We start from the raw sequence: 72,089 nt of genomic DNA on the forward strand, positions 1-72,089 counted from the left end.
GATTGGGGGCTTCGATGTGAAAATGGTGCTAGTAGACTCGGGAAGTGCGGTGGAGATAATGTACCCTGACCTATACAAGGGGCTGAACTTGAAGCCGGGAGATTTGGCAGCTTATGACTCCCCCCTTCTCAGCTTCGAGGGAAGGATTGTTACGCCAAAGGGGTAAATCCGACTGCCCGTACAGACTGGGGCGGAAGTGGTGGAGGTGAATTTTATCGTGGTCGACGCTTATTCACCCTACACCGCGATAGTTGCAAGGCCATGGATCCACTCCCTAGGGGCCGTGACCTCCACACTTCATCAAAAAGTAAAATACCCATCCAGAGGACAAGTGGAAGAGATCCGAGGAGATCAGGCCGTGGCCAGGAAGTGTATGGTGGCTGCCATCTTACATCGGCCCTTAGTCGAGTCCTCGGCCCCAGAGAGCTTATAGCAACCAGCCTCCTCGGCAAGACAAGACGATGGGCTGGCCGAGGAGATAAGGTGTGAAGGTTTAGATAAGATTGCTGTCAAAGATGACCCGGAGAAGTTCTTTCAGGTCGGCACTGAATTGCCCTCTCAAGAAAAGGAGGAACTGGTCAGATTTCTCAGAGAAAATGTCGACGTATTCGCATAGGACGCCTACGATGCCCCGGGAGTTGAACCTAGCCTCATCTGTCACCACCTGAACGTCAACCCCTCTTCCATTCCGAGGAAGCAGCCACCCCGACGCCCTTCAAAGGAACACGCTAGTGCCGTAAGAGACGAAGTGGCAAAATTGAAAAGAGCAGGGGCTATCAAGGAAGTCTTTTATCCCGAGTGGTTGGCGAACACAGTGGTGGTAAGGAAGAAGACGGGGAAGTGGAGGGTCTGCGTGGACTTCACGGACCTGAACAAGGCATGCCCCAAGGACCCATTCCCCCTACCCAAAATCGATCGATTGGTGGATGCAACCGTGGGGCACCCTCGAATGAGTTTCCTGGACGCCTTCCAAGGCTATCATCAGATACCCCTTGCGCTAGAGGACCAAGAGAAAACGGCTTTCATGACGCCCATCGGAAATTATCATTATAAGGTGATGCCGTTCGGGCTAAAGAACGCGGGCTCAACCTACCAAAGGATGATGACTCGGATGTTCGAGCCACAGCTGGGCAAGATCATTGAAGTTTACATAGACGATATGGTTGTGAAGAGTAAAAGGGTGTCCGAGCACGTGAAAGATCTCGGAATAGTCTTCGCTATCTTAAGGGAGCATCGGTTGCGGCTGAATGCCTCCAAATGTTCATTCGGGGTCGGGTCTGGGAAATTCCTAGGGTACATGGTCACCCACAGGGGAATAGAAGTAAGTCCCGACCAAATCAAAGCCATTAACAGCCTACAGACTCCTCGGAACCCGAAGGAGGTGCAGAAGCTCACTGGCATGATTGCGGCATTAAACAGGTTCATATCGCGATCGGCGGATCGATGTCGGCCTTTTTACCTCCTGATAAACAAGTGGAGGGAGTTCGAATGGTCGGAGGATTGCGTTCAGGCTTTCCAGCAACTTAAGGACTACCTGTCCCGACCACCCATCATGTCCAGTCCTGAGGCAGATGAGGTGCTGTTTGCCTACATCGCCGTAGCTCCCGACGCTGTAAGCCTGGTACTCATTTGGGATGATAATGGGGTGCAGCGACCGGTGTACTATGTGAGCAAATCACTCTATGAGGCCGAGGTGCGATACCTACCTTTAGAAAAGGCAATTCTGGCGATAGTGCATGCAACCCGGAAGCTTCCTCATTACTTTCAGGCGCATACGGTCATCGTTCTGACTCAGCTTCCCCTTCGAGCCGTTCTTCGAAGCGCTGACTACACAGGAAGGATCGTCATGTGGAGTGCTCTTTTGGGGGCCTTTGATATTAAATACATGCCCAGACCCTCCGTCAAAGGACAGGTCCTCGCAGACTTGGTAGCGGAGTTTGCTGAGCCCTCTATAGAAACGATGCCCGAGAAGAAAGACCTGGGTGGAAATGTGGTTGGAGCAATTTCAGCGGGGGGGACCGTGCATTGGAAGGTCTACGTGGATGGCGCGTCCAACCAGAGAGGATCAGGAGTTGGGATAGTTCTAGTATCGCCGGACGGTGCTGCTATTGAAAAATCGTTAAGACTCGGATTCTCGGCTACGAACAATGAAGCCGAGTACGAAGCCTTACTCCAAGGGATGGCGATGGTTCAGAAATTGGGTCGAAGAAAGATAGAAGCATTTTCGGACTCCAGATTAGTGGTCGGACAGGTGATGGGCGAGCTTGAAGCTCGAGACACTAGGATGCAAGACTATCTGGGACAAGTCAAACGGCTACAGACGAGTTTTGAATCCTTCAGTCTGACGCACATTTCCAGGAGCGTAAACACCCATGCAGACTCGTTGGCTACTCTCGCCACGTCCTCGGCGCATAATCTGCCGCGAATGATCCTTGTTGAAGATCTATCGCAGGCAAGTCCCATCTGCAGAAACCCGGCTCCAGTCCATCAGATCAGAAAAAGTCCTAGCTGGATGGACCCCATAAAGAGTTTCCTCCAAAACGACATCCTACCGGAGGAAAAACTGGAAGCCGAGAAGATACGCAGGAATGCTCCTCGGTTCTGGCTATCAGAAGACCACAAACTATATCGACGCTCTTACTCTGGGCCGTACCTACTCTGCATACATCCAGAAGAATCTGAGTCTTTACTTGAGGAGTTACACGAGGGGATTTGCGGAAGCCACACCGGAGGAAGATCGCTGGCGCACAGGGCACTCACCCAAGGGTACTGGTGGCCGAACATGCAAAGAGAGGCCCAAGAATATGCTAAGAAGTGCGACCAGTGCCAAAGATTCGCCCCGAATATCGACCAACCCGGAAGGGTTCTCAACCCCCTCTCTGGCCCATGGCCGTTCGCACAATGGGGCCTTGATATAGTCGGACCTTTCCCCAAAGCTGCGGGGAACAAGCGATCCATAATAGTCGGAACTGATTACTTCACTAAATGGGTGGAAGCTGAACCCTTGGCCAACATTAGGGACGTGGATGCCCAAAAATTCATCTGGAAGAACATCATCACCCGCTTCGGGACTCCGCGTACACTCATTTCCGACAATGGTCTGCAGTTCGACAGTAAGAGCTCTAGGGAGTATTGCCACGAATTTGGAATCATTAACCGATATTCCACCCCCGCCTACCCTCAAGGAAATGGGCAAGTCGAGGCCGTGAACAAGGTCATAGTGAACAGACTGAAGAAGAGACTGGATGAGGCAAAGGGGAGATGGGTAGAAGAACTCCCCCACGTCTTATGGACTTATCGGACGACACCACGACGATCGACCGGTGAGACCCCCTTCTCGATGACTTATGGGGCTGAGGCCGTACTCCCGATCGAGAACAACTTTCCCACGCTAAGGTCTAAATTGTTTACCCCAAACGATAACGACGAGTTATTGGAACGGAGTCTGGACCTAGCTGAAGAAAGAAGGGAAAAAGTAATGATTCATATGGCCTATTATCACCAGAAGCTGAGACAGGGGTATGATGCTAATGTCAAACTGCGGCCTCTGGGTCCAGGTGATCTCGTGATGAGAAAGATTCTTGGCAGCGCAAAGAACCCCTCTTGGGGCAAGTTAGGGCCCAATTGGGAGGGACCATACCGAGTCACATCCGTGGCCGGAATAGGCGCCTACTACCTAGAAGATTTGGATGAAAAAGCTGTACCTCGACCATGGAATGTAAATAATCTCAGAAGATATTGTTATTAATGAGAACGGCTTAGCATACGTTTTCTTTCATGACTGTCCGCTGCTTGCTGTTCCACTAACAACTATTTATAAGTTTTAAACAGAACCTAAATCCTGCATGGCTCCTCGGACCACAGACTTAGGGGTAATTAATACTTAAGGCAACAATTCATAAGTTTTGGACAGAACCAAGGCCTTGCATGGTCCTCGGACTCAAGCCTATGGGGAAACCAAATGCACGAAAGAAAAATCATAAGTTTTGGACAGAACCAAGGCCTTGCATGGTCCTCGGACTCAAGCCTATGGGGAAACCAAGCACACAAGAAAAATCATAAGTTTTGGACAAAACCAAGGCCTTGCATGGTCCTCGGACTCAAGCCTATGGGGAAACCAAATGCACGAAAGAAAAATCATAAGTTTTGGACAGAACCAAGGCCTTGCATGGTCCTCGGACTCAAGCCTATGGGGAAACCAAATGCACGAAAGAAAAATCATAAGTTTTGGACAGAACCAAGGCCTTGCATGGTCCTCGGACTCAAGCCTATGGGGAAACCAAATGCACGAAAGAAAAATCATAAGTTTTGGACAGAACCAAGGCCTTGCATGGTCCTCGGACTCAAGCCTATGGGGAAACCAAGTACACAAGAAAAATCATAAGTTTTGGACAAAACCAAGGCCTTGCATGGTCCTCGGACTCAAGCCTATGGGGAAACCAAGTACACAAGAAAAATCATAAGTTTTGGACAGAACCAAGGCCTTGCATGATCCTTGGACTCAAGCCTATGGGGAAACCAAGCACACAAGAAAAATCATAAGTTTTGGACAAAACCAAGGCCTTGCATGGTCCTCGGACTCAAGCCTATGGGGAAACCAAGTACACAAGAAAAACCATAAGTTTTAAACAGAACCTAAGTCCTGCATGGCTCCTCGGACCACAGACTTAGGGGAAATTAATACTTAAGGCAACTATTCATAAGTTTTAAACAGAACCTAAGTCCTGCATGGCTCCTCGGACCACAGACTTAGGGGAAATTAATACTTAAGGCAACTATTCATAAGTTTTAAACAGAACCTAAGCCCTGCATGGTCCCTCGGACCACAGACTTAGGGGAAATTATTACTTATGATAGATTGGGAGATTATTACTTAAAGGAAATCATTTTAATGCATGCGCACAGTCCAGCACCATCGTGACCCTCAAATGCGCAGCCTAAAAACCCATTTTTATTGTGGCCGTTTACCTGTATCTACATCGTTGCAAATGTTTAAAAAAAAAAGAGCGCTACTGACATACATCCATAGTAAGCAAAACTAACATTTTATATTAATATTCCGAGTACATTAGAAAGAGAGGTCCTTACAAAAGAATGGAAAAATAAGACGACTCTCATTAAAAAAGAAAAAAGAGTACCAAAATCAAAAGCCTAAAAGGCTAAGCCTTAGCGGGAGGATCTTCTGTCTGCTCGGGCTGAGGAGGAGGAACCTCAATGGTAGAGTCTGTGGCAGGATCCTTCGCCATATCAGGCACGAGGACGGCATCAGGCACCGCCAGGTCTTGCTCTGAGGCGACTTAGGCATCATCAGGAATATCTCGGATATCCGGAGGACAGAAGATGCTTTCGGGCAGTCTTAGTGCCGAATCTGCAGAAACTCCTGCAGCATCGAGGGCATGAGCCCATGAAATACTGCAGTAATCCCTGCACACCTCGGGGATCTCCTCGGATAGCCTGGCTTCCGTCTCTTCAGCCCCGAGCTGGCGAGCAGCATTCTTCTCTGCCTCAGCAGCCTCTCGGATCAGCTGGGCCTCCTCTTTGGCCTGCCTCAGCTCATCCTCAACTTTTTGTAGGGCAGTCTTGAGATCCTGCACTGCCCGCCTCTCAGTGGCGAGGTTAATCTGTGTCAAGAACAGCTCCTTGCGCTGGTCCTCCGCCTGGGTCTCGGCACTCTTTAAACCAGCCTCTGCACTTTTGCGCCGGTTCTCCGACACCTTGAACTCGTCCGTAAGTTTAAGGTGCTCGTGCTTGAGGGACCCCAAGGCTTTCTCCATCTCCGCCCGAGCCTGGGTCTCAACCTCAGCCCGACTACGGCTATCACGGCAATACTCATCAGCCACGAACACCTGCTGGGTAATCTACGAACGAAACAAGATTGTTTTGAAAAAGAAATCTAACAGGGATAAAATAAATTAATAAAACAGTAAAAGGATTACTTACCAGCGCGAGATCCCTTTTTAGGGATAAGAAGAGCTCGGGCTGAGAGAACCGCCTATAGGCCTCCATGTCCCGAGGAAGGAGTAGGGGTTGCTCTAAGGCATCAGCCACGTACCCTGCCCGGCCTCGGTTATACTCTCGGACCGAAGCATTGGAAAGGATGGCAACCCCATCCAGTTCCAACTTGGGGTTCCATGCACGAGGGGAAGCGCGCACCTCAGCAAGGTTCTCCTCATCCCGGCTCTCCGAGGAGTTACCCCTTCTGCTCCTTGGCACCCGCGTGGTCTTTTGCTGCTTGGTCGGCTGGGCAATCACCTCACCTTCCTCAGGAGTGTCAACCGGCCTCTTCTTCTTCAGGTCCGGATTAACCTTAAGGCCAGGGTCCGAGACGCCCTGAGGGACCACAGGGGGAAGGGTTTTGACCTTTGATGGACTTGGTCCCTTCGATGACTGAACCTTTGATGACTGACCTCTCCCTCGGGAGGACATCATCTCCTTTAGAGTCTTTCCCTTTCCTGCCATGGGCTCTACCTCTTCGTCTGAAGTATCGTCCGAGCAGATAACGACTAAGGGAATACCAACTGCGGAATGTTGGTCCTGCTCTACTTCGGGATTAGAAAACTCCACCAAGGGGTTTTGCTGAATTTCCTCCTCGAAGTAAAACTTATCTATCTCTTCCTCAAGGGAAAGACGAGATGATTCAGCCTCTTCTTCAACCAAAACAGCAGCGCCAGGCTCGTTTACCGGAGGTAGCTGCTCTGCTAAGTAGGGATTTCTGACACCTGGCAACACAACTGGTGGCAAATCGTGGTCAGCTAGGAATCCGTCCTGGGACACGTCAATTCTAGCCAGCCTCGGACTGCCAGCCCTTATAGCGTGACCGACTACCTGAAAAGCGCTGCTCAGAGGTTGATAACCCAGAACCAGATGGGCCGCACGCAACTGTCCGTCCTCGGCGACGTAAATCTCCGACCTAAGGAGATAGTTCAACGCTGGCACGTTCACAAAGTTTATCCGAGGAGCAACGTGAATTTTGTCTGCAAACAAACCAAGAAAAGCGAGGTTAGACCATGAAATTTTCCAATTACAAAGAAAGCAAGAAAAATAACCCCTCAACACTAAATCCTTTCCCAAAAAGGACCAATCCTAAAAGCGCCGCACCTGGGTTTCCTGCCCGAGTTGGACAATGAATACCGTCGAACCACTCCCCAGAAGCAATGAGGAAGTCATTCTTCACGGTCTTATTGGAAACTAGAAGACAAGAGATCAACCTAACGTCCTCGTTCCGGGATTTGAGATAATACCCATCATCCCCGAGGCGGTGACATTCGTACAGATAAGCCACATCGTGCCAAGTAAGGCCTAGATTCATCCGCTCGTCTAAGACATCTACACAGCCTAGTATCTTGAACATATTCGAGGCACACTGATACGGCGTCAACCTATGGTTGAACAGGTATTCCCTTGTGATCCTACGCATGGGAAGTGTCATTCCTCCCTCTATGAAAGCAATCATGGGGATAACGACTTCTCCCTCAACTCTATCTGTCAATACTCCTTCCAGAGGACAGTACCGCAGCCCAACCCTAGGGGGAATGTGGTATTTAGCCCTAAAGGCCTCCATAGCGGCTGGAGTTTTTACTAATTTTTCGAATCTACCCATCTGAACTGAAAGGGGGAAATGAAAGTAGAGACCAAGAAGAAAAGTAAAGTCCGAGGAGGGAATTGAAACGATGAGAAAAACGAAATGTACTGGTACCTTCACAAAACGCGCAATGGGACGCCTGGAAATCTCTCTTGGACGAAACGCTTCACAAAGACGGCTACGGCGGCGTAACAGATGCAAGTGTTCGTATATCTCTGGGGTTCGATGGAGTTCTCTGGAGTCCTTTGAGGTTGGTGAAATGCAGATGAAAGAAGTAACTGAACCCCTGTGACGTCTTATATAGTCGGGAGGAGAGAGAAAAGATCATCCCTGCCTAAAAATAAGGGAAGAAACGATGGCCGTTCGATCCATGCCAAGCCGTTGGATGAAGGGAACATAACGCCTCCAGAAGTTAATGGCTGCGCCTCGTAAATTGTAGCGCGTCAAAAGTAACGGTCCGCACGCGTGCCCCATGATCTCCTTATTTCCATCCTCTCACAAACATCAAAACCCCGCTTTTCTCCTCGGAGGGAGGTAAAAACCGGAGTTTTGAGGGGCTATTGTGGGGCCCGGCCCAAAAAATGATGGGCTATTCCAAACTCAGGCCCAGCCGAGGAGCGTCCTGGCCGAAAAGTTGCCTCATATGAAGTGTTACTCAAACCCAATAGCGCCAAGGAAACCTGTCCGAGGAGTAACTCCTCCTCGGACATCAGGAGGCCCAGACGAGGAACTTTCCCCAGCCATTTCAGCTCATCTTCACAACACATAAAAAGAATTAAATCCAAAATATCTCATGGAAGGCTACCACCACATTAATTGCGCCCCAACCACCCTCTTGGCCGCATTAATGAGGAAAAGACACCTGAACAGTACCGCCTTGGCCTCTGCAACTCACAAATGGACTGATGAGGGCGTCTGATGGGACAGGTGCTCAAGTGGATGCTTAGATGATCAACAGGTGTAAGGTTGAGATGAAAAGAAGAGAACTATATAATGTAGTGGAGTCCCTTAAAGAAGGGGACGGGAGAACTGTATTAGAAACTGAAGAAATTGAATCAGAGAAAAAAGATCCATTCTTGTGTTTTTATTTCTTTTTGTATACAATACTGCCCATGCATTAGACCGAATAGGTTCACTGAAGCTAAGTTCTTTGACCCATCCTCTACAAATATTTATTGTGGGTTGTGCTTTGGGCCAAGGCTTGATCAACGGAAGTTGGGCCAAGGAAAATCGTGCAACTACAATACATATATATATATATATATATATTTATTTAGATGCTAATGTGGCTTTTTATAGCGATTAATTGTTTTTAATTATTTTATTAACCACGTATGTGTTAAGTGAGCATTTCATCAACCAAGTTAGCTTTTTTGCCACTGAGATGACAATAAGGATCAAAGTAACAATGATTTCAAAAGTTAAGGACCAAAATGATTGCCAAAAAAAAAAAAAAAAAAACCAAATTGATAATAACCACTAAATATAAACACCATAAAGATGTTTTTGGTGATTGGCACACTCAAAAATATCATTTGATAGACACATATTGGGAAATTCGAAAATTCTGACATTTAAAAAATTAGTTGTAAAACTTCCTTTGAACTCTTCTTGACATTCTAGACTCATTTAATAACACAAACTGATGTATTTTATTTTTAAAAAGTGTTAGAAGAGTACATGTAGTTAACCCTAATTTATATATTAATGATTCATAACTAACCCTAAAATTTTGGAATTAAGACTTCGTCATCATTGTTATTTTAGAAGAAAAAGGTTAGAATGCAAGGAACGCTAATCTTCTGTACCACTTTTTGTATTCCGTTTTATGTTCCACCAATCACTACTTACTATGTGTATGATTGCTTTTCATTTTAAATTTTAATTATTTTATAAGAAAAGTAAAATCAAAACATGACATATAATAATTTGTGGAACATAGAGTAGTACACAAAAAGTGGTACAAAGGATCTGTATTCAAATGTAAGTGTATTTTTAGTGTTCTACAAACTTTCAGTAGTTTCTCAACAAATACAAATCCTCTGTACCATATTTTGTGTTTCAATTTATATTCCATCAATCATAACTTGTCATGTGTTTATTTATTTATTTTTTTCCATTTTAAACTTTGGCTATTTTATAAGAAAAGTTAAATAAATACATAACAAGTTATGATTGGTAGAACATAAAATGGAACACAAAAAATGGCACATAGGTTTTGTATTCTTTTTCAACTAGACATTGCGTTAATTTTTCCTTAATATAGAATTATATGGTATTAAGTTTTAATCTCCACCAAATGTTTAATTAGTAGGTAATGTTGTAACAATTTCTCGTTAAAACAAAAAGAGATGTTCAGTAAATATCTACGGGAAGTAAGCTAAACCTTTTGTTGATAAGTGATAAGAGAGAGGGTGAGATTTTTTTTTTTAATCTCTACCAAATGTTTAATTAGTAGGTAATGTTGTAACAATTTCTAGTTAAAACAAAAAGAGATGTTTGGTAAATATCTACGGGAAGTAAGCTAAACCTTTTGTTGATAAGTGCTAAGAGAGAGGGTGAGATATTTATAACTGAGCTGTAACGCTTGAAGTTTTGGTAAGTGACAAACAGTGGCTCAATCTAAAGCTTGAAACTTTCCTCTGGAAAAATAAACCTAGAACTTTCGTCCACCGATGTCTCGGCCTGCAACGAATCCAATGCTGCTGTCCGAGCATCTCCCTCACGACATTATGTTCGACATCTTGACTCGGTTGCCAGTGAAATCCTTAATACGATTTTGTCGCGTTTCTAAATCATGGTACTCCACAATTACTAGTCCCATTTTCATTACCAAGCACTTAGACCGAGCCAATTCATTATCCAACACCAACAACAATAAAAATGGTTATTTGTTGTCTACAGTAAAAAAAAATCAAGATCGTTCTACTTGCGAAGAATGGACTAAGCTTCTGTACAACAACGACCGCACATTGACACAGATTTCGAGGGTTGAGATCCCCTATACTGATGATCTTAGACACATATTATATGTGTGGAAAACTAAGAATTAGAAAGTCACAGCCTGTTTGGATTGAGGCGGACAAATTTTTTTGCCAACTCCGCTCTACTCCTCTAGCTCCCCCTCCCTTGTTTCTCAAAAAAAAAAAAGAAAAAAAGATTCTAGCTAGTCCCTTCACTGACCCTTCTGATAAAGCCGCTTTTGGATTTGGGTACTACAAGATTCTAAGAGTTACATTTATTGAACCATTTGACGCTTTCTGTATGTTTACACATTTGAGTGCCGATTCATGGAGAAAGGCCATAATTTCAGTGGAGCCATTTAGTGGGTTTGGACCCCATTGGATCAGTTGATTATGTAGATGGATCACCTAGTTTATTTTTTAGTGGAGCTTTCCACTTTATAGCATTTTTCGGAGACCACAACTTCATTTGGTCTTTTGTCATTTATTTATTTTTGCTTAAATGAGGCACTATTCTCTGTTTTCTTTCTGGTTTGTATAAGGCATGAAAGTATTGCTTTTGATGTAGAAAATTAAATTCTAGTACTAAGTGGGAAAGGTTTCCTTTGAGGGGTCAATGGCTATCGTTTATAAACTGGATTTTTGTGTGAGAAATGGTGTGCACATTCTGGAAGATGGCATGTCATGGGGAAACATACATGTTAAGCCAACGTTGTCTTGTTTTAATTTGTTTTTCCTGTAAACTTTTGATACTTGGGGAGGAGGGGGGAGGGACCTTAATTTTGATTTTTCTAAACATGCATTATTGGATTTTGCAGTATTATTTAATCCCAGTCAACAGAAGAAAATATTCTCTGGACTATATATGCTCATATTAGTATTGATAAGAGTAATAAGTTTCGATTTTGTTTCAGTTGCATTTTCAATACCAAGAAAACCTTGATCCAGGAGAAATTTAAATAATGATCTGGGATTGTTAACAGCTCCAATAATTATTATTATTATAATGAAAGTTGTTCTCAACTTCTTATTAGATCTTTAATTAAGAATAAGTCGTCTACCAGTGAAAAGGCTTATTTGTTTGGACTTGGAAGATGATGGTGATGTCCTTTGTGTAGAAATCAAGTAGAGAATAGGGACCATTTTTATTATTATTTTCTATTCCTTTTCTCTAAATAGAATTAGGGTTAATGTCAGACATTGGTGCCTAGTATATAACCCTTGCAGCTGTTGGAATGATGTGATCCAGAGTACCAAATAATTTTAGAAACAAAAGGTGCCCCTTAATATATATTCTCACATTCATATGACATATAGCCAAAGAATTAGCGAGCTATCGAATAGTGACCTACATATCATTTAGGCAAAAACGCCATTTTGGTCCCTACATTTTAAAGTCATAATCAATTTGGTCACTACATTTTGGTAGCAGTCAATTTGATCCATGATATTTTTAATTTGTAGTCAATTTGATCCCTACCGTTAATTCACTAACGAAAAATGCCTACGTGACAAACGTTTTGTCCAATTGGCATATTTAATGTTAAAATATTAAATTAGATGCTGATGTGGCTAATTTTTAGTTGCCACATAAGCAATTACATGGCAAAAAAAGCCATATCTCCTTTTTTTTTTTTTTTCTTTTTTTAAATTGTACCAATTTTTTTCCTTTTCTAAATAAAAAAACTAGACCACAAACATACATTGGATTTCAAAAAAAAAAAAAAAAGAACACGTTTCTCCGACTTACATATGCAAGTTTCAGTAACATATATTAAAGTATTGTAAAAATTTAATCTATGACTACGACCAAATATAGGTCATCATCATCCCTATTATGAACTCAATCCATCTCTTTCTCTGACCCTTCACCTATTGACTCTTGTTACTGAGAAATATACCAAGAAAATCTGTGTCTTAACTCTGAATTTTTTTTTTTTTTTTTTTGGATGGGACTCTAAATGGATTCTTTGAAATCTAGGATTCCACTAAAAAAAGAACATTTTCTAGTATTTTTCTTTTGGTAGAACCGAGAGCACCCATTTTCATAGAGACCCAATGCAAGATTCTCAAGGTTATTGTTGTTTAAGAAGTTAGATTAATTACTTCTAATGGATTTGTGCTATGGCTGTGTGTGTGTGTTTTTTTTTTTTTTTTGGTGGTGCTCTTCCAAATGTTTCTATCAGGTTCTATGGTGGAAAAGTCTAGGGGTCAATTCTAAAAATTTCAAGCTTTTGAAGAAGATGGGTGTGAAAACCCAGCATCTCCAAACTCAGATTCAACACAACCCAACCTTCAAGTACCACAGAACCACCATGGTACCCAGTCTGTGGCCACAGATCCGCCCCACTGGCAACCGTGCCACCACTGCAAAATGCCTCAAGAGTCAAGATACCATTGTCGATCTCGTATTGAAATACATATAACATCGCCGATCTCCTTGCTCTATGATGGATCTATGGTGCTAGATGGTTGTGTTGCAGTGAATCTGGGTTTGGGGTTTAGTCTGAATTTGGGGATTTTGGCTGAAACTTGTGGAGTTAATTTGATCTTTCTTGATTGATGGCATAAAATTTGCTGAAGGTTAGAAAGAATATGATCCGTGATTGTTGGACTATAGATTAGTGTTTGGTTATCAAGAAATGAAAAGAAATGAATTAAAATGAAATGGGTTAAAAAATTGTAAGAATATTCAAAGAAGAAATAAAGAAAAGGAAAAAAAATTGGTTAAAAAATATTAAAGCTGATGTGGCTTTTTTTTTTTCTTTCATGTAATCGCTAATGTGGCCACACATTAGCATCTGATTTAATATTTTAACACTAAACATGCCAACTGGACAAACCTTTTGCCATGTAGACATTTTCCGTTAGTGAATTAACGATAGGGATCAAATTGACTACAAATTGAAAATAACAGGGACCAAATTGACTGTTACCAAAATGTAGGGACCAAATTGACTGTGACCCCAAAATGTAAGGACCAAAATGGTGTTTTCGCCTATCATTTATACAGTTGAATAGGGGGTATTTGTTTTTTGGGCTGTTTCTTAGTTATAAACGAGATAGATTAAGTTGGGTTTCTAGGGTTTGTCATTCAAATTAGCCACCTTATTAAATTGTGGTGGAGGCAGACTTCTCTCATTGTCTCTAGATAACCAGTAAGGGTGGTCTAACCGAATGATTTGTTCATTTCCATTTCCAGTGATCAGCTAAATAAGTTAGGCGAAACTACATTATTGGTCCCTAAAGTTTACCTACAGAGCACAATTAATCCCTTAAGTTTGAATTAAGCTTTATTTGTCCCTCAAGTTTAAAAAATAAGTGCAATTGGTCCATCTGCTAACATTTGTTAGACTTATTGCCTACATAACTAACAGAGCTATGATGTGTCAAATTTTAAGTTACGTGTCATCAAATGTAATATTAAAAAATCAAGATTCAAATATGACATAAAAACTATTGGAAAATTATTAGGTATTCCTGGAGTACCATAAATGCGTATTCCCCCCTCTCACATGAATGGTGAGTCCCATCATGAATTCAATTAGTGAGACCTACTATTCATATGAGAAGAGGGAGTACGCATTTATGGTACTCTGAGAGTACACAATAATTTCCCAAAACTATTAACCTAATAGAATAACCTAATCTAATCGGGTGACCCGTTTAGAAATGGGTATTCCCAATTTCAAATGATACTACCCAGATCTAAAACTAGAGAAGGAGATCCCTAACAACACCGTTGTCCACCGCTCTCACTGCCGTCCTCCTCCATCTTGACCCATCTCTCTGATACACACAGTCAATAGTGTGACGAACAACTCAACTACATATTACTTTTACTTTTAAAATCGAAACTAGGCCTGATTAATTGATTATAATAGCTGATGTTTTGTGGTGGTTATGAGAAAATAATGAATAGAACAGTATAGAAGAGCAAGTAATTACACCAAAGAGTTTTATGTAGTCTGTGAATGAAGTTGGCACTAGTAGTCGACTAGGCTAGTAGCTAACTCATAAAGCTCAAGAAAATAACATGTTTTTCAACGTGAAAAGATATGCGACACCAATGGCTTTGTAGGACGGACCCAGGTAGGGGCCAAAGGGGGCCTGGGCCCCCCCCTGGGTCCAAAAAAAAAAAATTTAGCAGGTTAAAATTTTCAAAAAAAAAAAAAAAAAAATATATATATATATATATATATATATATAGGCTTAGTTTTTAGCTTGGGCCCCCCCTTAGTTTTTAGCTCGGCCCCCCTCCCAAAAATCCTGAATTCTAAGCCCAGCCGGCCAGCCCAAGAGTAAGAGCCCATGACCCATGTAAATAAAAAAATAAAAAAAAAATATAAAAGAAAAGAAAAGAAAAGAAAACTCAGCAGTAAACCTAACGGAGAAAGTGAAAGACGAAGGAAAAATAAAAAGAAAGGAAACTGAGAGATAGTGAGGCGAGACAGAGAGATAGAAAGGCGATACAGAGAGATAGAGACTACCCACGCCGATGTCGCTACAGCAGTACCCATGCCACGTTGACGCCGACACAAGACGGTGAGAGTCTACCCAGACCCAGTATGGCAGTACCTATGCCGACGCCGCCATCATCACGCGAGATGGCGAGAGTCTCAACTGTCATCGCCGCCCACGTGAGCCCCATCTTGCCGCCGCCGCTGGTTGCTCGAGCCTTCATAGGTATTTAATCTATGATCCTTTCCTAGTTTCCTTCAAAACCTAAAAAATAAATAAGATGTTTGTGCTTGCTTGTGGAGTGTTTGTGTTTTTATTGATGACTAATGATGAGTGATGAACTGATTACTGATGTTGGTGATTGTGATTTTGTGAATTGAATCTGTGCTGCGACCTGTGGTGTTTTTTTTTTTTTTTTTTTTTTTGGGCTTTTTGGCTTTGTGACTCTTTGTCACTCTCTGTGTGTTTGTGACTCTCTCTCTCTTGTATCATATAGATAAGAGAGATAGAGAGAGAGAGTAGAGTTTGTAGAGATTACTTTAACTGTTTGTTTGTTCTTTCATCTTTGTTGACTGGTGGTTGGGCATAATAGGGACAAGTGACATTGTGACAGGAAAAAAAAACAGAAAAAGAAAAAAGTAAAGTTAAGAAAAGTTTTTGTTAGTAGTGCAGAATAAATTTATAGTGTCGGTAGTGCCATAGTGGGATTGGGTTAGTGGGTCAATGTCAGAAAGATGGAGATAACACAAAGACAAATAAATAAAGGCAGAACAAAGACAAAAAGAAAAAAACAAATCATATAATATAGAAAATTGTTACACAAATTTAAGAAAATTGTCACACAAATTTAATATATATGATTCTTATTTTATTAGTAGATCATGAAAAAATCAATTACAATGCTTGATTTTTTTCAAAAGAAAATATTCAAATTCTTCCGAAGTCAATGTGGGATTGCCAACAACTAATGTTGATATTCCAATTCTAGAAAATGTGGATGTTTCAATTCTAGAAAATATGCATTCCCCAATTCCAGAAAATGTTGATGTTCCAATCTCTTAAACACAATTTCAAAGAGTTGATCTTGATTCTTTGGATTATGATCCTGGAACACACAAACAAATATGGGAATATCGTGCTAATCAACGTGATGAAATTTGGGTATTTGTCTTGGTTGATAGTTTATTAATACTATATGGATGCGTATTTGAATTTTTTTTTTCCTTATCTCCGTCCCCCCCCTCCCCCCCCCAAGCTTGAAATCTTGGGTCCGTCCCTGGCTTTGTGTGTTAGAGGAATATGTCTCGAGGAAGGAGGAGGCAGTTGAGTGGTGGATGACAGCATTGTTAAGGATATCTCATCTGGGTAATGTTATTTGAAATTGGGAATATTTGTTTCTTAACGAGTCATCCGAATTAGGTTGGGTTCTAATAAATTAATGGGTTTTTTTTTAATGAGTTAGATATTGGATATTAATTTTTTAATAATAAATTGAATGCCAAGTCACTTAAAATTTGCCACATCATAACTCCATTAGCCAGGTAGGCACTAAAACTAGGGAAATTATTGTGTACTCCTAGAATACCATAAATGCGTACTCCTTCTTCTGACATGAATGGTGGGTCCCACTAATTAAATTTATGGTGAGATCCACCATTTATGTGAGAGGAGGAAGTACGCATTTATGGTACTCCGGGAGTACCTAATAATTTTCCCTAAAACTAACTGCTGTTAACAAAATGACCAATTGAGCTCATTTTCTAAACCTAAGGGACTAATAGTGCTCAATTCAAATTTGAGGGACTAATAGCACTTAGTATGTAAGAGCATTCACATCAGAAAATGCCATCCTATCCGATTTTACCATCCCAAAATATTACTTTATCAATTATACAATATTTTTTACAATACAACCAGCATCCTAACTTTTATTTTACAATACCACACATTAAAATAATATAAATTATTCATCAAATAATAAACAAATTATATCTCTCTCCTTTCTAATTTCTATCTCTCTGTCACTCTCACCGCACAGCAACCATCCTCTCAACCACACCACCTCCAGACATCCACCACCGTGACCCCAAACCCGCCACAATCCTAGCAAAATACCAATCCACCACTGGTGTCACTCTTTCTGAGCAAAATCAAAGCCTAGTCTCGCCATCCAGCCAAAATCAATAGCAAAATCAAAACTCAAAATTCATAGCAAAATCAAAACCCGATCCATCGATCTTGCCACCCACTGATCTCCACCGTTGTCAGCACCCATGCTGATCTCGTCAAAACCCACACCGATCTCCACTGTCGTCAAAACCCACGACCTACCGTCATCAAAACCCACGCCGACCCACACCCACGTCAGTCACAAACCCACCACCACCAAAGAGAGAGATAGAGAAACCCACAACCACCAGATGAGAGAGAGAGAGAGGGTCATCAGAGAGAGCACGAGGTCTTGGGTCTGAAGAGAGCAGAGAGCAAATGAGAAAGAGAGAAGGAAGAGAGAGAAAAGAAGAGAAATAATGAGAGAGGAGAGAGAAATTTCGGGGTTAAAAAGGAGGAGAGAGAGTATTACAAACTATTATTTTGTTTTAGAATTGAGCTACAGTACAATTCTAAAGGTAGAATTGCACTGTAGCACTATTACAAATTTTTTTACAATAGTTGATTTTTAGAAGTCCGGATGAAGCTTGGTTTTTGTGTGAAAATGGTAAAATTTTCCTACATATGCCATTTAGCATGCCCAGTGCGAATGCTCTAAACTTAAGGGACAAATAGTGAATTTTCGCCAAATAAGTTATTCTTAAATAAACACTTCATTGCTTGACACTAGATCTTCTTCAAAAACAATTAATAGCCACATGTTCTTCAAAATAAGCTCTTGTATATTCCCAACCGTTTTTTCTCTATGTTTCAATATTGGTTTTTCTTTTACTTTTAAGCTTTTCCGGTTTTTCCATTTAAAATAAAAACATCGAGGTTTGCTAGTATTTGAATTTTGAACAACACAAAATACTTGTCGGAAATCTATGGATCTATAGAATAAAATACTTGCTAGTATTTGGCATAACCATTATCATTAAACGTTAAATGTAATCCAATCCTAATCATCCCACGCAACCCAATCCAGTTAATCAAACCCTGCATGCTAGGCTTAAAGTCTTGTAGGACCCTCTTATTTATTTGTAAGTTTCCTAAGCCCGGGACCAATGCAAATCTATGGGTCTATTGAAGGGCTAGGGAAGATGTGAGAGCCTGAGTAAGGGAACTAGGCTCGGTCCCACGGCAGCCAGCTTGGGTCATTTTAATAGACCAATTTGGCAAAAGCAAGTCCAAAATATTTGTCTAGGGGGAAAGGGTTTGAGCTGTGGGGTTAGCAGCCTGTTGTAATTATTTCTCAAAAAAAAAAAAAAAAAGTCCAAAATATAACAACATATGCACAAGAACTACGGAAACAACATAATATTGGCAAACATAAATAAGTTCAGTGAACTCTTATTAATAGGTCAAAGAATCCAAGCACAAATCCTTTGAGGAAATAGACAAAGACTATAGGCCTCAAACTTCACAAACTTAAGTAGACATTGAGGTCTTACAAGACTTGAGAAATTTGGATTCTTCGATTGATGTGTAGTCCCTAAGTAATACTACAACAATAACCACTTTTAAACTACTTTCTGGGAACTCAACCTAAGTCTTAAACTCTCATTGTGATTTTCAATTTTCTCTATCACATTTTTTACTATTTCTCCTTGTTTTCCTCTTTTCCATGGCTAATTTTTTCCCCTTTTATACTGGTCTTGGAGGGTCTTGAAATTACCATCTTCTCCTTTGCCTTGGTCTTGCTGTTTATCCTTGGGCTGAAGCTCTGGGTGTTTCTTTTCCTTTTTTGTTCTTTTTTCTCTTTCCTAGGAAGTAGTCCTTGAAAGCACTCCTGGTTTTTTTTCCTTTCATAGGATATCTTTCTAGCCAATTCAGGCATTGGCTAAGGTCAACAAGGCTGTAATCCAATTTCAAACTACAAGTAAACAACTTAACTTTCGGCCAAACTATAGGTGGGTAAGTTATAATTTGACCTAAAATGAAAAAAAAAAAAAATGACAACTTAAATATACATATATGAGAGTTAATATAGAGGATAAAGAGTTGTTCAAAATGTTTATTCCCACATTAAATATGAGATGGACTCTTTTATTGTTTTCAAATATGGTGATTAATGGGCTGAAATGTATTGGAGCAGACATTGGGCCAGATAATTGTTGCTTTTACTTCAACCATTTTGATGCCTAAAGAAGAATGTAGGTTCGTTTCTTCTCAATCTTTCTCTCATATGAAGTTGCATGTGTATCTATCAATGAACCATTTTTGGCAATTAAACATAGGTTTTCCTAAGTAATCACACTTCGTTAGGAGAAGATAGTCACACCCTCAAAGCTTAAAATCAGCCCCTGCTGAAATTTTTTAAAATCAATCTTATTACCAATGTAATTAATAGCAATAAAACCTTTATGTAAATCATTGCTAAATCTTTCCTAAAAGCACTGGACATCATAGTCCAAATGGTACATACTTACGTACTAAAACATAGGATTTGAAGGCATGAAAAATTAATCTTATTATCAATGTAATTAATAACAATAAAATCTTTATATAAATCATTGCTAAATCTTTCCTAAAAGCACTAGACATCATGGTCCAAATGGTACCTACCTATGTACTAAAACCTAGGATTTGAAGGCATGGGAGGGGGTTGGTAGCAGTAGGATCGTTTCTAACCAATATAGGGTAAGAAAAAGAATTGCAATATGAGACTCATGGGCCTTTAAAATGGCCCATTACAACCCATTCTAGAAAATCTAAAAATCACAATGTTGCTCTTATTCTAAAGGCTAAAGTTTGGCTACAAATTTGATTGTAGCCTAAGTCTATAATTTCACTTTATTTTTTTTATTATGAGTGAATTTTGATAAATTTGCCAATGGATTAATTTTTTTTTCTTATATCCTTCATGTTTTGAAAATTTCCAAAAGATCAAAGATCAATTTCTATATCAACAATTAATTGTTTAAATTGTAAGTTTTTGTAATCTAAAATTATACATAAAAAATAAGTTTATTAAACATATAATAACATCCGATTGGAACAAAATTTGACATTTGTGTTATGAATGTAAAGAACATGCAATCCAATGATTAGATTTTTGCTACAACTAACTTTGTGGTGAAACTTTGTCCTATTAAAAAAACTAAGGCAAAACTACACTATTGGTCCCTAAAGTTTACCCCATGAACACAATTAGTCCCTCAAGTTTCAAGAAAGCACTATTAGTCCTTTATGTTTATAAAATGAGCGCGGTTAGTCCTTCTGTTAACTGCTGTTAGTGTTATTACTTATGTGGCTAACGGAACAATGACGAAGCATCTTTTTGACTGATATGACATTTTTTTTATTAAAATATTAAAAAATGAATTTACACGTCAAGAACAAACCCACCCAATTCCAAAATCAAATCTTAATGCTATCCCGATTTTATTAAAATATTCTATTCAAGTGTGATTTTTGCAATTTCAAGCCACATGGTATTAAGGCTGGCCTTTCTATTGCTCATGATGGACCACTTTCCTCTAGCAACACACTCGGGATCATCCCATTTGGGTTCAATTCCAGCTTTGAAAAGTGAAAATTAGCATTTGCAAGCAACTTGCTGGGCTTGAATATCTTTTTTTGGTAGAATGGGCTTGAATATCTGATCATACAATCTGCACAAAGAGTTCACATTTTTAATCAAACTTGAACGCTAGCGAACCCAGTATAAATATTGATCAGTATGAGGAAAAATGAATTAATACACAACCTATCTAGATCTAACAAATAAAATCCTCCTTTACCAGCAAGCTATATTTGCACTTCTTAACCAAACAAAAATAAAAATGAAAGAGGACAAAAGATGAAGAGGAACCCAAATCATGAATTAAAGAAATAGACAGAAAAAGTGAATAGTTTAGGAAGGTTGGAAAGGTACCACTAGAGATCTTTGACTGTGCCAAAAGTGTATATCTTGGGGAGAGAGGCGCCCCACGCAACACCTTGCTTGGGTTTCAATTGGTTGTCAAACCAGGATGTCCACTTGCTCTCCAACTTTTGTGGTTATTTTGTCATTGGCACAGCACTACCTTCGTCTCTGCTACTGCTGCCGTAGTACCTTTGCCTTCAAAATCAAATCTTAATGATATCCTTGTTAAAAGATTTGATCTGGGAACCTGGTCAGTTTGTTCTTAACTTGTAAATTCATTTTTGTAATAATTTAATAAAAATGTCACTTCAATTAAAAAATGTCACATCATTATTCAGTTAGCCACATAAACAAAATATTAACGGCAGTTAATAAATGGACTAACAGTACTCATTTTTTAAACATAAGGGACCAATATTGCATACTTGAAACTTTAGGGATCGATTACGCTCTCAGGGTAAACTTCAGGGACCAACAATGTAGTTTCACCAAAAACTAAACCACAAACTTTCTAACCAAAAAAAGGAAAGTTTAAGACTCAATAATAGTTGAAGTAGAAAAAAAAAAAAAAAAAAAAAAAAGTAACCTAAAAAGGTCCCAAGAAAGCCCAACATCAAAACTAGATCTTGAATCCCTTGTTAATTAATGTTGTTTTGCATAAAACACTTGTGATCCTTTTCTTGTGTTTTATGTTTGGATGGTGGAGATAGGGGGAGAGGAGATGCTAGGGGTGGCGCTATATCATGTTAAGGGGTTTGAACTCCTTGATTTGAAAATGTTTTTACACACCGCCAACTTAAATTTTGTACACCCCGATGACAGATAAACCTAGTCCAAAACCAAATAACAACATAGAACAGTCTATCCCAAAACCAAACAACAACACTGATTACATATCATTCTCAAACTCTAAGACTATAGAGTGAGTGTTTGTGAGTTATGAGTAGACACTCTTTATTATAAACTAGTAATTGACCATGACATCTTGAAAAATATACCAACCCAAAACTGACCGAAATGCACCTTGTACATTGCAGCGAACAACACATGTGATTGTAAAACTAAAGTGAGGTGTGGAAATTGTTTTGGCCAAACAGCACTACACTTTGCGGTGCTAAAAATGGCTCAAAACTGCACCACGAACCACTCTAAGTGGTGGTTTTAAATTAAAGAAAAAAAAAAGAAAAAGAAAAAAAAAGACAAGTGTTCATAATCTCGGTCATTACACAAGATTGAGATCTGGTGTAATAGCAAAAGCAACTGTATGAGATCTAAAAGTTTATGGCGTAAAAAATTTAAAAGAAAAAATTTGCCCATTAATTTTTACAACTTATATAGTATAAATATAATATAACTTTATATAATTTAATAATTAGGAAATACAGAGGATTTGTTACTGTTTGTTGTTATTATGTTGTAATAATTTTTGTTATAAATATAGTGATTCAAAAAAAAAAGTAAAGTAAGTGATTGTTCAAGCATCCATATAGTATTAACAAATTCTAAATACACAAAATCATTTTTTCTTAATATATCAAGATACAATCATCTACCAAAAAAAAAAAAAAATTCTAGGCTAGCTAGGATTTTTATTTTTATTTTGAAGTTAGAGCATTCACATTAGTGATGTTAAAAAATTTATCTTTTAGCACCTCAAGAAGTTACTTTATCTATTTAACCACTTCACTTTACAATACACTCAACATCAAATGTTCTATTTTTTTACCACTTCATTTAAAATAATATAAACAACTCATTAAAATAATAAAGGAAGAGAAAGAATTTGAGTTTTTTAATTGAAGGAAGTGGGATAATCTTAATAAAATGTTGTATTTTATTTTTAACAACTTGCTACAATCAACTGTTATTTATACTAGTTTACTATAGTTGCAAAAATTTAGCTTTAACTTCTTCAATAACACATGGTTTTTTTGTTCTTTGGTGGTAAAATAGTTTTTTTTTTTTTGCTAAAATATAATTATCATTATGAATGTTTTTATTGTTTTTGAATTGGATAGTTGCTAGTTAGGCTAGGCTAGCTAGATTGATTGGGCCGGGGGTGGAGGAGGGCCTAAGGTTTGGAAGGGGGCCCAACTAAAAAAAAAAAAATATATATATATATATATATATATAATACGTATAAAAAAAAAAAAGGCCAGTGAGGCCCCAGGCCCCCACCTAAGTCCATCCCTGGTTAGTGGTCTCATTTAAGCCATGTCATTATTAAGATATGTGTAATGAGTTCATTTAACAAACACATATCAAACCTATAAAGGAGTCTACGTTTGATTTGTTTTATATCGAGCCTTATGGCTCACAAGCTTGTTAATGAACAATTTTTTTTTTATTGGACTTAGCTTGTTTATTAAACTAACTTAAAACTAAGGCTTAAGGTCTGTTTATTTATAAACAAACAAACATGAATATGCTTTTTATCAAGTCAAGCCCGAGTTGTTTTTGAATGGCTTGATTCATTTACTGCCCTAAGAAATTGGTTCTCAACATAAAGGCTTTAGATCTAATTTTCTCTTGCTCTTTTTGATTGCTTGTTGGTTTCTTATGTGTTTTACGTTCCCCTCTTCTTATTCTTCTTCTTCTTTTTTTTTTTTTTTTTTTTTTTTTTTTTTTTTTTTTTTTTTAATAGAGAAAGGAGTCCATGATTTTAGAGTTCCATTAGATCTCTTCAATTCGTAGCTATCCCAACTAATATGTAATATCTATCCCCCTAAGGCGATAGGAAAAGAATGCAAGTTAGAAAAATGGAGGTATCTGTTGAAAATTCAAATGAAAACAATGAAGTGTCTATTGGCATACTATCTGGAGGTCAAAGTTTTGATAAGCATTTTGACATTTTAAAATAATATATAAATAAATAAATTTATCTCGACTTTTTCTTTGATTTTCTGATTTTTTTAAAGATAATTACGAAATTTAAACTGATTTTTTTAGCCAATTAATCATCAAATTATGCTAAGGTATAATTGATGATTTTAATTTTCAATTCATTATTCATTCTCAAAAGATAATTAACTAAATATTTAAATATTTAAAATGACCAAAATGAAACAATGGTGACACAGCTAAACAAGATGAAATAGAGTTTGTCTTAGAATGAAACAGGCCAGAAACAAAGAACCAAAATGAAAGGATCCCAAATATACATAGATGAAAAGTTAATTTTAGCCAAAAATCAGATATCTCTCATTATTTGGCTAAATACAATTTAAAAAAAAAAAAAAAAAGATCTTTTCATTTTTTTTTTTTTTAATGTTTATGTTTGGGGTAATTCAAAATTTCTAGCCAATTTCTCCGTTAAGCTTGGAAATTGAGCAAATTCCTCAATATATTACTTTCTCAATTAAATTCAATGAAATCATTAGATGAATTTATCAAGAGTACACCAGAAAGAAAAGAAAAAAAAAAATTAAATCTTTTATTTGTTGACAAATTTTTTATCAATACCTAACTGTAACCCAAAATGCAAGCGTACGTTAGAGTTCTACCAAACTTGGTAAAAGACACATTTACTTGACCGTTTGTAAATAAAACAGGTATATTTATCCGAATCCATCAGAATCGGGAACTCCAGATTTTGCTTTGAACTTTGAAGATAAGTCATCAAACGGACCAACCACAGATGTCTCGATCTACGGAGATGTTGTCCCTGTCGTCCGAGCTTCTTCCTGACAACGTAGTATTCGACATCCTGACTCGGCTGCCTGTGAAATCTTTAATCCGATTCAGGTGCGTTTCTCAATCTTGGAACTCCACTATCACAAACCCCATTTTCATTACAAAACACCTCGATCTAGCAACTTCATTATCCGACATCAACAACAATGGTTATCTGTTATTCACGCCACTAAGAAATTACCTGCCACTGGATCCTTCATCTTCCAAAGAATGGACTACTTTTGTTTACAATACCAACCGCACGTTGACCCAGATTTCAAGGTTTGAAATTCCCTTTCATAGCAACCTCATAATTGGCTTCTGTAACGGCGTGTTCTGTCTTGCTGCTAACAATGATGACTCTGATGAAAAAGATCTTAGACGCTCTTTGTATTTGTGGAACCCAAGCATTAGAAAGTTAAAGAAGCTTCTAGCTACTCATCCTGCTGATCGAGCCGTTTTTGGATTTGGGTTTCATCCTCAAAACAATGACTACAAGATTCTGAGAGTTAAGTTTGCTATACGAGAAGTGAAAAGAAAACCCGCTGAGGCCGAGATTTACACACTGAGTACTAATTCGTGGAGAAAGGCTGTAATTTCGGTGGAGTCATTTAGTGGCTCTGATTCTGGACCCAATGGATCAGTTGATCGGGTATATTTCCCAACCCGATTATGTTTTAATGGAGCTTTGCATTTTATAGCATTTTCTGGGAACCATAAGTTCATCTTGTCCTTTGACATCAATGATGAGAGATTCCGTGAGATTTTGCTGCCTCAAAATTACTTAGAAGGAATTGTAAAGCATTTTGAACGCCTTGCAATGTTCAAGGGATCCTTGGCTTTGATTGTTTTCGGTGAAGATCTAGTTGAGATGAGTGACATATGCCACATATGGGTGATGAAGGAGTATGGTGTGGTTGAGTCTTGGGCTAGAAAAAGTGTACCGATGAAACAAGTTGCAGAGTTCTTTAGCTGCACCACCAATGGGGAACTTTTGATCGAGAGGCTTACCCCCTATCAGAGCTTTTTATTCGACCCTGAGAGTTTAAATGAGAAAATTCTAAGGATTCCAATGCCTGAATGTATTATTTACACACCTAATTTTGTGGAGAGTTTAGTTTTACTTGACAGGTGAACAGCTCTTCCAAATGCGAAAATTAGCAAGTTGGGGTTTGTAGCAAGGTAGACCTCTTTTTGAAATTCATATGGAAAATTCATTAAGCTGCCAGAAATTTATGTTTATTTTTAATGTACTTTTGAATAAATGAATCCAGCATGTTGTGTTTTCTTTCGGCTCGTTCTTGGCATGGAAGTATTGTTTTTGATATTGAAAACTAAACTTTATCATTATTGTTTTATATATACTATTGGAGAAAACCAAAACATTAGATTTACACATTCGAGTCGGAGATTGGAAAGTTTCTAGCTGCTATCTTACCTAATTTAGTAGCATCTTGCAAAATGACTGGGGGTACAACAAGAATTCCTTGTCCTAGAGATGATCTACCAAGGTCAACGATGTCCTCCAAAATCTGTGACTTGTCATCTCCATTTCTTCCTTCTTGAAAGCATGTCTTTAAAGAGGATGATGGCTCTGTCTAGTTAGGCTGTTTTTAGCTCTTGATAATGCTCTGTTGCTGGCTTTTGCTTTTATCCTTTCTATGTTAATCAGAATTTACCAATTCCATTGGTGTCCTAAAGTGTCACTGCCTACTGCTGCATTTGTGGCTTGGCTGGTTCTTGGTTGCTTGAAGCCTTCAAATGCTGTATCACACCTGTCCACCATGGATTAAATGGTTAGTAAAGTTGATAAAGCACTTCCTTCCTTGTATTCATGTATCTGTATATTTCTTTGTTGCCAAATAGCCCAAAGGATGATCAGTCTGAGGAATAAAATCTTTATATAAATCATTGCTAAATCTTTCCTAAAAGCACTAGACATCATGGTCCAAATGGTACCTAACTATGTACTAAAACATTGGATTTGAAGGCATGGGAGGGGGTTCAAGTAGTAGTAGGATCATTTCTTACCAATATCAAAAGGGGAAGAAAAAGAATTGCAAAATGACGCTCATGGGCCTCTAAAATGGCCCATTACAAGCCATTCTAGAAAATCTAAAAATTACCATGTTGCTCTTATTTTAAAGGATAAAGTTTGGATTCCAACTTGATTGTAGCCTAAGTCTACAATTTCACTTAATTTTTTTTTATTGGGTGTGAATTTTGATAAATTTGGAATTGGATTAAATTTTTTTTTCTTATATCCTTCGTACTTTCAAAATTTCCAAAAGATCAAAGATCAATTTCTATGTCAACAATTAATTGTTTAAATTGTAAGTTTTTGTAATCTAAAATTATACATAAAAATAAGTTTATTGAACATATAATAAAAACATCCAATTGGAACAAAATTTGACATTTGTGTTGAAAGTGTAAAAAACATGCAATCTTGTGGTTAGATTTTCAAAATATATAGTAATGTTAATTTTTTTAAAGGAAGTTGTAGCCTTTAGGTCAAAACTAATTTTGTAGTGAAACTTTGTCCTATTAAAAAAACTGAGGCGAAACTACATTATTAGTCTCTAAAGTTTACCCCAAGAGCACAATTAGTCCCTTAAGTTTCAAGTGAGCATTATTGGTCCTTGCATGGTTAGCCCTTTTGTTAACTGTTGTTAGTGTTATTACTTATATGGCTAACAGAACAATGACGGAGCATCTTTTTGACTAATATGACATTTTTTATTATTAAAATATTAAAAAATGAATTTACATGTCAGGAACAGACCCTCCCAATTCCAAAATCAGATCTTAATGCTATCTCAATTTTATTAAAATATTCTGTTCAAGTGAGACTTTTGCAATTTCAAGCCACTTGGGATCATCCCATTTGGGTTCAATTCCAGCTTTGAAAAGTGAAAATTAGCTTTTGCAAGCAACTTGTTGGGCTTGAATATCTTCTTCTTCTTTTTTTTTTTTTTTTTTTTTTTTTTTTTTTTTTTTTTTTTTTTGTAGAATAGGCTTGAATATTTGATCATACAATCTGCACAAAGAGTTCACATTTTTAATCAAACTTGAACGCTAGCAAACCAAGTATAAATATTGATTAGTATGAGGAAAAATGAATTAATACACAACCTATCTAGATCTAACAAATAAAATCCTCCTTTACCATCAAGCTATATTTGCACTTCTTAACCAAACAAAAATAAAAATGAAAGAGGGGAAAGATGAAGAGAAACCCAGATCATGAATTAAAGAAATAGACAAAAAAAAAAAAAAAAAGTGAATGGTTTAGGAAGGTTGGAAAGGTACCACCAAAAATCTTCGATCGTGTCGAAAGTTTATATCTTGGGGAGAAAGGCACCCCATGCAACACCTTGCTTGGGTTTCGACTGGTTGTCAAACCAAAACTTGCTGTCCAACCTTTGTGGTTATTTTGTCACTACCACAGCACTGCCTTCATCTCTGTCACTGCTGCTGAAGTACCACTGCCTTCCAAAATCAAATCTTAATGATATCCTTGTTAAAAGATTTGATCTGGGAACCCGGTTAGTTTGTTCTTAATTTGTAAATTCATTTTTGTAATATTTTAATAAAAATGTCACTTCAATTAAAAAATGCCACATCATTATTCCGTTAGCCACATTGATATTAACGGCAAGTTAATAAAAGGACTAGCAGTACTCATTTTTAGAACTTGACTAAATTTAAATTGGTTTTCCATCTCCTCTTTTATCCCATTGAAGTGGTATTTTACAATTTCAACGCCAATTACTCTCTTCTCACATAAAAATTTCTAGAGGCATGTTACTTCTTAAACATAAGGGATCAATTGCACACTTGCTTGAGGTACCGATTGTGCTCATAAGGTAAACTTTAAGAACCAATAATGTAGTTTTGCCAAAAACTAAATCACAAACTTTCCAACCAAAAAAACGATAGTTTAAGACTAAATAATAGTTGAGGTGAAAAAAATAAAAAAGTAACCTACAAAGGTCCCAAGACCAAATAACAACATAGAACAGTCTATCCCAAAACCAAACAACAACACCGATTACATATCATTCTCAAACTCTAAGACTATAGAGTGAGTGTTTGTGAGTTATGAGTAGACACTCTTTATTATAAACTAGCAATTGACCATGACATCTTGAAAAATATACCAACCCAAAACTGACTAAAACGCACCTTGTACACTACAACGAACAACACATGTGATTGTAAAACTGAAGTGAGGTGTGGAAATTGTTTTGGCCAAATAGCACTGCACTTTGCGATGCTAAAAATGGCTCAAAATTGCACCACGAACCCCTCTAAGTGGTGGTTTTAAATTAAAGAAAAAAAAAAAGAAAAAGAAAAAAAAGACAAGTGTTCATAATCTCGGTCATTACACGAGATTGAGATCTGGTGTAATAGCAAAAGCAACTGTATGAGATCTAAAAGTTTATGGGGTAAAAAATTTAAAAGAAAAAATTTGCCCATTAATTTTTACAACTTATATAGTATAAATATAATATAACTTTATATAATTTAATAATTAGAAAATACAGAGGGTTTGTTACTGTTTATTGTTATTATGTTGTAATAATTTTTGTTATAAATATAGTGATTCAAAAAAGAAAAGAAAAGTAAAGTAAGTGATTATTCAAGCATCCATATAGTATTAACAAATTATAAATACACAAAATCATTTTTTCTTAATATATCAAGATACTATCATCTACCAACAAAGACAAAAAAAAAAAAAAAAAAAAAATAATAATAATAATAATAAATTCTAGGCTAGCTAGGATTTTTATTTTTATTTTGAAGTTAGAGCATTCACATTAGTGATGTTAAAAAATTTATCTTTTAGCACCTCAAGAAGTTACTTTATCCATTTAACCACTTCACTTTACAATACACTCAATATCAAATGTTCTATTTTTTTACCACTTCATTTAAAATAATATAAACAACTTATTAAAATAATAAAGGAAGAGAGAGAATTTGAGTTTTTTGATTGAAGGAAGAGGGATAGTCTTAATAAAATGTTGTATTTTATTTTTAACAACTTGCTACAGTCAACTGGTATTTATACCAGTTTACTATAGTTGCAAAAATTTAGCTTTAACTTTTTTCAATAACACATGGTTTTTTTGTTCTTTGGTGGTAAAATAGATTTTTTTTTTTTGCTAAAATATAATTATCATTGTGAATGTTTTTATTGTTTTTGTTAAGTTTTTGAATTGGATAGTTGCTAGTTAGGCTAGGCTAGCTAGACTGATTGGGGGTGGAGGAGGGCCTAAGGTTTGGAAGGGGGCCCAACTAAAAAAATAAAATATATAATACGTATAAAAAAAAAAAAAAAAAAAAAAAAAAAAAAAAAAAAAGGCCAGGGGGCCCATGCCCCCATCTAAGTCCATCCTTGGTTAGTGGTCTCATTTAAGCCATGTCATTATTAAGATACGTGTAATGAGTTTATTTAACAAACACATATCAAACCTATAAAGGAGTCTATGCTTGATTTGTTTTATATCAAGCCTCAAGCCCAAGTTGTTTTTGAATGGCTTGATTTATTTACTACCCTAAGAAATTGGTTCTCAACATAAAGGCTTTAGATCTAATTTTCTCTTGCTCTTTTTGATTGCTTGTTGGTTTCTTATGTGTTGTAAGTTCCCCTCTTCTTCTTCTTCTTTTTTAATAGAGAAAGAAGTCCATGATTTTAGGGAGAAAATGGGCAAATGCCCCTTTCAAAAAAAAAATCTAGCATTTTGTCCTATTTCCCAAACTAATTAGGAAAATGTCCTTCTTTTGAAACTTGATTTTCTCAAAATCGAATTATAAAAAAAAAAAATTCTGGAGCCCTATAGTGACGTTTTAAGGACCTATAGTGGCGTTTTGTAATCTGATCTCCATGAAGTCGGGTTACATGCAATTTTTTTTCTTTTTTTTTTACCTATAACTCGACTTCATGGAGATCGGATTACAAAACGCCACTATAAGTCCTTAAAACGTCACTATAGGCTCCTTAAAAATGTCACTATAGGGTTTAACTCAATTTTGAGAAAATCGAGTTTCAAAAGAGAGGCATTTCCCTAATTAATTTGGGAAAGAGGGCAAACTGTTGGATTGATTTTTTGAAAGGGGCAAAAGCCAAATTTTTCCATGATTTTAGAGTTCCATTAGATCTCTTCAATTCGTAGCTATCCCAACTAATATGTAATATCTATCCCCCTAAGGCGATAGGAAAAGAATGCAAGTTAGAAAAATGGAGGTATCTATTGAAAATTCAAATGAAAACAATGAAGTGTCTATTGGCATACTATTGGGAGGTCAAAGTTTTGATAAGCATTTTGACATTTTAAAATAATATATAAATAAATAAATTTATCTCGACTTTTTCTTTGATTTTCTGATTTTTTTTTTATAGATAATTACAAATTTTAAACTGATTTTTTTAGCCACTTAATCATCAAATTATGCTAAGGTATAATTGATGATTTTAAATTTCAATTCATTATTCATTCTCAAAAGATAATTAACTAAATATTTAAAATGACCAAAATGAAACAATGGTGACACAGCTAAACAAGATGAAATAGAGTTTGTCCTACAAAATTTAGAGACTAAAATGAAACAGGCCAAAAACAAAGAACCAAAATGAAAGGATCCCAAATATACATAGATGAAAAGTTAATTTTAGCCAAAAATCAAATATCACTTATTATTTGGCTAAATACAATTTTAAAATGAAAAAATAATGCTACCCTTTTTTATTTTTTAATGTTTATGTTTGGGGTAATTCACAATTTCTAGCCAATTTCTCTGTTAAACTTGGAAATTGAGAAAATTCCTCAATACATTACTTTCACAATTAAGGTGGGGTTTGGATTGGGCGTTTGCATTTACAAAAGTGTGTTTTCTCTCTCTTTTTTTTTTTTTTTTTTTTTAAGCCGTAGTTATTGATTTTCGGAGACAAAATTCACTATTTATGAACAGTGCATGCACTGTTTACGAATTTAAAAATATTAAAAATGGATTCCACGATACTATTTACATATTTAAAAATTATTTTATTACAGTATTTTCAGTTTCAGTAATAATAAATTCAATCCAAACGGACTCTAAATTCAATGAAAACTTTAGAAGAATTTATCAAGAGTACACCACAAAGAAAAGAAAAGAAAAATTAAATCTTTTATTTGTTAACAAATTTTTTTATCAATATCTAACTGAAACCCAAAATGCAAGCGTACGTTAGAGTTCTACCAAACTTGGTAAAAGACACATTTACTTGTCCATTTGTAAATAAAACAGGTATATTTTTTCCAGAATCCATCAGAACTCGGAAACCCCAGATTTTGCTTTGAAGATAACTCATCAAACGGACCAACCACAGATGTCTCGATCTACGGAGATGTTGTCCCTGTCGTCCGAGCTTCTTCCTGACAACGTCGTATTCGACATCCTGACTCGGCTGCCTGTGAAATCCTTAATCCGATTCAGGTGCGTTTCTCAATCTTGGAACTCCACTATCACAAACCCCATTTTCATTACAAAACACCTCGATCGAGCAAGTTCATTATCCAACATCAACAACAATGGTTATCTGTTATTCACGCCACTAAGAAATTACCTGGACCCTTCATCTACCCAACAATGGACTACGTTTGTTTACAATACCAACCGCACGTTGATCCAGATTTCAAGGTTTGAAATTCCCTTTCCTAACGACCTCATAATTGGCTTCTGTAACGGCATGTTCTGTCTTGCTGCTAACAATGATGACTCTGATGAAGAAGATCTTAGACACTCTTTGTATTTGTGGAACCCAAGCATTAGAAAGTTAAAGAAGCTTCTAGCTACTCATCCTGCTGATCGAGCCGTTTTTGGATTTGGGTATCATCCTCAAAACAATGACTACAAGATTCTGAGAGTTACGTTTGCTATACAACAGGTGACACGAAAACCCGCTGAGGCCGAGATTTACACACTGAGTACTGATTCGTGGAGAAAGGCTGTAATTTCGGTGGAGTCATTTAGTGGCTCTGATTCTGGACCCAATGGATCAGTTGATCAGGTATATTTCCCAACCCGATTATGTTTTAATGGAGCTTTGCATTTTATAGCATTTTCAGGGGACCATAAGTTCATCTTGTCCTTTGACATCAATGATGAGAGATTCCGTGAGATATTGCTGCCTCTAAATTACTTAGAAGGAATTGTTAAGCATTTTGAACGCCTTGCAATGTTCAAGGGATCGTTGGCTTTGATTGTTTTTGGTGAAGATCTAGTTGAGATGAGTGACAGATGCCACATATGGGTGATGAAGGAGTATGGTGTGGTTGAGTCTTGGGCTAGAAAAAGTGTACCGATGAAACAGGTTGCAGAGCTCTTTAGCTGCACCATCAATGGGGAACTTTTGATCGAGAGGCTTACCCCCTATCAGAGCTTTTTATTCGACCCTGAGAGTTTAAATGAGAAAATTCTAAGGATTCCAATGCCTGAATGTATGATTTACACACCTAATTTTGTGGAGAGTTTAGTTTTACTTGACAGGTGAACAGCTCCTCCAAATGTGAATGTTAGCAAGTTGGGGTTTCTAGCAAGGCAGATGTCTTTTTGAAATTCATATGGACAAGTCATTTAAGCTGCCAGAAACATTTTTTATTTATTTAAATGTACTTTTGAATAAATGAATCCAGTTTGTTGTGTTTTCTTTCGGCTTGTTCTAGGCATGAAAGTATTGCTTTTGATATAGAAAACTAAACTTTATCATTTTTGTTTTATATATACTATTGGAAAAAACCGAAACACTAAATTTACATATTCTAGTCGGAGACTGGATAGTTTGTAGCTGCTATCTTAGCTAATTTAGTAGCATCTTGCAAAATGACTGAACAAGAATTCCTTGTCCTAGAGATGGTCTACCAAGGTTAACAATGTCCTCCAAAATCTGTCTCGTGTCATCTCCATTTCTTCCTTCTGAAAAGCATGTCTTTAAAACTTTTGCTTGGTAAGAGGATGATGGCTCTGTCTTGTTGGGCTGTTTTAGCTCTTTTTTTTTTTTGAAACTCGGGCTGTTTTAGCTCTTGATAATGCTCTGTTGCTGGATTTTGCTTTTATCCTTACTATTTTAATCAGAATTTACCAATTCCATTGGTGTCCTAAAGTGTCACTGCCTACTGCTGCATTTGTGGCTTGGCTGGTTCTTGGTTGCTTGGAGCCTTCAAATGCTTCATAAAGCACTTACTTCCTTGTGTTTATGTATCTGTATATTTCTTTGTTGCCAAATGGCCCAAAGGGTGATGATTATGATTCGAGTGCTTCTCCTACTTGGGGGCTCAATAATGTGTCTCTCCAGCTGGTGTTGCAGTGAGCTTTGCTGCACTTGTTCTGTTCTTTAATTAAGTTCAGAATCCCACCAAATAGGGGCATGGTGATAGGAACCCATGGGTAGAACTCACCCTTAAAAACTGGCTTGCAAGGGGATGGTGCCCAAGAGCTTATAAAAACATGGTTAAGCTTACACTTAATCTATGTGGGACATTAGGATCATAACACAAAGCAAGAAGAGATGTTCAAATGATTCCTTGCTACTCCCACACAGCCCATATGTTTCATCACATTGTTTTATTCAATCCTGTTTTAATAGGCAGGCTTTTGATCATCAATCTCCATATGAATGTGAGAATATTAAGGGACACCTTTTGTTTCCATAATGTTTTCCACATCTGTCTCTGGTTCAGGCTCTGTTTCTCATCCGTATTGTTTAACATGTGGTGCCCTTATTATTTTACTTGGTACTGACCTGTTTCTTAACGGGACACATAGGTTGATCTGGGATGTCTGTCATCTTACACTCATTTGTTCGAATTTTTGGGTTGTTTCTTGGTTTATACATGAGGTAGATTAAGTTGGATTTCCAGGTTTTGTGGGTTGTCAATCAAATCAGCCACCTTAGTAACTTGTGGCGGAGGTAGACTTCTATCATTGGTGTGGTCTGAGGGACTGTTTTGTACATTTCCAAAACTCTACCTAGCTTGGCATATTGGGAGGTCTTTACCTGCTGTGATATTTTTCCAAACCCCATGTAGTGTTTACCTTGGCTTTGTATGAGTGCAGGTCTATGTAGGGGAAGTATTTTTGTTTAGCTAGGAGAGCATTTTCCGGTGAAACACAAGTTTTTAGCCAATATGTTCTTGTTTAATTCGTCATAGTACAATGATTACTAGTAAGCATATTAAATCAGTGACCCTAATCCTCTGTTAATTATGTGGTTTGACAATCTTGAGTGCTGCCACGCCTTCAGCAAGTTCCTTCACCTCATTGCTTGACACATGTATCTTCTTCAAAGGCAATTTATAGTTTTATACCCAACCGTTTTCTCTATGTTTCAATATTGGATTTACTTTTATTGTTAAATTTTTCCCATTTACAATTTAAATTTAATATAAAAACATTGAGGTTTTTTCGCATTTGAATTATGGACACAAAAGTTTGGGAAAATAATTGTGGTTTTCATTTTAAAGAAAAAATTTGATATTGAAGTTGGTCTGCCCTAGCACCTCTCATAGGATTGGGAGAACCATTCTCCAATCCAATTTCATTAAATGTTAGATGTAATCCAATCCTAAACACCCAGTCCAATTAATCATACTCTTAGGGTCTGTTTGGTTGTGGAGATAGAAAAATGGGAAGATAAAAAATTGAGAAATGATAGAAAAATGGGAGGATAGAAAAAATTTAGCTTTCCTCATTTGTGTTTGGTTGGAGCGGTGGAAAAGTGAAGGGATGGAAAACTTTTTTGTTTGGTTGAGATGAAAAATGAGATGATGGAAAATGAAGTCAACATAAATTTACCATTATGTCCTTACAAAATATATAAACTTGGAACACAAATTTTTTTTTTATTAAAAAATTTTGTATGGACACTTCAATTATTTATTTATTTTTTATATAAAATAAGAAAATACCAAAAGGATCCCCAAAAAAAAGAAAAAAGAAAAAGAAAGACAAAATGTGAGATGAGCACCAAAAAAAAAAAAAAAAAAAAAAAAAAAAAACAAAGTGAACATACTGTGCAAACAAGAAGAAATGGAAAACAACAAAAAGTCGGCTAATGGGTAGGGAACGGTAATTTTGTCTAGCACACACTTTCCCCCTTTTCTCTCCAATTTTCTCCCATTTTGGGGAGATTGAATTTTGGTGAGCTCAGAGAGAAAACAGTCGGGTCCCACCACTTTTCTCTCTCCCTCCCTCTCCCAACCAAGTAGCCTTCCCATTCATTTTCTCTCCTATTTTTCACTCTCTTTCTTCCATCTTCTCCAAAATCCACCCAACTAAACATAACCTTAGAGTGACACGCAATGTTAAACTATGAAAATAAGAAATTTTGAGGAGATTTGTTACTCTTAGTGACTGTTTGGATCTAGTTGAAAAGCCAGCGTGTTTGCATCTGGCGTTTTCCTTTTTTTTTTTTTTTTTTTTTTTGATGCACGCATTTCTGGGTAGGAGACAAAGTTACACGCACACAACGTTACTGTTCACGCACGTTCACACACTGTTCACGCACTATTCATGAGACCCCTAACCACTTTATTCAAAAAAAATTAAAAATTAATCCCATAGCACTATGTGTCTGATATATTGATTTCTTATGCATGTGCCTATGAGGAAAGCTCCTTTAAAAATTGAGCTATGGTGGTCTTTATTTCTTATTTAATTATTTTGAAGTTGATTCTCATATTGGTTGTCCTTAACTATCCTAAATTGTATTTGGGTAGAGCTTTGGATTATGGTCATTTTGCCTATGGTAGGGGAAAAGCAATTATTTATTTTTTTTCCCTTAAGAAAAGAGAGAAGAAGTTGATAGAATTGCCTGTTAATGATACTTTCTAAGTTTAAAGAACATGTTTTGTTTAGTAATGGTGTTTCCACATTTCATTATCTATTATATATGAAAATAACACCAATATGTTGTGGTTATTGCACTTTCTCAAATACTATAATTCTTCTTCTATTCCCAAAGCCCCTAACTTGGGTAAAGCAGCTGTTTTCTAGGAACTATTTCAAGGCAAAGCAAAAGGGTTTGACATGAGAAGGCTTTATTGGCAAAGTCTATTCATGATTTTGAAAAAGCAATATCTATGGTATCTTAGCACAAGAGACATGGTTGCGGATGTGAGCAAGCAAAGAAGATTTATAAAACTCAATGATTTATGTTGAATAAATATATGATGTACTCTTCTATATAATGCAGATTTGTTGTATTATGTTCTTTCTCTACTCTTTTTGAGTCATAGCAAAAGAATTTGACATTGGTAACTATATTCTATCTATTTATTATGAAAATAAGATTGCGATCATTATTGCAATTTGTTTATTTGTTTATTCACAGTATGTATGTAACTATGAAAATAACTTCATTGCCAATGGACCTATGGTAGTGGTATTAATCTTTTTGGCATGTATGTATTTTTATGGAGATGATATACAGGATTTCATTCTGATTTAGTGTAGCAAATGATAATTGCAATTTTTTTTTTTTAAAGAATCCCATGCATCACACAGGTTAGCGACTAGTTTATTATAAGAACAATCACAAATGTAATATATGTATATATATATATATATATACATATTTTGTCGTACCAAAATGAAAACAATACAATTTTTCTCAAGAATTCAAAAGGTAGCAAAAATATTAATTTTTAATAAAAATTATTTTTTACGTTTTGTGTATCATTAAAAAGTATATAAAAATTGAAAATTATTATTTTTTAGTTCTAAAAAAACTTTTACAAATCCAATTGTATCTACCGTACAATCAAGAACACCAAAAAACGTATAAAAAAAAAAAAAACAAATCAACGAAAACGACAATTCAAAAAAGGAAATGGAAAAATAAGAATCACATCAAAGTCAAACTTTTTCTTCCGAATATGTAAAACATTTCAAACGTGATGTGATCAAGCCAAATATCCAATGCATTATCAAATTCAAAATTTTTAATAAGTTATAACTTTATGTATAATGATTGTAACTAAGAGTACAAAGGGGAAATTTAGAGAAATTGTTTTGTAAAAATAAGAAGTATTATGTTAATACTATCGTAATCTAATCTAACACCTAATCCAACATATGAAATATGAATAGATAGATAAATAATTTTGAATTTTGAATTTTTTTCTTCTTAGAAATCTCAAAGAATACACAAATGAGATAAGATTAAGAGAATACAAAATACCCGTAAATGCTTAACAAAATTACTGAAGCATCTAAAAATATCATATAATAAAGACATAACAATTTGCTGTTAATTTGTTCAACAAAATATTTACAAATAATGAAACCACACAAATACCATCTTCTTCAACTACATTAATTGTTCTTCATCGTATTGTCCAAATAAACTAAAACCTGATAACAACACAAAATATGGACATATTATAATATGATTTTCCCCTGAATTTGGTCAACAATATTAAAACTATTTTGTGTTGTAAATAAAATGATAAAAAAAAAAAAAAACTTGCGTCAAGTAACACATATAAATTAGTCAATAATAAGACAATGGGAGTATAAACCTCATAAAAAATCCAACAAAAAAAAGAAAAAAAAAAAAGAAAAAGAGGGCGAGAAATAACCTTTTTGTGTGGGAAAAATATGCATAAAATGGAGGAGAGTGACAAATTTATAGTAAGAGGACGAGAGTAAGAAAAGTCAAAATAAAAGAAGATAAATGGACAAAATTATATGTAAAGTTAAAACCGTCTGTTGAAGGCTAAAATTTCACAAGAAAGCCCATTCCATGAAAAGTAAAGAAGGCCCAATTCAAGCAGCAAGAAGAATCAACATTAAGGCCCTATTTATGTTCAGATTTCCAGCAAAAAGGTCATTAAAAAGTCTAGTAAAGTCCAATGAAAGAACTGGGTCGGGATACCTAGAGGCTGCCAGAGGCCCGGGATCCTCAGGTAATACAGCACAGCTACTGTGGGATTGAGACAACTCAAGAAAGGTACCACGAAATACAAGAAATGAAGAACAGAGATGTCCTTCTCAAGTACCCAGTGGTGCAGCAAAGAATCAGAAAGTATAAAGCAAACATTCATGAACAAAGGAGCTGTACCACATGAAAATCATAAGTAGAAGCAACTAGAGGGGAACTTTCAACCCAGCAATAAAAGATTCCAGCTATTTGGGAATAATGACAGCAAGGAAATAACACTGACAGCTAAGTCTGAAAAATGAGAAACCTTGAAACAAGAGAGATTGAAGGCTAATTACCAAGGACGCCCCGGAATGGAAAGTCAGCAAGTGACTTTTAGAGAAACAACAATAAAAGATGAAAACTATGAGAAAAAAGGGAAGAGACCAGCCCTTGGGCAACTGTCACAGCACGAGCTCTGATGGGCAAAAGAGAGAAATCACTAGTACCATGGAACCCTAGAAAACACACTATAAAAGGAAGAGAAAACCCATGTTGAAAGGGGGAGATTTTTCTGTAGGAAGAATATCATAACAGAGTCATTAGAACTCTGTAAAATTTAAGAAAAACAGAGGAATGTCTCCCGGTATCCCAGAAACAGCCACAAATGTCTCCCGGTATCCCAGAAACAGCCACTATGGTACATACTTGGATTCAAAAGGATTCAAACTTTGCAAGTTTTAGAGGCTTGGATAGCCATCGAAGTCTGTAATTTTTGAGCTTATTTGAACCTTGTATCACATTGTGAGAGTGTCTTTTTCGGGATACTCAGGCCCAAGGATCCCGAGCCTGAGTGAAAAAGAAAAAGGGATTTGGTGGACTGGGCCTTGACTCACCGCAGCTAAATGGCTGTTTGAGAATCAAGCGAATGCAGAGAATGTTCCTGACAACATACAAAAAGATGACAAACAAGGATATCGAGGAGTGCCAAAATTAACAACGTAAGTTCAGAAAGAAAGATTAAGCAGGATTAGCAAGACAATAAAAAGAAGTACTGTGGGGATCCTGGGGACAATATTTCATTAAAGCATTATCTGTTTGATTACAGCAAGCTTACTAGGACGTGGTACAAGGTCCAATCAAGCTCAAAAATTGCAGCCTTGAATGGCTATTTCAGCCTTCAAAACTTGCGAAGTTTGATTCTCGTTGGATCCGAGTATGTGCCATAGTTGCTTTTACAGGATATCGGGAAGCAGTATTTGTTTTTTTCCCTTTAGTATTTTCTTTCTGCCTAAACTTTCTGATGATTTTTTCTAGAGAATCTCCTCTTTTGATTGTGTTCCTTTCTTTTTTTTTCTCGCTGCCTTCTTCACAACCCATCCTCTCCTTTTATAGTGGAGTTTTTCTGGGCGTCTTGGGGAACCGTTGGTTCCCCTGTTTTGGTCTTTTGCAAACAGAGTATGTTCTGTCTTCATCATCTCGGTAAGTCCCCTTTTCCGTTTTCTCTCATTCTTTCCTTCTCTTGGTTCTGATTCCTTCGAAAGCTTCTGGTTGGCCATCCTCTTTGGGATGTGCTGAGGTATGCCCTTCTCGGCATCCTCACTTCTGGCGTCTTTTACCTTTCTGTTTCTTTCCTATTTGGGCGGAATCCTGTTCTGCTCTTTTGAAATTGTTTTGTTATCATTCTTCTTTCTTGTCTTGGTTCCCCGACGCCTTTTCTGTCTGTGCCATGAAGGGTCGCTTGCGTTCTTTTGTTTTTCTTGTTTTCTTTTTCTGTCTTCTTTCTATCGATCTGTCCTGATCTTCTTTTTCTTTGCGCTTATTGATGGTGCCTGAGGATCCTTGCGTCTTATACTTTGCTGTGATGTTCTCTCTCTTTTTTTTCTTTGGTTGCTTTTCCTTTTCTGGGCTTCGGGATCCTCAGGGCCTTTCGTATAATCCCTTTGGACTTGGTCTGAGTTTTCTTTTTTCTGGGCTTAACTTACTCTTTCTTGGGCTTGGCTTATTCTTTCTTGGGCTTATTTTTGCTGTGATTTTTTAGACCTCAACACACATCTTAGTGAGCACATTTGTAATCCACAATCAAGAAAAATAATGAAATATCTCATATTGATTTGAGGATTTCTAACAATTACTTTGCATATTTATTTATCATATTATCTTCCTTTACTGCTTTTTGCTGCTCAATACATATATATTCTTGCTTGTAAAGCTGAGTCTCTACCCAAGCAAAGCCACTCAGACTTGAGTTCCAAATCCCACAAGTCTTGTGCAAAAGCACTAAGTCTGTGAAAATTGGGGCCAGGATCCTCGTGGCTGAATCGTTCTTATGAAATTCATTTACATATATGTATATGTATTAATATATATATATATATATATATATCCTAATCTAAGAAACTAACAATTATTTGAAGATATGTGCATTGTATAATTGTTCTTGTGTAGGACCTATAGAGGTAAAAGGAAAGGACAAAACTCCATTGCATAACAAGCATGGAGAAAGATTGTATAGTGCAGAGAACCAGAGATTCTGGGTTCTTATAGGCCTAATATGCCCCGGGATCCCATGACAGTACGTCCCGGGATCCCACGACAGTACGCCCGGGGTACCAAGTGAAGGAATTCTTTAAAATGTTTATACGATAAAAGATAAGCCTTAAATATTCTATTTCAATCTCTTTCTCATTGTGAATATTATGAACATCTATTTTACTTATTTTGTAAGAGTAATGGGTCATTTTATGATACTAAAACACTTATAATGGTATTTTATTGCTTAGGAGGAATCACATTTTTGCCTTGAGGAGATTTATGTGACTTGCGCACAACTTGGTTCATAATCAGCCCCCATTTCGCTGCGGTGAACCAAGCCCAGTCCACCAAAATACAACTATTTGGCCCAGGATCCTTGGGCCTGTGTGCTAAAGAAAAAAGCACCCTCACACCGTCTAAGAGGAATATGTATAGACAATACTTATTTATAACATCAAAATTAAAGTAAGTGAATATGTTTAAACCCCTTAAGATGAATTTTTAAAGCCAATATATTTATATATTTAATATTTTCAAAAAAATTAAAGGTAAAAAATAAATATGAAAAATAGTAAATGACGTGGAGGATGAGATGACTTAATAGGAGTGTAGCGACAATAAATGCTATGCTTCAGCTTTTAGATATATATATAGATATAGATGAAAGCTGTTCTTAATTTCTTATTGGATCTTTAATTAAGAATAAGTCGTCTACCGAACTTGGGAGATGATGGTGATGTCCTTTGTGATTTTTTGTAGAAATCAAGTAGAGAATAGGGACCATTTCTTTTTATTTTCAATTCCTTTTCTCTAAATAGAATTTGGGTTAATGTCAACATTTGTGCCTAGTATATAACCCTTATAGCTGTAGGAATGATGTGATCCAGAGTACCAAGTAAAAAAAGGGCACCACATGTTAAACAAAATTGATGAGAACCACAACCAAAACCAGAGACAGATGTGGAAAACATTTTGGAAAAAAAAAAAGTTGTCCCTTAATATATATCCTTACATTCATATGACATATAGCCAAATAATTAGCGAGTTGTCATAGTGACTTCAAATCTCCCACCCTTAATATTATAAATGAAAAGGCTAAGTTAACAAGATTTTATTTATTTATTTTTTTTATGACCCTCCCCATGTAGGAGCCCCTTCCTCTTGACCATCCCTTGAGTCCTCCCTCCCTTCCTAAGGGCTCTTCCTTTCACTATCTATATAGACACCCCTTTGTGCTCACCTCCAATCCCCCATAATCTTCACTCTTGGCCTCTCTTCAATGGACCAGAATGTGATTGAGGGCCTCCAACATCTTCGCCTCACGAAGGATGAAGAAGTGGAAATCCCCATCACACCCATGAACAGATCAAACCTTATGGAAGAATATGCTCTAAGCCTTTTTGGCAAACTCCTTTCGGACAGGCATCAAAACCAACAAGCCTTAAAGAGCACCCTCAAAGCTACCTAGAAGATGGGTTTTGACCTAAGAATAGTTACTGTTCGGAAGGATATCTTCCAGTTTAAGTTCACCTCAGAATATCAGATGGAATGGGTGGAGAGAAACAGCCTTTAGAATTTTGACAATAATTTGCTGCTCCTGTGTAGATGGAGGAATGACCTCTCAATCTCCAACATAGATTTCACCCACTTGCCCTTCCAGGTTCAGATTTGGGGCCTTCCTTTTAAGAACTTGTTTAAGGATGTTGGATGAGACCTGAGGAACATCTTGGGTCGCTACATTGAGACCGATAAGCGGTCATGGTTATCCAAGCAAATGAGATTCATGAGAATCCAGGTTGATTTACTGCTCAACAAACCTCTCCAAAGAGGAGGCAACATAGTAAATCTTGAAGGAGGGAAGACTTAGGTCACCTTCAACTATGAGAGGCTCCCTACCGTCTGCTACGAATGTGGATGGCTTGGTCATGATGAAAAACACTATCAAAACCACCCCTTCACTCCCAACTCTCCCAAACAATATGGAGATTAGATAAGGGCAAGTGGAAACCAAAAGGGTAGTGCCGAAAAATCCAAATCACAAAACAGTTGGGGTTTCGATGAAGGGCAATTAGGAAAATCAAGTGACTAATTAGCGCCGGCAACGGCAACCTCATCGAACCCAGATTTAGAGAGACTAGCAGGGATAGAAATCTAAATTTGCAATCAGAACGGAAATGGTGTAGAGCTTGAGGTGGTTGCTAGGCTTAAAGGGAGAACCTCATAGGCAGCAAAAAATAAGGGATGTAACCTAACAAAGAACATTGACATGTTGCCTAGATTGGAGGTGATAGGCCAAGAATGTATTGACTCCTTTGGTAACTTAATCAATTAATTTAGCCAAGTGAAATTAATATAGATTCAATTACATGCAATAAGTGTGGTAGTATAAACAAATCACCAAATAACTAAATGTAGCGGAAAATAAATTTGACACGGGTGATTAAGGTCACCACTCCCGAGAATTCACTATTATCAAAAAAAGCGATTACAAGTAAAGGAATTCCAGTACCTTATACCAACCTACAGTTGAACCCTTACCCCAATACACAATTGGACTTGTAATGTAGTGGCAATCTCTCCTTTTAATGCACGACTCCAAGTACGTGACAAACCAATTGATGCACAGATCCCAGTACGTGACTAACACACCAACTTGAGAAAGATGTTGGCTGCAAAGTTCTTCAGTTCATCTAGATGATGAAGATCAAGAAGCTCCTTGGTTACAAAACCCTTGGCGCATAAACGCAACAACTTCTTTGAACTAAGGCAAATTATCTCTGATCATAATTTGAATGAATAATCACTTTGCATCAAGTTGCATCACCTTTGATACCCCTTAAAATAATCCTTATATATGTCTAGGGTTGTAAAAAACGAAACCCTACACAAATAGCTTGGATATGCGTGAAAAACAGATTTGGAAATCTGAATTTCATAATTCTTGATAGATACTATTTCTGTTAAGAGCTGTCGAGAATCACATATTAAATTTCAATAGATACATCTGTCGAGCTATTTGTCGAGTTTTAATGAACAACACTTCTTCACTTGATTGTTGGACAGATTTGCATGGCTTCAATACTTGGACTTGAACTCTTGTTCCTTAAAGTATTAAACACATCCTAGATTTATTCAATTATGAGTAAAGTACGTTTTGTCAAAGGATTAGCCAATTCTATATGACATATGTTCTAACAAGCTCTACATATGTCCTAACTGGAGGGCCCCCCCCCCCCCCCCCCCCCGGTGATCAGCATAATACAAGAGCCTTAAGTAGAGATGCCAGAGACGAGTCCTCACTTGTGGGCCTTCCCAGTTCACCCCTCCACGAGGCCTAAGAGATCACTAGCCCTCTAAAGCCCATCACTGAGATTATAACCCCCATGGAAAATCCCGAATCCCCATCAGGCCCAAGCCTAACAAAGCAACCCAAAGGTAAAGCTAACTCAAAAAGGATAGCTCAGGAAAAAGGGAAACAGGCCCAGGGAATCTCCATGCAAGCAAATGAGAAACTATTTGGGTCCAAAAGGCTAGGTACGCTAGAATTCTCAATTGAGTTTGAAGAACTTCTTCTCCCAAAAAGGCATTGCATAAGACCCTACAAGCTTAACTGCCTCACCAATCAAATCGACGATGGTTGCTAGGCAACATCGCCAGGCATAATGAATTCCATCTGTTGGAACTATTGGGGAATTGGGAACCCTCGAACAGTGTTTGCGTTGCACGACTACGTGCGATGATGGAATCCCTGTATCATCTTCCTAGCGGAGACTCAATCAACAGTCAAGCATATGGAGAGAATTAAATTCAAATTGGGGTTTTCTAATGGCCTAATTATCCCTAGTTAAGGCCGAAGCAGAGGCTTAGCCCTTTTCTGGTCAAAGGAAATCAACTTAGAAATCATATCCTTCTCTTAACACCACATCGACGCCACCATCACTGATCAACAAAGCAACTTTAAATGGAGATTTATTGGTTTTTAAGGCCATCCAGAACCCTATATGAGGAAAGAATCTTGGAACCTTCTCATTTATCTAAATGCCTAATATTCTTTACCCTGGTTTTGTTGCGAAGATTTTAATGAAATTTTATCTGTATCTAAAAAATCAAGTGGACCCTAGAGATCACAAAGGCAAATGGAAGGCTTCCGTGATGCCATGAATGCTTATGGCTTCCAAGACCTTGGCTTCTCAAGTCCGAAATTTACATGGTGCAACATGCAAGAATGTAGCAACAAAGTCTACCTTCGACTAGACAGAGCCTTTTCCAACTCGAAATGGATCAGTATCTTCAAGGATACCAGAGATCATAGAGGCAAATGGAAGGCTTCTATGATGCTGTGAATTCTTATGGCTTCCAAGACCTTGGCTTCTCAGGTCCGAAATTTATGTGGTGCGACATGCAAGAAGGTAGCAACAAAGTCTACCTTCGACTAGACAGAGCCTTTGCCAACTCGGAATGGATCAGTATCTTCAAGGATACCAGGGTCCACCACCTGGCTAAGTCCACCTTAGACCATTGCCTCCTAAGAATTACAAACTCATGTTCCTTGCCTCCAACCAGAAAGCGCCACTTCCATTTTGAAGCCATATGGGCAAAGAGAGAAGACTGTCAAAAGATCATTAAAGCTACTTGGAATGGGGGCAACTCATTGAATACTCCTAAAGGAATTGCTTCCAGCCTTAGTCATTATGCATCAGAATTAACTGCATGGAATAAAAGTGTGATTGGCAACATCCCAAGATCATGATGGCTCTCACGGAGTAGCAAATGATGAAATTAGGAAGGAAATTAATGACCTTCTGGATAGTGAGGAGATTTTATGGCATCAGTGCAGCAAAATTCATTGGTATAGAAAGGGAGACAAAAACACTAAATTCTTCCATGCCAGAGCTTCCGACAGAAAGAAGAAGAACACTATCTTGGGCTTGTGGAATGATGAAGGCAGATAGTGTGATAACAAGGACAGTATCTCGATTACTGAACTAGTGTACTTTGAGAAAATCTACACTACTAGCTCACCTATTGGTATTCAGGAGTTCACCAGTGCCAATCCTACTTGAGTAATAGAGGAGATGAACACTGAGCTTACCAAAACCTTCACTAGCAAAGAAGTCACAAGAGCTCTCTAGCAACTACACCCTACTAAGGCCCTGGATCCCGACGGTATGTCTGCCATTTTCTTTCATAAATATTGGAGCATTGTGGGTTCCGATGTCACCACCATGGTGCTAAATGTGCTTAACCTCAATATGTCTATAACAGAACTCAACAATACCAACATTTCCATTATCCCAAAAACCAACTACCCCACCAAAATAACAGAGTTTCGGCCAATTAGCTTATGCAATGTAGTGTACAAGCTTATCTCCACGGTGCTGGCCAACCACCTCAAAGGCATCCTTCCCCATGTTATTACAGAGAACCAAAGCACATTTACCTTAGAAAGGGTGATCACAGACACTGTATTAGTTGCATTTGAGATTATGCACTACCTAAACCACAAAACTGAAGGCAAGGAAAGCTTCATGTCCATTAAACTAGACATGAGTAAGGCGTTTGATAGGATGGAATGGGGCTTTGTCAAGGGTGTCAAGGAAAAATTGGGCTTTAATAGGAAATGGGTTAACCTCATCATGTAGTGCATCTCCTTAGTCTCATATTCGATGATCATCAATGGTGAGGCCTATGGCAACATCACCCCTTTTAGAGGCCTTCGCCAAGGCGACCTGCTCTCCCCTAGACTTTTCTTCTTTTATGTTGAGGGTCTTTCCACTCTCATCCACTAAGCAACTAGGTACCAATCACTCAATGGTATGGTCATCTACAGGGGCTGCCCTACAATCACCCACCTTTTCTTCGTAGATGATAGCCTGCTGTTTTGCAAGGCAAACACTTTGAAATGCATAGAGTTAATCAACATTCTTAGTGCCTATGAAAAGGCCTCGAGTTAGAAAATCAACACAGACAAGTCGTCAGCCTTTTTTAGTCCGAACACTCTTTCGGAGGTTAAAGAAGAGATCTGAGGATCCTTGGTCCAATGCAAGATACTAGGCATAAGAAATACCTCTGCCTCCCTTCGCTAATAGATAAATCAAAAAATTAGGTGTTTGCTGAAATTAAAGAGAGGGTGGGGAAGAAGCTGGCTAGCTGGAAAGGAAAGCTTCTCTCTATTGAGGGTAGAGAAATTCTCATCAAGGCCATTGCACAAGCCATTCCAACGTATACCATGAGCTGCTTCTAATTACCTAAAACACTGTGTGATGACCTTGAACGAATGATGAGAAATTTCTAGTGGGGCCAAAGGAATCAAGAAACAAAATAGGCTTGGGTAAGTTGGAAGAAGATGTGCAAATCCAAGCTCTTTGGGGGTATGGGCTTTTGGAATTTCCAAGCCTTCAACTTGGCATTATTAGCCAAACAAGGGTGGCAGATCCTCTCAAACCCCAACTCCAGCATGGGTTTATAAAGCTAAATACTTCCCCTACAATGATGTAACTCTACGAAAGGCAGCAACCCAAGTTATGCGTGAAGGAGTATACATAACAGTCTAGAGATTATAAGGAAAGGTACTCGGTAAAGGGTGGGAAACAACAAAAGGATCCATATTAGGGAGGATAGGTCGCTTCTAATACCGACCACCCATAAGGTAATCTCCCCCCCCCCCCCCTACAAAAAACCTTTCGACAACTTCCCAATGGTGTCCTCACTCATTGATGAAGATACCAAATGGTGGAAACTAGGCCTTGTAAAGTCCCTGTTTCTCCCATTTAAAGCTAACACCATCCTTAGAATTCCTATTAGCTACAGTCTTCCAGAGGATAGTCTAATCTGGATGGGGAACAAAAGTGGATCTTTCACTGTCAAGATTGCCTATTACATTGCTACTAAGGTGGTTGAACAATGTGAGTCCGAGGAAAGCACATCTGACCGCTCAAACCCACCATTTTGGAAGAAAATCTGGCAGCTCAAAGTCCCACCAAAGGTCAAAATTTTTGCTTGGCATGCCTGCATGAACGGACTTCCCATCATGTACAATCTCTACTGTAGAGGATTAAACTCTCCTGGGTTTTTTCCTTTATGTGATAAAAGTATGGAATCCACTTCGCATGCCCTTCTTCATTGTAATCATGCAAGACAAACTTAGCCCTTGTGGCAGGACAACCCGATGGACATTGCAACCACTGAAATGGACATTGTTGACATCGCAGGCTAATTCATCGAGAAAGGGACCTTCAGGGAGTTGGATATCTTCTTCATGACTACTTGGACCATTTGGGGTAATAGGAACCAAGCCATCCATAATGATGCAAGTGTCCCTCCATTGCAAGCATGGGAATCAGCTAGAAGAACCTTACTTGATTTTAACAATGCCTGTATCCAGCCCCTCCTAACGCTACCTACTCCCCACCATAAATGGACAGCCCCCCCACCAGGCTTCGTTAAGGTTAATGTAGATGGAGCAACTTCAGATAATGAGAGGAGCTCTTGCATAGGTGTAATCATCAGAGATTGCTCAGGTAACCCCATCAGAACTCTTAGCAAACCCCTCCCATCATAATTTTCTGCCGAGGTGACTAAGGCATTTACCTTTCTCCAAGGAGTCCTTTTCGCTTCAGAGATGCATATTTCTCGAGCCATCTTTAAGTCAGACACTCTATCAGTGATTCAAGCTCTAACCTCGGGAGACTTAGGTGGTGAGGTTGGTCATATCCTTCATGATATCAAGTCTTCTTCGCATTCATTCTCTTGTTATTCCTTCAAGCACTTGAAAAGGGACGGCAATAGAGCAACACATGAGTTAGCCAGGGAAGCCAAACTCTCGGGCCAAAGTCAGATATGGAAGGGTGTCACCCCCCCCTTCCATTCAGCAGATTCTTAGGAATGACTTGTTGTAATTTCTCTTCTTGTTTCTACTTGTTTCCTTGCTCTATTGTAATTCAATTTCAAGTTGGAATAATACTCTTCCAAGTTTACCATAAATAAATAAATAAAAAAAGAAAAAAGAAAAGAAAATCTCCCACCCTTAATACCATTTAGACAGTTGAATAAGGCCATCTTACATAGATATTTGTTTTTTGGGTTGTTTCTTATTATAAATGAGATAGATTAAGTTGGGTTTCCAGGTTTTGTCAATCAAATTAGCCACCTCATTGAATTGTGGTGGAGGCAAACTTCTCTTATTGTCTCTAGGTAACTAGTGAGGGTGGTCTAAGGGAATGTTTTGTCCATTTCCATTTCCAGTAGTCTGCTAAATAAGTTATTCCTAAATGGATACTTCATTGCCTGACATTAGATCTTCAAAAAAAAAAAAAAATTTAATACTCACATGTTCTTCAAAGTAAGCTCCTGTATATTCCCAACCATTTTTTTTCTCTATGTTTCAATATTGGTTTTTCTTTTACTTTTAAGCTTTTTCAGTTTTTCTATTTAAAATTAAAACATCAAGGTTTGCTAGTGATGAACCAAAAATTTATGGTTGTCATTATAAGAAGGTCATCATTCACCCAGAGAAGACGTTATGCATTTATTACGATCATTGATGACAAAACGTAACTGACGGACCAACGGTCATAGAATGAGCTGTAACCTCCAACCAGAGATTCGGTAACGCACTTGCCATTGAGCATAAATGCAGCACATCATTGCCCATTAATGAGGCATACAACTATAAAAGAGAAGATAATAGAAACCCAAGGTATGCCCAATTACACAAAAATACTCTATGAAATCATTCTTAATTCATTTTTCTCTCTATAATCTTTCTCTCTTACTGACTTAAGCATTGTAGGCGATTTGGATAATGCCACACTGACGTGTTACTTTTCCCCTCAGTTCATTTTGCAGGATTCTCATCTACAGAGATGACCCAATTCACAACATCGTCCGTCCGTCCGCTACGACGAAGAGCTCAACTATTGATTTTTTGCATCATCAGTTTGAAGCCACCTGTGGGAACACTAATCATTTAAGCCATCTTTCCTAGTGACAAAAGAGTTCCTCGAAGTACGAGATGGAAACAGAAACTGGACCTCAGCCAGATGCTGTGCAACAACAACAAATCCAAGCCCTCTTGGCTAATGTGGAGGAGCTGACTCACCAGAATGAAGAGCTGTGAAAGACGATGGAGTCTTAAAACACAAAATGTCGACGAATAGGTGAAAACCAAAATGAAGAAGAGTCGAATTTTCAATCCAATAGGCAAGACAGAACTTCAGGAGAAGATTCCGCTAGAATGGAGAATGAGCTTTGCAACATAAGGAAGGAGGTGGATGAACTAAAAAGTGCTATGAAGGACAAAGGTGGAGAAAATCTAGATGGGATGATTCAAAGGACGGACTCACCCTTCACCACTGAAGTACTGAACTGTCCCCTCCCACCAAAATTCCATCTCCCACAGTTGGAATCATATGACGGTTCCAAAGATCCTTTGGATCACATTGAATCATTCAAGACACTGATACTATTACAAATGACCCTAGACGAAGTGATGTGTAGGGCATTCCCAACAACTTTGAAGGGAGCTGCTAGAGTATAGTTCAACAAGATACCCCCAGGAACCATTGCAGACTTTGAACAACTCAACAAGGGTTTTGTTCATCATTTCATTGGGGGGCAAAGGCATAAAAAGCCAATTGGCCATCTTCCCAACATTTAGCAAGTAGAAGGAAAGTCACTAAGGCAGTATGTCACTTGATTCAATAAGGAGCTACTGCAAGTAGACGAAGCTGAAGACCAAGTCATTCTGACAACTTTCCAAGCAGGATTGCTACCAGGAGATTTCTTCTTCTCAATCACTAAAAGTCCACCAAAAACGGTAGCAGAGTTGCTTCGTAAAGCCCAGAAGTACATGAATGCAGAAGATGCGGTGCTCGTAAAGGAAATGAAGGGAAAAAGGAAAAGAGACTAAGGAACAAGCAACAATTGCGTTAAGAAGAAGGAGATATGAAGTGTTGTGCAGGCCATAGGGAAAAAAAAGGAGCTTCCAGACAGAAAACCCAAGTTCACCAACTTCACTTCTCTAATAATGCCAATTGAGCATATCCTCCCTACAATGGCTGAAGCCAATTAGCATTCCAGTAGAAAGAAGAGACAAGAATAAATACTGTAGGTTCCACAAAGATCACGGGCATCGTACCAATGAATGTAGGCATCTGAAAGACCAGGTGGAAACCTTGATTTAACAAGGGAAGTTGCAAAAATACATCAGAAAGATGGAGCCATACAAATACCAATGAAAGGACAACTAGGACAAAACTATAGAGGTAAGGGATAGCAAACCCCCTACAGGAGAAATAAAGACAATCTCAAGAGGAATAACAACAAGTGGGACATTGAAATCCCTGAAAAAGGCACAAGGAAAGAAGATAAATAGCGTCCATTCATAACTCCCTTCAATGAAGACGCCAAGGAATGACGAACACGATATTGTCTTCTCAGAGAGAGACGATTATGGCATCAGACAACCTCATAATGATCCACTTATAATCATGCTTAGAGTAGAAGAGTTCAACATTCATCAGGTGCTCATTGATAACGGAAGCTCAGTAGATATCATTTACTTGCTTGCGTTTCAGTAAATGAAACTGGATAAGAAGAAGATCAGACCTTTCACCTCGCCTATGGTAAGCTTCACGAGGGATAAAATCATCCCAAGAGGCGTCGTCACTCTAACTATGATCGTAGGAACTTACCCAGCACAAGTCACTAAGGTAATTGATTTCCTCATAGTTGATTGCCCTTCCACATACAACATTATCTTGGGAAGACCTACACTCAACAGACTAAAAGCAGTGACGTTGACATATCACTTGAAGGTGAAGTTCCCAACGACCTATGAAGTGGGAGATATCAGAGGAGACCAAGTTCTGGCAAGAGAGTGCTATCAAGCTACCTAAGCATCAGGAGAGAACCACACATGGGTGATCAATGAACTAGAACCCATTCCTAAACCATCAGAAACACCAAGGAAGTTAAGATTGTCCTAGGAGATTTGACGAAGGTATTGAAGATCGGAACAACACTCCCAACTTCAGAGAAAGAGAAAATGATCTCTTTCTTAAGGGCAAACCAAGATGTCTTTGCTTGGAAACACGAGGATATGCCAGGAATTGATAAGAAGATCATACAGCATCGACTTAATGTCAACCTAAAATGCAAACTTGTACAGCAAAAATGGAGAATATTTGCACCAAAGCGCAACAAAGCTGTAATTGAAGAAGTAGAGAAGTCGTTGGAAGCTGATTTAATCAGGGAAGTCTTCTATTCAGATTGGCTAGCAAACGAGGTCATGGTCAAAAAGAGCAACAGTAAGTGGAGAATGTATGTCAACTTCACAGACCTGAATAAGGTCTGCCTAAAAGATAGCTTCCTTTTGCATAGGATTAACCAGTTAGTAGACTCAATTGCAAGACATAAGCTATTGAGTTTCATGGATGCATTCTCTAGATACAACTAGATTCTTATGGATGAAGACTACCAAGAGAAGACCTTGTTCGTCACTAGCCAAGGGTTATATTGCTACAAAGTTATGCCCTTTGGATTGAAGACCGTAGGAGCCACCTACCAAAGACTGGTGAATTGTATGTTCTTTCACCAGATTGGAAGGAATGTGGAAGTATACGTGGATGATATACTGATGAAAAGTAAGGACGAAGCCAACCACTTAAATGACCTCAAAGAAGCCTTCAGCACACTACGTAAGTATAATATGAAATTAAATCCTTCAAAGTGTGTTTTTGCTATTACTTTAGGCAAATTCTTGGGATTCATGGTCTCCCAATGAGGTATAAAGGCAAACCCAGACAAAGTGAAAGCAATAATTGAGATCAAGTCACCAAAAATAATAAAGGAGGTGCAGAGCTTGATAGGAAAAGTTGCAGCCCTGAACAAGTGCAACAAACAAGTGCATGCCATTCTTCAAAGTATTAAAGAAGGCCTTCCAGTGGACTGACGAAAGCAAGGAAGCTTTTTCCAAATTGAAAGAGTACTTGACGAGGCCACCACTGTTAAGTCCCTCAGTGATGAGAGAAGCTATATCTCTACCTAGCAGTATCTAACACTATAGTAAGTTCGGCACTGATTAGAGAAGAAGATAACGTCCAGAAGCCAGTTTATTATACTAGTCAGGCATTCCAAGGAGCATAAGCAAGTTACTTAAGGATGGAGAAGATAGCTTTCACATTACTAGTTACTTCCAGAAAGCTCCGTCAATATTTCCAAGCACACCCCATTGTCGTCATGACAGACCAGCCCATAAGAAAGACGATGAACAAGAAAGATGTGGCAGGATGACTCATTCAATGGGCAATTGAATTAGGCTAGTTTGACATTGAATATCCATCTCGAGTAGCAATCAAAGCCTAAGTGCTAGTAGATTTTATTGCAAAGTTCACTTACCCCTATAAGGAAGAAGACCCTCTTATGGAAACATGGACGGTCCAAACAGATGGGTCAGCCATGAAGAAAGTGGGAGGAGCAAGAGTAGTTCTTATACCTCTAGAAGGAGAAACATTGAAGTATGCAGTTAGGTTACAGTTCACAGCAACAAATAACAAGGCAGAGTACAAAGCATTGCTAATGGGATTAAGCCTAGCAAAGGCTCTAGGAGCAAGGAACCTTATCGTCCAAGCTGATTCATAGCTAATAATTGGACAAGTGAAGGGAGATTACAAAGAAAAGAAGAAAGGATGCAGAAGTACTTAAAGATCATCCAACGACTCTCACAGCACTTTGATAGTCTAGACTTCATGCAAATCCCTCGAACATAAATTCAGAAGCTGACTTTCTAGCAAGATTAGCTTTGTCGGTTGATTACAATGCAACCTCTGAGCTATGTGTAGAGATAAAGGGGCACCAAGCAAAGAGGGTGAGCAAGTTATGAAGATAAAAGAGCAAGATGAGTGGATGATTCCAATCATTTGTTACTTGAAAGAAGGATGGCTCCCTGAAGATAAGATGGAGGTAAGGAAGATACAAATCAAGGCAGCTCACTTCGTCATTATTGACGATGTGCTGTACAGACGAGGGTATTCACTCCCATATCTAAGTTGCGTTAGTTCAGAAGAAGTAGGCTATGTACTCCGCAAGATACATGAGGAAACTTATGGAAACCACATTAGGGTAAGATCCTTAGCAGGAAAGGCACTCAGAGCAGGATATTATTTGCCAACCCAACAAAAAGACATAAACAACATCGTTAGAGCATGCGACAAGTGTCAACGTTTCGCTAATGTCCAAACGAGACCAAGAGAGACAATGACACCCATATCCTCACCATGGCCCTTCGCCCAATGGGGAATTGACATTACGGGTCCATTCCCTCTAGGGAAGAAGCAACTCAAATTTTTGATTGTTGCAATCAATTACTTCACAAAATAGGTAGAAGCAGAGCCAGTGACAATGATAACAGAGACTAAAATCACAAGCTTTGTGTGGAAGAACATCATCTACAGATTTGGAGTCCTACGTGTCATAATATCAGACAATGGAAAGTAGTTTGACAACCCCAAGTTTCAAAAATTTTGCCATGACTTAGGAGTTAAGAATCACTATTCTTCTCCAAGACACCCTCAGGCCAATGGCCAGACAGAAGTGACAAATAGAAACTTGCTCAAAATTATCAAAACTAGGCTTGGGAGGGCAAAGGGGGCATGGCCTGAAGAACTACAAAATGTCCTTTGGGCATATAGGAAAACCACAAGGGTTCCAACATGAGAAACACCATTCAAACTAACATTTGGCACTGAGGCCGTTATACCAATAGAAGTAGCATTGACGAGCTACCGAGTCAAAACATATGAAGACCAGAAAAATCAACAAGAGCTTAATAGCAATCTGGACCTACTTGACGAAGTCAGAGAGGAAGCTATGAAGTGAATGGCCAAGCACAAGGAAGCAATGGCCAAATACTATAGCAGAAAGGTCAAGGTGAGAAGGTTTAACACAGGAGACCTCGTCCTTAGAAAGGTGTCATGGGCAACAAAGGACCCATCTCAAGGAAAACTTGGACTAGCCTGGGAGGGCCCCTATGAGGTAATCCATCACTCCAGAGAAGGCTCTTACTACCTGAAGTCTTTAGACGGCCAAGAATTGCCTTGACCATGGAACATAGAACACTTGAAGAAATACTACCAGTAAAGAACGCTTTACATTTCCAAGTTGCTTAATCTTCATATCAGTATGTATGACAACCATTACTTTCGTCATTCATAAGATCAATAATACATGAAAGCATTATCCATGCATATTCATCAATGACTTGTCAATGCGTATTTAACAACGATTATTCATGCCCTATTACTATCAAAACATGTGCAAGGCTTAGGAGTCATCCTTGGGGGACGTCTCAAGGATCTCTGTCATTAATATTTCAAATTAAGAGCGATTCACGCACGACCAATAGCGTCATAAGCCATCAAAGTTGTTGATACACAAGTATCAAAGTCGACTAAATCAGAGTTGTTCAAATCCTACCAATATAATCATCATTCAAGACGAAACAAAAAATGGTTAACCAAAAAGACGCTTCAATACCAAGACTCTAAGTCACGAGTAGAGCATAACATCGTAATTCAAACATGGCTCGATAAAAAGCTGTTTTAACGCAGCTAAAAATACTAAGTTGTTCAAACACAACTAACACCGTCATTCAAACATGACTCGGTAAAAAGCTGTTCAAACATAGCTAAAAAATACTAAGTTATTTAAACACAACTAACATCGTCATTCAAACATTACTCGATAAAAAGTCGTTCAAACATAGCTAAAAATACTAAGGCTGCGTTTGTTTTGCTTGAAAACACTTTCAGGAAATTATTTTACACCCTTATGTATGTTTAGCAGCTATGGAAAATACGGTCAAATGGAAAATCATTTACGCTTTGATTGGAAAATATGCCACTGAAGCGTAAAATCATTTACGCTTTGATTTTACATGCAAACAATTTCAGAAAACCACACTTGAAGAGAGAGAGCTCGAGCACACTACTTACACGGTCTAAAACCCATCTCCAAGCTTACCTCAGCTAAGCTTTGGCCCGCCTAGATCGTGCCGCCCTACGGTCCAAAACCCATCTCCAAGCTTACCTTCAAACCATTTCCCAAAAAAAAAAAAAGAACCTAAGCAAGAGAGAGAGAGAGAGAGAGAGAGAGAGAGGACAATCACCATCAAAGAGTGAGAAAGAGCTGCCCACCGTCATAGAGAGAGAGGTCGGTCATCTGAACTTGAGATCGACTCCACCCTCAAGCCATGCCTCTCACCGCCGATCTGCCCAGTTTCTCTCTTCCTCCCTCTGCCACCCATGTCATCGATCTACCCTTTTTCTCTCTATCCATGTAGAGCAAACCCTTGCAAGACGAGCAACCCACTGTGACCTAGTCACCTCTGCCGCATGATCTTGCCTCCGCCGCCTCTAGATCGAACCCAGTCACCTTTCTCTCTCTTCCTTCTTCTCTTAATTGGATGGATTTGATGAATTTTTTTTTTTTTTTTGTTGGGTTTTGTTTCTTTTGTGTTTAGCTATTGAGAAATGATACTATATATTTGCTTGGAAGTTGAGAAAATGTGAGCAACAAGTAGTAAATGTGTTTTGTATGGTATTTTTAAGAATACAACCAAACACTAGAAAATATTTTTCAAAGCACTTTTTGAAATGCAACCAAACACTTGAAAATATTTTCATTTCCCGAAAATATTTTCACCTGAAAATATTTTACACTCGGAAAATATTTTACATTGAAACAAATGCAGCCTAAGTTGTTCAAAGGCAACTAACACTGTCATTCAAACACGACTCAACAAAAAGCTATTCAAACATAGCTAAAAATGTTAAGTTTTTCAAACACAATTAACATCGTCAATCAAGCACAACTCAATAAAAGTTGTTCAAATGCAGATTAAGTACAAGGAAGCTGTTCAAATACAAGCTAAAAATAAAAGTTGTCCAAGCACAACTAAGGTTTTTAAAGCATAAAAGAGTTGGTTACTACAACTAAAAGCATGAAAACCGTAACCTAGTCTATCATCACCAAAGAAATTGTTTAATTGCCTAAAACAATGGGCCCAAAAGAATGGTTTAGTTGCCCAAAACAATGGGCCCTGAAAGAAATATTATTCTTGCCTTGCAAAGAAATAAAAAAAAAAATACAAAAGGAAAGAAAAAAAAAGTGAAGTTACTACTCATTAGGGACAGGCTCTGCAGGTGTTACAACAGTAGCCTCCTCCACCCCTTCAGCAACGTCTGTGGCTTCCTTCGTCACATTCTCCACTGTAGCCTCAGAAGACATAAGCTCTTTCTCAATGTCGTCCATAGCCAAGTCAGAAAGGTCCAAGCCAGGTTAGTGTTTTGCCATCCACTTCATGAGAAGATCAAAGCCCTTCACGTAGTATTTGCATAATTCATCAGAGTACTCGTCAGAGTCTTTGAAGTCCTACACCGTCGTGGCCCCAACATTCTCCAGCTTCAGTTCCAGGTCACCAATCTACTTGTCCTTCAGCTTGCAGAAGTCTTTCTCCACTTGTAGGCTCTTCTCTAAAGTTGCCACGCACTCCTTGTCATTCTTAGCCTCGGTAATGAGAATAGTGAATGTTCAAAATGTGTATAAAACACCTATGAACGTTTAGACCCCCAAATTACAAATTACCAATTCAAGCTTATTTTCAAACAATATGTATGCGAAATATGAACATAAACTTAACATAGAATTGATAAAGCAATCTAAACCAAATAAAACCACAACCATAGAAGAAATTAAATGACAAAGATTAAGGGAAGAGAGATGCAAACACAAAGACAACACAGCGATGTGTTATCGAAGAGGAAACCAAAATTCTCAGCCTAAAACCTCTCTGCCGCCCTCCAAGCGGTTAATAATCCACTAAAAAATGAAGTTGGGATACATGAACAACAAAAGACCCTCCAAGTCTAATCTACCCAGTATACCTAAGCCATCCAAACTTCTTGCTCCAACGAGGTTACACCGAACCTTTGTCTTCTTTAGCTTACTGAATTCCGCTATAGCCCATAGCATCAACCAATATCCATTGGTCCCTTCCTAACTGCTTCCCAAGCACCAAATAGCCTTCTCATAGATATGAGTATGGTGAGAAAAGGATTTGACCTCTCAAGGATGTAACAATGGAGAGGGTGAGAGTTGAAGAATTTAAAGAGTTACTATGTAAAGATTGTAGATGAGTCAATCTTATTTTTCTCTAGGATTTCTCTCTCAAAATTCTCTCTGGAAGCTCTCTATATTTCATGGGTGTAAGGGGCATTTATACTGGAGTGAGAAAGGAATGCGAAGAGTTAGTTTTTTAAAATAGAGTGGAATGGCGACTTGGCCTCGCGACTTGACTGAGTCACGAGTCCAAGCCGCGAGCTAATTAAATGGCTAGTCTGGACTTTTTATCTTGTAGTGCTACAGTTAGCATGACGGTTCAGTTTCTCTGCATGCTTCACTCGTGTACATCCTCTAACGGCTTTCCAATCGCGAGCCACCCACGAGATCTAGTGGCGAGTCCCTGCTTCAGTGCATAATCTTGAGCATTTCTTCACACTCTCTCACACACTACCCTTACATGATTCCCACCTAAATACAGGGTTTTTAAATGCTGATTTACAATCAAATTTGGTACGAAATAAAGCCAACAAGATGGTTGATTAAATTCAACCTTACAATCTCCCCCTTTGGCTATTCTGTGACAAAACCCTAAAACAAACTCTAGACTTAACATGTGAGTTGGGAACAGTTGAACATAAGTCACTCACACCTAACTTTAGAATCTGTGAAACTCTTGAACCATAAGAACAAGTATCTCCTGAAACACAACAACACAGTATGATCATTGTATGTAGAAAACTTGTAATGCATATGGAGCAAGCACAATGTGATCAAGCAAAATGAACTTAAGCAATAAACCATGGCTTGACCAAAAACAAACAATCACCATAAATAGTGATCACAACGCTCATTCACACACGGAATGAACATCCGGACATGCTAGCTAATAAGCTTAATGCAAAGTATTATTTGCATGTCCAACACTTAACCGATACATAAACACTAGGTAAATGCATCAAGGATAAAAATCCAACAAAGGACAATAGTGATGTACTTAAAGAAAATGCAAAACATTAATCAACAAGTACTATGCTACAAAGCAACGGTACCATAAAAGCCTACAAAAGCATGGGTACAAAAATAAACACTTCCTCTTTCAAGAATATACACTTCTCTACTTGTGATACACTTGGAACCTATATACCTGTAACCTGAAATACTTGCACAAAACACATTAGACCCTTAAGGTAAAGCCAGTAATAAAAGGACAAGTATAATGTAACAAGTAAATTGTGATCAAGTAAAGGTAATCTGTCTTTTCAGAACTACCGCTCGACTAAAAAAAATATTCTTGTGATAGGTCCTGTTCCTGGTTAGAAATATAGCGAAATCACCTTTCCTATTCTTTCCCCGGACCCCAAAATAGTCATATAGAAATGACTACAATGATCACATAGAAAAGCAATTGATCATCCAAGCATGCATTCAATGAAGCACAATAGCATAAGGATGAATGCATGTCCAACACACAAACACGATGTAATACAAGAAAACAAACGTAAAGAGAAACAAACAAAACAAAGTTTTCTTATTAACTCAAAGTCTTCTCCCCCCTTGGTATATATATCTCTCCTATGGAATATCTCTCCCCCTACAAATATGCATGAGAAATAGAATTTCTCCCCTTAAGGATGTGCATAAGAGTCATATAGAAATGACAAAACTTTCCGGTATACTCTCTAGAGTATATTGTCCTCCTTTTGTCACGAATAAACAAAGGGTCAAGGAGAAACAAGGGCAAAAGATGAAGGTACGAACAATGATGATGATGCAGGAGAGGTGTGAGATGAATGAGAAAATGAAGCTCAAACCTAAGACAAAAACAAAATGCTACAAAGCATAAGGTAAACATGACATGCTAGGATGAAAAAACAAGGTATAGACCAATGCATGACAAGGGTAGCAAAGGTGTGTGCAAAAGGTAGCTATGTGCAAAGTATGACCAAAGCATTGAAAATGCACATGTGAGGCAAGGTGTGTTAAATATACAACCAATGAACCAAACATGTTCCTAATGAGGAAACATGAGAAACCGTAAAGTTTGGTATTCATCGGAGTCCAAACAAGCGAGAAAATGCCTAAGAGCCATTTTATCAAACACCTAGCATGCACACTATGAACAACAATTTGAAACAATGCATGAATATCATAAAATCCATCCTTAATACATGTTCTTTTTGCCACAAAGGGCCAACATCCAAAGAAAATCATCAAAAGGAACCAATCCCATACAAAAATTAGACAAAAATTAAGTCTCTCCAACCCCTATGATGAAAATCCCAATCAAGAGCACAAAAACTCTCCAAAACATAATCTAATGATCAAAATCAAAGAAAAGAGTTTAGAATTACCTTCGAGATGTTAATGGAATGAAAAACCATTCAAATTGATTGGGTTTTGATGTAAAAGTATTGAAAGAGGGGTTTTAGAGAGGATGAGAGAGGTTTAAAAACAAGTTTCCCACAAAAAAACTCTTAAAAAAGTTGTTTCTGGGCAATTCGCGACTGAGTGAGACGCAAAGCAAGTCGCAAAAGCTTTTGGATGAACTCGTGACTTATGTTGTGCAACTGGAGAGTCGTGAGATGAGTCGCGAAAATTTTTGTGAGTCGTGCGAGTTGCGAGTGAGTCACTAAAGAATCGCGAGGTGAGTTGCGAAAAACTCTAACACTCGTTTTTCAACTTGGGTCATGTTTAAACAATGAAAAACAAAGTAAGCACTAAACATGAACACAAAGAGTGATAAAAATCACTTCCAAAAACATATATAATGATCAAAAATCTTTTTGTATTGATCCACATATAGATGAGCACACACACACATCACATTTAAACAAGTACAATCGAACAAATGAATAAGGCATTCATTGAACATTACGCATGTGTGTTGTGTATGTGTATCAAATGTGGAATTGTCCTTAGTCTAGAGTGAAGCTTCAATGATCAATTCAATCAATGCATACACAACTAGTACTAAGTCAAGTGGTCTATCTCAATTATAGAAATGAACATATATGACCTCCCACAAGAAAATAATTACATATCTTTGAAGCTTTTCATTTGGCTTCTTTACGATTTATATCATTTGATCTTTTTGAATCAATACATCTCATTTTAGAGATCGATGCCTAAAATTTTTGATATTTCAATTTGATGAACAAGCCTTTGGCTTTTTGGGGCATCATCCATTTCCATACAAGTCGCTTTCCCTTTTTCCTAGTCAAATACTAGTATGTGCGACGGCTTTTTGCAGCTCATTATCTCTTTTCATTTTGAGATTTACATTTGTTAAGCTCTTTTTAGCAAAAATAAAAGAATGAGAAGAGATGTAGGCATAAGTCTACGTGTGTATCAAAACCAACACGACTATTGACTAATCATTCATGACAAGCTTAAAGATCGATTTACAACAATCACACATAGATGTCAAGATTTTTCCAACAGAAATATAAGTGCATAAAAAACAAGCTAAGCTTGTAATTGCACAAAGTCATTTGTACGAAGGTACAAGGCAAAACTCACATGTGATATGTGCTTAAATATATACGATCAAACTTTTTGAATTTTTCACTTTTTATGTGGTTTTGGAATTTTTACTCACACAAAACTAAAATATAAAAGTAAGATCAAATGCAAAAACAACAAAAACAATGCATATAACGAGATGCATGATGCACAAATGCATGACATTGAAGCATTTAATGCAAAAAGGGTCCTAAAAAGATTGAAAGAATTAGATCAAGGACCAAAAGAGCAAAAGCTCAACTATAGGAACCCTTCCTCATCCAAACAGAACGATTGTTTGGAATGAGTGTTTCATGAGAAGTGAGACAAGGGTTGGAAGAATGATAATCAGAGATGCACATAGACAAGAAGTTAAGAGCATTAAACACTTTCTTTAACAACATGCTATTTCCACTCAAAACTGGTTTACCCTTTTTAGCAAAACTTCCAAGAAGCTTAAGTTTCTCTTTTCTTTTGATTCTTTTAAGAGCATGACACTTAGAACAATGAGGTCTTAGATAACTAAAAGCATCACAATGGTGACAAACAATGTGTTTAGGTCTACTAGGCTTTTTGGGAAAGGATCTAGCCATATGATTTTGTTCTCTCTTCAACTTAGTACATTGAGGTCTTATATGACCAATCACACCACAATGGTGAGAAGTTGGAACAAACTTAGATCCATCCAAAACCTTAGTCTGAGACCTAAATGGAGGCTTTGACTTTATAGCCTTTCTCTCCACCTTTTGATTTCTTTTATGTGGAGGAATGTATACCGATTTGTCCTTTGAGGTAGAACACATAATAGGCACAAAATTGGGTACCACAACATGATTGCAACAAATATTTTCATCCTTTTTAGGAATAGGTTTAGCATTGAAACACTTGGCATGCATCTTAAGAGATTCACTTTCACATTTTAGCTCATCAACAAGTTTGTTAGACAAAACAAGTTTAGCACCCGAGTCCATATTCAAACATTCAAACTCTTTCAGCTTTTCAAGATAATTTTCAGCAAGTTTTTTATATTCTTCAACCAATTTGTTGGATTCATTGAGCTTAGCAATCAAATCATCATTTTCACAAAATAACTTGCTCAAATCCTTATTAAACTTAGCCTTTTTATTTAAGAGTTTGATGTTAGGAATATCAACAACATCCAAAGATTCATGTAACATATTGTGAGAGTGCCCTTTTTCTTGACACTCAGGCCCAAGGATCCTAGGCCTAAATGAAAAGGAGGATTTGGTGGACCGGGCCTTGACTCACTGCAGCTAACAAGCTGTTTAAGAATCAAGTGAAATGCAGAGAATACTCCTGACAATACAAACAAAATGACAAACAAGGATATCGTAGAATGCCAAAAATTAACAAGGTAAATTCAGGAGGAAAGAAACAGGATTAACTAAGCGATAAAAATTAGTGCTGTGGGGATCCTGTGAAATATGAAGCAAAGTTTCATTAATACATTATCTGTTTGATTACAGAAAGCTCACTAGGACGTGCTACAAGGTTCAATCAAGCTCAAAAATTGCAGTCTTGAATGACTATTTCAGCCTTCAAAACTTGCAAAGTTTGATTCTCGTTGAATCCGAGTATGTGCAGTAGTGGCTTTTACAGGATACCGGGAAGCAATATTTTGTTTTCCCTTAATATTTTCTCTTCATTCTTGATTTTTTCTGATAGTTCTTTTTCTAGAGAATTTCTTCTTTCTTTCTCACTTTTTCGCTCTCCCTTCTTCACAACCCATCCCCTCCTTTTATAATGGAGTTTTCTGGGCTTCCCGGGGAACCATTGGTTCCCCTGTTTTGCTCTTTTGCGAACAGAGTATGTCTTGTCCCTATTGTCTCGGTAAGTCCCTTTTCCGTTTCTTCTCATTCTTTCCTTCTCTCAGTTCTGATTCTTTTGAAAGCTTCTGGTTGGCCATCTTCTTTGGGGAGTGCTGAGGTATGCCCTTCTCGGCATCCCCACTTCTGGCGCCTTCTACTTTTCCTTTTCTTTCCTATTTGGGCGGAATCCTGTTCTGCCTTTTTAAAAATCGTTTGTTATCATTCTTCTTCCCTGTCTTGGTTCCCCGAGGCCTCTTCTGTCTGTGCCATGAGAGGTCGCTCGCGTTCTTTTTTACTTTTGTTTTCTTGTTTTCTTTTTTTGTCTTCTTTCTATCGAGTTGTCCCAGTCCTCCTTTTTTCTTTGTGCCTGAAGGGATCCGCGCCTATTGATGGTTCTTGAGGATTCTTGCTTCTTATACTTTGCCGTGGTCTTCTCTTTTTTTTTTTTCTTTGGATGCTTCTCTTTTCTGTGCTTCGGGATCCTCTGGGCCTTTCTTTTATTCCCTCATGGGTCTCCTGTATAATTCCTTTGGACTTAGCTTGAGTTTTCCTTCTGGGCTTAACTCATTCTTTTTGGGCTTAATTTATTCTTCTTGGGCTTATTTTACTATGATCTTTTTCAGACCTCAACATTTAGCCCCCCGAGCTCGTGGGTTGCCTGAAGCCCACGCGTGAGTGATTTAGGTTTCCTAAGATTTTCGTGAGATCCCCTTTTTCTCTACTTCTATTGGTTCCCTTCCCTTTTTACTCGGGATCCCGGCCCCTTTCTGCTGCTTTTGGTTACCTCCTTTTTGCGTGTTGCGTTCTCTTATAATTATTACTTTTTGCAGCTTCCTCTTTACACGGGACGTGGCAGTTGAGTATTTGAGGTAAAACTCCTCTACCCACTTTTCTCGTTTGCCGTTGCTTCTCATTAATAACTGCTGATTAATCCCTTCTTCAAATTAAATTTTTTTGCAACTGGCGCGTCTTTCCATAAACTGTTTTCCCCAACTGCTACTTGCGCCTTTATTGTAGCCGTTTCATCTTATCACTTTGCTTCTCTGAGCTTTTTTCATTCTTTGAGTTTCTCTTCTTCTCTGTTACTCTGGTCTTCCCCTTTTCGCACTTTCAATCTCCTTTCTTCTCATTGTACGTGTTGTTCCGATGGCTTCTTCTTCTTCCCGAAAGAGGAGAGAGCGTACTCCCAGTCCTTCTGAGGGTGAAGGTTCTTCTGGTTCTGCTCCGAGTAATTCTCATGAGGTTACCGAACGTCCAGCCTTCCCTTTACGAGATCCTTGGTATTCCCCCAGTTTGTTTTTCCCTCATATATCTCATGGTGAGGCTCCTCCATCCCCTCATGTTTGGATGTTTTCTGGCCAAGCGGGTTTCGCTGGTTCCGCCCAGGTTCCTGACCCTAGAGAGATTTTCGATCTCCAGATTAGGCAAGGAATCCGAGAAGCGGTTCCTATTTTCTTTGATTTTGTTCCAGGAAAGATTTAGGGCTGGCCTATATGGGTAGACAAGGAACTGTCTGATGCTGAATTTGTGGGTCGCTTGGAGCGCGCCGGTATCCTAAAGGCAGTGGCTATTTCTAGAAACCTTGAGGGCTTCAGAGACGCCAAAGGGCTCAGGCATCTGGTACGTCGTTGGTGCCCTTCTCTTTATACTTTTTTCTTTTCTGCTGGTGAATTGACGATCACCTTGGAAGATGTGGTTAATAACTTCCTACTCCCGGTGTTTGGTGAAGAGAGCCCGTTTGATATTAGCCTTTCTGGTGAGGATCTCGTGGTAGAGGATAAATTGTTTGGTCATTTTGGTGGTCGCGCTGCCTCTTCTGGTGGTAAGCCGGCTAGGATGGGGAGATGGGTGATGACCCTTTCTCGTGAGAAGGATAAGGAAGTGAGGTGGGCCGGTTTTCTGGCTTTTTGGCTTAGTAAGTTTTTGTTTAGTGAGTTCCCTGGGTACGGAGTTAAGTCTTCGTTTTTTCCGTTGGCAATCAAGTTGGCTCGAGGCACCCAGTATCCTTTGGCCCCTCTGTTTTTGGGTCATGTTTATTCTCAATTGGACCAGCTCTATGGAGATGAGACTGAGGGTGATTCTTGTTACGTGATCACTTCATCTCTTCACAGTGCCATTCTTCAGATTTTCATGTGGGACCGTTCTGCAGCTACTTTGGCCAAGTGCAGGAATTTGAAATTTGTGAAGGACAAGTTCCAAGGATCCCCCGACATAGTGAAGGGTCTTTGTGGCAATTCTACCGATGCCTTTCCCATCATTTTTCTTTGGATTAGCTTGAAAGGCGGTGGCCTTAATCTTGTGGAGTTGTTTGATCAAGCAGGGAGCTTACATTGGAGATCCCCTCATGAGTTTGGTCCTGGCTTCGCGTGTGATTCTGTGTTGTCTTCTTTTTTATCTTCTACAGGCAATACCTTTGACTTGCGCCGTGGTGATGAGGGCAGTCTGGCTTATCTTACCTGCATTAGCCCCTCCTGGCTTCCTGTGCCTTCTTCAAGTGGCGCAAAATATACTCATTATTCAACACACCGGGTGCTCCGACAATTTGGTTTTGACCAAGACATCCCTCCAATCTTTAAGGACGTGGTGCCATCCCTTCCTTCCTTGGATCCTTTCCTGAGGCTGCAGGCCTTTTCTTATTGGTCACGGAGGAGCCCCCAATTTGCAATTCCTAACTCCCAGAGAGGAGTCTTTGCTTCTAGCGGCTATACCAGTTATTGGAGAAGAGTACAAAAGTTTTTTGTTGATTATGTTGGCTCTGGTACAGTTCGGGAAGCCCCGAATCCTAGCATTGTTTCTGCTCCGACATCTAATAGACGTTTATCCCTTTCTACTGTTGGGATTGTTTTTGCTGCTGCAAGCAGCAAGACTGGGTTCGCAGAGTGGCATGCCTCCAGGGGAGGTTGGGTGGCTTATGGACAGGACTTTCCTGAGACTTGGCTGGGTGAAAGTCTCATTATTGGCGCTTCTTCTAGAGTGCCCATCAAGAAAGGTGCAATGGAGACAATAAGTGCTGCCACTGCTCCGAGTAAAGGTAAGGACATCAGGCTGAAGAAAATGAAAGCTATTGATGTTGGCGAAAGTACAGGGGGTGTGGAGATAGGTTCTGAGGCGAAAAGAAGAAAAACTGGGAAATCTCAAGCACACTTGGCATCTCAGGAATGCAAGGATGTCAGGGAACCTTTGGTTTCAAGGACTCGGAAGAAGACCAAAGTAGAGTCTTCTTTTTCCCAGGTTCCTGTGACTGCTTCAATCCATGGTTCTTTAGGATCCTCTGGCTTGGTATCCCAGCCTCCTTTAGGACCCTCTGGGCGTACTCATAGTAAGCAAAAGACTTCCAGAGAATCTGTTGAGAGAGAGAGAAGGGCAAGACTTCTTTCCTTCTTCTCTCTTTTTTTTTTTACCTTGTTGCACTTATTTCTATTTTGCTGACGAGTGGTGATTTCCTTTGCAGTCCAAGTGCAAGTCTGATCACAAGAAGGGTAAAAGCCAATCTTCTGGTGACGATGTGGTATGTGTGTCTCCCTTTTTTTTTTGTTTTCTCCCTTCTGTTCTGTCATTGTGTTGTTAGCATTTCCCATTGTTTTTCTTTTTACTTGGCGCTGCCTTTTCCTCTTCTTCTTCCTTTAGGTGGAGGTATCCCCTCCTATGACTGGTAAGGATCTGGGAGAGGAAGCTATCACAGCTCTTTCTGTTGTTTTTCCTGCTGTGGGGAAGGAGTCCCCTACTGGTGGTTCAGTTGAGGAAACCGGGCAACCGATGCAAGATTCCCAAGATTCTCAGGATCCCAAAGTCTCTGGGATCCCTTCATCTCAAAGTCCACATCTTGAACGTACTCCTAGTCCTATCAGGACTGTGTTTCCTCAATCCTTGTCAGATAAAGGCGCTTTGGGAGACACTCCTTTATCCAAACAAACAGGTAAGCCTTGTTTCTTTGAAATAGCGTTATATCTTTATTTTCTTTTCCAGTTTTTTGAGTTCCTTCTTTTCTTTCTCCCTTTTAGGTCAAACCAGTGAGAAATCTGCTCCTAGTGTTGCCTCTTCTTTAGAATCAGACAGCTCAGAAGGTGAGTGCGAGCTGCTCCCATTGTGTTTTCTTTTCTTTTCTTTCCTTCCCTTCGCCCTTCTCTTTCCTTTTCTTTTATGGCGAAGCCCCCTGCATCTATTCCTTCCTTTAGCCATTTTGCCGTTGGTCTTTCACCTTTTCTTCAACTTGCCTTATGTTCTTTCCCAGAATCCTCGGGGAAGTCAGGGGATCAGGAAGAAGAGGCTCTGCCCCAAGAAGCCGGAACTGGTTTGTCCTTCTTTTTCTTTCTTTTTTTTTCTTCTCTTTTTTTTTTTTTTAAGAATAAATCTGTTCTTCCTTTTCTTTTCTTTTTGAATATTGATACAGGCTTTGCAGGTTCTGAGCCTGTTATCCCTGAAGGAATTGTGAGACCTGTTCAAGTTTCTGACCTTCATCCAGAGCGAAAGGCTGCAAGTCCCCCTGTCTCTGCAAGTGGTGACACAGTGATGGGGGATGCCTCGAAAGTGGCTGCCTCAGATCTTGATTCAGGGCTTTCCTCCTTCCTGGCTCGCTTTGATCTCTTGGAATTTAACAGTCTTCCTGCCATCCACTTCCATGTTTTTGGGTCTTCTTATGGCAACTTCCTGCGCTTCTCTGTTCCTGTGGAAGGCCTGCCGCTGCTAGAGAGTCTGCTCAAGAGTCACGGGGATTTCACCAGTGGCTTCAGGGGAGGCATCTTTCTAGGCAATATTTTGATGGAGTTGCTGTGTGCCGTGCTGGTTTCCCTGAGGAATTCCTCTGTAGATTCTTTGTCTGAGGAAAAGCTTTTGGAGTGGAGAGGGGTGGTGCAAGACCTTCTGGAGGCCAAGTTCAATTTGTCTTTTCTGCTGGATCACTTGCGTCTGCTGGCTCATATGCTGTTTCAAAGGCAATCATTCAAGAGTATAGACACTGAGATAGCTGCTGCTGAGGAAGCTTTGGCTCATGCTCACAAGGCTTTACAAGACTTGAAGGTCAAGCGGCAGAGGATCCTTTCTTTTTTGACTATGCCTGTTATTTCTCCGGATGCCTCCCTGTTGGCTGGCCTCATTCCTTAGCTTATTTTAGACTTACATAAACAATTTGGGGTTGTATAAGTTTTTTTTTTTGAACATTGCTCTACTCTTTGCTTTCTCTTTTTTTTTTTTGTGTTTCAAAACTGCTTCTCATTTCTTAGTATGTGAATCTGCATTTTTTCTTGGATATATTGCCTTTACTTTCTTATGACTATTTTCTTTCCTGAGTCCTGGACCATGGTTTTCACAGGCTTCACTGTAAGTTCTGGTCCAGGTACCCGGTAATCTATTGTGCAAGTACTGAACTGGGTACACTGGTATCCTTTCCTATGTATTTTTTTTTTGAGATACGGTCCCAGTTCATGAACTTTGACAGGTTCCCCTTTTGCCAAGTGCTAGGCTAGGTATTCTAGATACTTCACTTTTATTCTGTGATCCTAGACCTATGCACTTGGAACTGTTTGTGGGATATCTGAAATTATTTGTGAGGTAGATTCTGGGCCATATGTAAAAGGGTATTACATACTCTCCCCCCCTTTTTTTTTGACTCAGGTATCCCTCCTTAAATCTATCCAAATTTGGTCTTTGTAGTATTTAAAGAAAGATTCAAATGTTGAAGAAACAGGAACTTCATTAAAGCATGGTCATTTTTAAGGAACAAAGAAAAAATCATTTGGTGCAGTATTGACCACAAAGTGTCAATCTATCACATGTTCCTGAACAAAATTATCTTAGACCAGAATTCATGATAAAGGCTGAAAAAATAAAAAAGGATGATAATAAAGAAAAAAAAAAACTTAGCAGATAATGAAGCTGGTAAAAGGATCCTGAGGTACCGGGATCCCCTTGTCCTTATGCATAGTATTGCTTCAGCCATTTCCCGTTTATGGATTCTGTCAGGACTGTCCCATCTTCTTTGGCAAGGAAATAATACCCACTCTCATGAGCTGCATTGATGATGTAGGGTCCTTCCCATTTTGGGGTGAACTTGGAAGGCCCTGGCAGGTTCCTCCTTACGTGCTCCGCCATCCTTAGTACTAATTGTCCCTCAGTGAACACTCTTGGGCGTACTGTTTGTGCATATGCTCTGGTCATTCTTTGCTGGTATCTCCGGCTCCTTTTCTTGGCCAGCTCTCTTTCTTCTTCTACCCCTTCCAGATCTACTAGCCTCTTTTCATTGTTTGCGTCCTCACTTTCTCCTTGATTTTCCTCCAGAATTACCCTTGGTGTAGGAATGACTAACTCCACGGGGCTGATGGCTTCTGTTCCATAGACCAGGGAGAATGGGGAAAATCCTGTGGCTGTTTTTACAGAGCTTCTACATGCCCAAAGCACATCTGCCAGATGGTCACTCCATTTCCCTCCATACTCGTGCTTCATTTTTTTAAGGATCTTCAACATTACCCTATTAGTAGCCTCAGCTTGGCCGTTTTCTTGTGGGTAATATGGGGTAGATCTTCTATGCTTGATGTGGTATGCTTCAGTTAATCCCTTCATATCTTTGTTTATGAATGGGGTTCCATTGTCACTGATCAATCTTCTGGGGATCCCGAACCTTGTAATGATGTGGTCTCGAATGAAATTTGCCATAGCTGCTCCAGTAGCTTTTTTCAAGGGGATGACCTCTACCCATTTTGTAAAGTACTCTGTGACTGCCAGGATCCATATATAACCGTTGGATGGAGGGTTTATAGGGCCTATGAGATCGAGCCGCCAAGTATGAAAAGGCCATGGCGTCGTCATATCCTGTAGGACATTTGGATGAGTGTGAATTGCATCTCCCAGGACTTGGCAAGCACGACAAGTTTTGACCAGCTCCTCAGAGTCCCTTTTCATCGTTGGCCAGTAATATCCCAACAACAGTAACTGCTTGTACAGCCTTCTTTTCCCTGGGTGATTTCCACAATCTCCAAAGTGTACCTCTCTGACTACTTCTCTAGCTTCCTTTGGTCCCAGGCACCTGAGGGGATCCCCATGGTATCCCTTTTTGGATAAAATATCATTCTGCAGGAAATACCTGCACGCTAACTTTTTAAGCTTGTGGGCCAGTTTCCTGTCGGTTGGCAAGATCCCCTAAGCCAGGTATCCTATGAAAGGAACCCGCCAATCTTCTACAATAAACACCGCGTAGCTTTCTTCTTTATCAATTGCCACACGACATTCCTGGCATTTCCCCTGTGTGATTGATGCTTCCTTGTCCATATCTGGCCAGTAATACCCCATTGCATTGCATCCTTCTGTATAGGCTGACCTTTTCTGCAACTCCACATACTTGGGCGTGTAATTCTTCTAGTTTCGACTTTCCTTCCTTCTCGGTGATACATCTGGACAGTATCCCTCTCGGCAGCCTTCTATACAATTCTCCTTCTATCTGAGTGTAGTCCATTAGTTCTTTGATGTTCCCTCTAGGACCTACCTCTTTCATCTTTTCTTTGACTTCGTCCCTCCAGTCCCACTGTTTGGACTCTCCGGGGTACATCCCTTGGAGGATCCTTACAATAGAATGTTCCTGCCTTCCTATTTTTATCAGCGTATCCCTCCCATTAAGCGGTAGTTGGGATCCCAGGGTGGCGAGCGCATCAGTAAACCTGTTTTCACTTCTTTGAGTGTATTCTATGCTAAAGGTGTGAAATTTCATCTCCAGCCTTTGTGCCCAAGTCCTGTAGGCTGCTAAGCTTTGTTCCCGTAATGCAAAGTCACCTTTCACTTGGGAGACTACAAGATTGGAATCTCCCAACACTCTCATATGTTTCACTCCTATGCTGAGTGCTATATTCAACCCAGTTAAGTATGCCTCATATTCAGCTGCATTATTAGAGCATGAGAAACCAAGCTTGAAAGATCGGGGCATGATATCCCCATTTTCACAGCTTAGTACAATTCCTACCCCATTTGAAGTTGCTGTAGCCGACCCATCAAACCTCATGGTCCATTTCTTCCCTGGGATCTCCACCACTGCTACCTCACCAGGGATTTCTTCGCTCAGCGGGCCTTCCTCCTTTCCTGGGAATTGAGCTAGCAAATCTGCTATGGCCTGGCTTTTGACAGCCTTGGGGGTTCTTATACCTATATCATATTGTGAGAGCAACACTAGCCATTGTGCTATCCTTCCTGTGAGAAGGGGCTGGTGCAGGAGCGCTTTTATGGGGTGGGACTTGGTTACCAAGAGGATTTGGTGAGCTGAGAAGTACCTCTTCAACCTTTGGGATGCATAAATGATCACTAGGCAGGCTTTCTCTATTCTGGGGTACCTGGTCTCGGTATCCTTGAGTGTTCTGCTTACATAGTATACAGGCTGCTCATTTCCTTGGTCATCTTCTTGTGCCAACAAAGCTCCTATTGCCTGAGAGTTTGATGCTAAGTATAGCAACAGAGGTCGCCCACATACTGGTGCCTGGAAGGTGGGCAGATGATTCATGATGCTCTGAATTCTTTG

General features: G+C 38.6%; 2 protein-coding genes across 2 annotated transcripts; both read left to right on the forward strand.

Annotated features, from left to right (window-relative positions):
* Window positions 1-14,941: 14,941 nt before the first annotated feature.
* On the forward strand, window positions 14,942-33,397 carry LOC126693260 (F-box protein At3g07870-like). The gene is made up of 3 exons (XM_050389177.1): window positions 14,942-15,231; window positions 24,577-25,226; window positions 32,637-33,397. The coding sequence occupies exons 2-3, from the start codon at window positions 24,663-24,665 to the stop codon at window positions 33,240-33,242; spliced, it is 1,170 nt and encodes a 389-aa protein (XP_050245134.1). The 5' UTR covers window positions 14,942-15,231; window positions 24,577-24,662; the 3' UTR covers window positions 33,243-33,397.
* A 12,915-nt stretch (window positions 33,398-46,312) lies between these two features.
* Window positions 46,313-46,786, forward strand: LOC126691312 (uncharacterized). Its single transcript, XM_050386364.1, has one exon. It carries the CDS (start codon window positions 46,313-46,315, stop codon window positions 46,784-46,786), a length of 474 nt encoding a protein of 157 aa, XP_050242321.1.
* Window positions 46,787-72,089: the final 25,303 nt, after the last annotated feature.

The sequence above is a fragment of the Quercus robur genome, chromosome 7 (assembly GCF_932294415.1).
Source record: "Quercus robur chromosome 7, dhQueRobu3.1, whole genome shotgun sequence".
NCBI classification, from domain to species: domain Eukaryota; kingdom Viridiplantae; phylum Streptophyta; class Magnoliopsida; order Fagales; family Fagaceae; genus Quercus; species Quercus robur.

Excerpts from the sequence above, each read along its gene's own strand:
- LOC126693260 (XM_050389177.1), top strand. The coding sequence starts at position 24,663 with ATGTCTCGATCTACGGAGATGTTGTCCCTGTCGTCCGAGCTTCTTCCT. Across the intron at positions 25,227-32,636 it reads TTAAGTTTGCTATACGAGAA|GTGACACGAAAACCCGCTGA; the intron begins GTGAAAAGAAAA and ends GCTATACAACAG.
- LOC126691312 (XM_050386364.1), top strand. The coding sequence starts at position 46,313 with ATGTCTGCCATTTTCTTTCATAAATATTGGAGCATTGTGGGTTCCGAT.